We start from the raw sequence: 72,089 nt of genomic DNA, 5'->3' as shown, positions 1-72,089 counted from the left end.
CCTCTTTAAGTATTGGAAGACTGCAATAAAGCCTCCCTGGAGCCTTCTCCTCCCCAGGCTGAACAGCACCAACTCTCTCAGGCTCTCCTTACAGTGGAGGGGTTCCAGCCCTCACATCATTTTCGTGGCCTACTCTGGATTGGCTCCAACTGTTCAATGTGTTTCCCATGCTGGGGACTCCAGAGCTGGGCACAGCACTGCAGGTAAGGTCTCATCAGAGCGGAACAGAGGGGCAGAATTGCCTCTCTTGACCTGCTGCCCACGCTTGGACAGTATTGCTTTAGTTCATCAGTGTAAAAAGATATACTACAGGGAATCAATACCACAGAAGATTTAAAGCAGCAGTAGATTTAGAAAGTATAGTATAACAATGTATCATGTCCTTCCTGCTCTGTCAACATGTTGCTAGGTTTGCTTATTGGACTGACCCATAGGTCTTTCAGGTTAGGACCGGGCTCCTCATAGCCTGTTACACAGCTCAAGAGCAGCTAATGGCAGCAGAAACTCCTTGTCCTTAATGAGAACAACAAAATGTCACTGAAACACCACAACAGAAAACTGCTGCTGCAACATGGAGGAGAAACAGCAGTAAATGTCACTCAGAAGAGCAACCAGAATGAGAAATGAGTCATATCTGAGGATGTTTATGAGGTCTGGCTGCTATAGTAACTGCTGTGAGGAACTTAAATGGAAGAACCTTGTTCTGTACTCTTTTGTTCTACTGATGGGTTGCCATTTCTAAATAGATGGTAAATTTCTATTGTTCCCCATCCTATACAGCCCTGAAGGCTTTCTGCTAGGCCACTTCTAGCAGTGCTTTTTTCTGATCTAGCCATTTGTCCAAGAGAGAGCAGAGTGAAGAGGATGAATCACACCCTCAATATGTAGAAAGGAAGAACTGGGGAAAACATAATTATAAATCAGCTGCTGGAACAGAGGGCTGAAGCAGAACAAAAAAAGATCAAAGGTACATATTGTTTAAGAAGCACTTGAAGGCTTGTCTCTGCCAAAAAGGTCTCGGTACTTGGATAGGTTGTAAGTCAACGCTATAGAGGAACTAGAAAATGACCAAGAAACAATCTACTATTGGAAGATTAAACAGCCTTTCACTTACTGCAAAGGCTTTCATTGTTGCGACATGTTCTGATGCTTCAAGGGGCCACGAGGATGATCGGAGGCCTGAAGCACCTCACCTATGAGAACAGGCTGAGAGCGCTGGAGAAGAGAAGGCTCGGAGAAGAGAAGGCTCGGAGGATACCTTATTGTGGCCTTCCAGTATCTGAAGGGGGGTCTACAAGAAAGCTGGGGAGGGACTTTTTTAGGGTGTCAGGTAGTGATAGGATTAGGCAGAATGGATCCAATCTAGAGGAGGGTTAGATTAGACATTAGGAAGAAGTTCTTCACCATAAGGCTGGTGAGACGCTGGAACAGGTTGCCCAAGGAGGTGGTAGAAGTCCCGTCCCTGGATGTTTTTAAGGCCAGGCTGGATGTGGCTTTGGGCAATCTGATCTAGTGTGAGGTGTCCCTGCCCATGGCGGGGGGGTTGGAAGTAAACGATCCTCGAGGTCCCTTCCAACCCTGACAATTCTGTGATTCTGTGAAATTCAGTTGTAATATAATGCCTAAGTAAACAATGAAACTTGGCTGATGACTTGGGAAAAACAAAACAAAAAACTCCAAGGCAAACAAAACAAAAACAAAGAACTAAAAAAAAAAAAAAAAAAAAAAAAGGCAGAGGTATTACATACATGTCTTGTGAGGGTGCAATCTGAGAAACAACAAAATTCAACCATGCCTAGGCTGACAAGAATCTGTTACAGAAGATCAGCCCTTAAGAACCTGATCTTAAGAAGTGGGGGTCATGTGTACACAAATTTAAATATATATATATATATATATATATATAAATTAAAGGATGTTATTACTGGAATAAAAGTCCATCCAGAGATCAAAAAAGTAATATGGAACCCATTTTATGAAGTCTGTGTACTAACAAATACAAACATCAGCAGAAAGAGTCACCATGCAATTTATGGAGGGAGAAAGAAACATCAAAACCTAGAGTCAAGGAAATGGGATTTGCCTGAAGTTGTGGAAATAAGCAAAATAATGTTGTCCTTCTACTCCCATTCCTTATTCTCTGTGTTTCACAGACATGCCTGTGGATGAAAATACCTTGAATTGATTTCTAATAACAACAAGAAATATAATTGGTGTTTTTTTGCCTTAGAATTTGAGAATGTTTTGGGCTGGAAGGGACCTTTAAAGGTCATCTGGTACAACTCCTCTGCAGTCATCAGGGACATCTTTGACTAAATAAGGCTGCTCACAGCCCCATACAATCTGACCTGGAATGTTTCCAGGGATGGGGCTTCTACCACCTCTCTGGGCAACCTGTGCCAGTGTCTCAGCACCCTTGCAGCAAAACATTTCTTCCTTCTATCTAGCTTAAATCTCCCCTCTTCTAGTTTAAAACCATCACCTCTTGTCCTGCCACAACAGGCCCTACTAAAAAGATTGTCTCCACCCTTGAACTGTCAGAGATACAGAAAAGGTAAAATGTTGTTCTCATATCTAACCTCTCCTTGAAACCTAACTTGAACCAATATTCTGAAATATTTCACAACTTTTAATATCACTTCAGTTGTTTGCATTCTGTGAGCTTTCTGTGAGAGGCCACATTAATGACTGCAGAGCATAGGAGATTTATTTCTTATTGCCTTTCTTTGTGTTCAAGGAATGAATTGGGTGGGGGTGTCTTGCCAATATTCAAATGCTCCTGTTCTGTTTTATGGTCTTTGCTTCCATCATTTCAGGAGATCATTTGAATCTGGAATGTCATCAGCTTTGTGTGTTCAAAGATGTAATTCAAATTAAACTTTTGCAAAACTAAATGTTAACTTTTACAATAGCTATAAACTAGAACATGAGACACAAGGGGAAAAAAATAATGTAAACAGATAAAACTAAAAAGAGCACCTCAAGCATTTTTGGAAAATGTGGCCATTTGTACACTTTGTTTCTCTTCACTTGACACCTTTTCCCACGTGGTCAGCTTATTGCAGTCAGCTTTTGCTTTCTGTGGTTTTGTCCAAGTGGTTCCAAGGTGACAGTTACTGAGCATTGGACGTCTCCTTAATTTGACCTGGCTCTTTTCCTAAATTCTTGGAGCTGTTTTCTCCTCTTTTCTTTGACTTTTTCGTGGCTGACAGCTCAGAATACAGAGGCGAAGCCATATCAGGGTGATAAAGTGGCTAGGAACTCAAACTTGCAAAGGAAGAATCACCAGAAAAATCACAACACGCTCAAGAAATGGAGCTATGAGTAATCATCTGTACAACATCAAAAGATGCTTAGAGGCCACACACAGCTTTGACAAAAACCACCAAACAGCTTTTCCTTCAACGACTCTCTGATCTCTTCTCCCTTGAAAGAATTTTGCTTGGGAAAAATTGTCAGTGTACTAGTACTCATGAGAGGAAAAGCTACAGCCTCTTGCTGTACCTCATAGTTAAGACTGTTTCACTCTAACCCTTCCACTGAAAATCATTAGAAATTGATATGCGATTTTTTCATTTGCCTTGTTCAGTATGACTGTTATTTGTTAAGCTGCAGTAAAATACAGTGAATAAACACCCACAGAAGCCATTTTTTCAGCCCCCTTGATGCCTCTGCCACCGATTGTGTTAGTGTCAGGTCTTGCCCATAGCAGTGTATGGGACTTACAGACCACAAACTGAGGCATTGGGAAATGACATCTGTCAACAATTACACTTGCTCTTGTACACTGGCCAGCAGCTGAATTATTTTTTTTTTTAAATAATGTTGACATTTATTTTTAGCAATAATTCATCTTCTTTCATGTAATTCCATAGGCCCTAATGGAAAGTATCACCAGCCATGTTGTACTCTTGATAATACCAACCACCTTCTTTCTTATGGCCTAAAGGAGCTGAATACATCTCTGGGAGAATCCTGCTCTCCCCTGGCATCTGCAGATGCCTCTGCAGAAAACCTACTGGGAACTAGGATGCATCACACAGACTTGCAACACCTCATTTACCAACTTCCATTTAGTCTCCAGACAAAAAGTGTCAGGTCAGTAGAGAGGAAAGCAAGAATGACTAGCCAATGCTCCTCACATAAATCTTCAGGTACCTCTAATGCCTATGGTTCTACACCCAGCTTTTCAAGCTCGTTATGCAAACAGAAGAAGACGAAAGAAGTAAAATATTTCTGTCTAGCTACCTACCCATTCGCACTGGCAGGAGAAGTGAATATGGCCCAGCTTTACTGGCCTGTATCCAGGTGCAGTCAAGGCCTGTGTAGGAACTGGCTGCGGAATCCTGAAACACTCTACTATATGGGAAGACCACAGAGAGAAGCAAGGAAAAGACAGCTTTTAAACATATTACCTTTTCCCAAGAACCATTGATATTCTTTATAGAGAACTTCTCCATAGAGAAACCATAAGGCGCATCTAGCGGTTCACTTCAACCATGCTACCCCACAGGCAGGCTACAACGGAAAACCAGTATCAAGCCTGACTAAAATTCAGCTGTGTTTAGGGAAGAGTTTGGCAAGGGGAAAAAAACAAAAAATCCTTTCCAGGAATGGACACATACAGAGTAGAAAGTCTTGGATATAATGAATGTTGATGTAACACCTCCATTATTAAAGGATCCAGCAGTTGACCTGTGCTGTGTAGTCACAGTTATTTCTTGACAGGTATGGATTAACTGCAGTACACAGCATTTTGCCCCTAATGTCATGTGGGCATTTTAGACCCCCACAAGGTATGTCTGAAGCTCTGGAATAATCCGTCATGTAACACATCCATCAGATACATATTGTTGCTCATCTCCAATAAAATTAATTCACTTTCAAACAAGCGTTCTCTTTTCTGCACTCATCAGTCTTTGTGCAGTTATACTCACAAAAGAAAATATGGGAGGAATAGCAAGCCCTGGAAGATCAAACAGAGTTATATTTCACAGTAACCTCCAGAAGAGATGAGCTCTTGATGGAACAAAGAATCAGCCTGTGTAAAAGATACAAGTCAAGTCATGACTGTCCCCTCACTGTACTCATGAAGTCAAATTTATGAGCTGAAGGTTAGAACTTTAAAGGGTGTAAAAGTACCTTACCATGACCCTCAAGGTAACCAGAGGTCAGATGCATGGAAGCCTTTGAAAATTTTACTGATAGTTTAGTGTCAAGTGAGTTTCCAGCTTCCTCTTTTGACAGCACAAGTGGGTCAGGATAAAACGTCTTTGTCCACTAGTGGAAAACAGCCTGTTTGAAATTTATTTCAGTAGTCTTAGGAACATTGGATTGTTGGGCTTTTTCCTTCTTTTAAATATCTGCACGAACAACTAGAAGCTGTTTCAACCTTTATTGGATAGTGGATATAAACTAAAGAGACTAGTTGACCCAGACCTTTCAGTAGCCCTTAAGAAAATCAGCTCAGTAGCTTTAAGGAACAGTTTTCTTTTCATTTCATCAGAAGGAGACAAAAGAAAAAAAAAAAAGAAAATACACACCTAAAAATTTTCCACACATTAGAAAATGCTCTGTAAAAAAAAATATTTTCCTTCCTTACACAATTTTCCCAGCAGACATCCCAATCTCTTTTAGAAATTACTCTGCTCTGGGGTACCAGCAGGTACACCTTCCCAGTGGGGTCCATTCCTTCTCTTCTTTAATGACTCATTAGTAACATGCATTCCTACACATCATCTTGTCCCTATGGCAAATAAGCCAAAATGTAAATGTTAAGGTCGGTCATATTTACATGTCACCACTTATGCTAATAGCAATCCCAGTACCTTACTCTTTAAGCAATGTCATCAATCATCTTGAACATGATTAAGCAGGAAAGTGAGCAAACGGCTCACAAGGCAATCTCCCCTACTTCTCAGCCAATTAATGCTGCATTGTACTCCATCTGCTTGGAGAAATGCTTCCTACTGAGTATTCCTCACCTCCCCTCTACACACCAAGAAGTAAACATGAAGAGCACCATTTTGTCATTATTCTTGATAGCACAGACACACACCTCCAGCAAGCTGCAGTTCCCTGAGCGTGTGCTTTCCCAGATGTAGTCCAGATGCCTCCTAAATGCATATGGCAGGAAATTCTTTGCAATCTTTTCTGTTTCCCTTATATTATTGGTTTATAATTGCTGCTATCCATCATAATTTTTTTAGCTACTGACTACTGCCCTGCTTTGCAGGTGTGTAGAAGAAACACAGGCCTACCACATGAGCTAGTTTAACATCTATCTTGGTGGGAAACAGTATAGCTAGTCTTCCATGTTAGCTTAAAGGAAGCCTTACTGGCAGAATCTAACATAACCAGGATGAACAACAGGAGGATTGCACAAACTCCAGGAGAGAAATACATTGTTCCTAACAGACAATTAGGTTGTTCTCATGATAACTGAATTTGACTGTTACCTGGCTGGAATTGTGTTAACCCAAAGCTCAAGCACAGTGTGTGACAGGGAATATCTGCACAGCAAAATGTTACTCCACTGATACACACTAGTTCTACGAAACCTCATGTGTCTGTAGTGCAACACAGAGATTTAATTTTTGTCCCCAGTAGCAGCCTGTCTGTGTCCTAATTTATCCCAAGCCCATTTGCTTCTCAGTGACTAATCTGATTCTTCTAACATTTCACAGAATCACAGAATGGTGGGAGTTGGAAGGAACTTCTGGAGATTATTAGAAGAATGTCCAACCCACCTGCTAAAACAAGATTACTCAGAGCAGATCATACAGGATCATGTCAAGATGGGTTTGGAATCTCTTTTGTGAAGGAGACTTTACAACCTCTTTGGGCAGCCTGGTCCAGTTCTCTGTCACCCTCACAAGAAAGTTTTTCCTCATGTTCAGCTGGAACCTCTTGTGTTCCAGCTTGTACTTTTGGCCTTTGTCCTGTCATTAGGCACCACTGAAAAGAGTCTGGCCCCATACTTTTGATGTACACCCTTTAGTTATTTACAAGCATTGAGAAGGTCCCTTCTCAATCTTCTCTTCTCCAGGCTAAACAGTCCCAGGTTTCAGCCTTTCTTCAGAGACATGCTCAAGACCCCTCACCATCTTTGTAGTCCCTTTGTTTCCTGCTTTGTCTTGCTGCACACAGTACAGACATGTGACATTAAGTTCCAGTATATTACATGATCAACCTTGTATCACTGGTTTCCTTAGGTTATTCTACAACCTGCAAAATTTGTCAGGATTGCTGCAGAGCTGTACTCTGAAATAGTAGCATCAGTATGTTTCTTGTGCTCAGAAACTGGAAAGAGCTTCTGAGACTACAAATATACTGTGATCTTCTCTGGAACACTTCATGAAGAACCCCACCAATCACTAGAACCTTTAACCATGCAATGAGGAGAAACTTACGTGGTTTTAAGCGATGAGAAAAGGGGTCAATGTCTCACCAGGTCATTCTAAAGTTCTCAGTAACTGACACTGCTAAGCATAAAAGGGCAGCCGCAGTAAAAGCATGACAGAGAAATATTCAGAAAAGAATTAATAGGAATAAAGAAGATGACATCAGTCTATCCCTGTCACTTTATTTTGTATAAAATCCTAGACGAAGCCAAACAGATAGCACTAGCTTCCTCTCTTTGAAAACACAAATGATAAGGACTTGGAGCCTTTCAGTCCTAGCTCCTTTTTCCTCCCCATCACTGAACTGAGGCTCAGCACTGTATTGACTTGTAATTGTGTCAGTGTGCCCCTTACATATCCTTCTCAGTCAGCAGATCAGATAAAAACTGGGACTACTGTTAACCTTGCCAGGACCTTTAATCTTTCATGACCACAGAGGTTTGCATGACTAGTGGAAGATATATAGATTATTAATCAGAATCTCTGTAACATCTCCTCCCACCAGATCAGCAAGGACAACTGCTCAGCACTGATCTTCTCATCTATTTCAGTAATTTTGCAGACAGTTTTCTGAAGTCACAGAAGGTGTGACAATACCAGACTTTTTTAATTTGGAAAGAAGATTAGAGTGTATTAAAATAAAAATTCTATACTTTCTACTTAAAACTTAATTTAATATTAAGCACCGTACCAAAACCAAATCACCTTCACTGACGTATCTCATGTGTAACTTCTACAGTGTTTCCATAATTCATATCATGCATCTCCCTGGAGCACAAATCGTTTGCCATGCTTATTCTGGACCAACATCCTGCGTTTGTTGATCACCAGTTTCAATTTCCAAGTGAAAAGATTAAAGCCTATTTGAGTGAGCAATGTTTAATAAAGCAGCATGGAGTTACATTTCTGCCTTTACATGGATTCATTTAAAGACCATTTATCTAGGAAAATGAAAATAGATTAAAATATCATCTCACTCTATAGAAAATCAAGCCCAGAAAGCTTCATAGAGTCCTCAGTAGAGACAGTCAACACCTTAGTCTTCTTCCTACTAATGCACATGGGATGTGTGTGCTTGTGCACAGGAGAAGAGGAAGCAGTTCTGAATCACAAAGTAAATACATGTCATAGATATACGAACAGAATTTCTAGGAATATACTTTAAAAAAAAAAAATCTTAGAAGAGAACTCTGACAGTAGGTTTGACTTATTTGGTGTTTTAATATTCACATCTTAAATTTTGCTTTAAAAATGCAACACCTCTGCAGTTCTGCTGCGTGCCAGAACAAAACCTGCAGGAAACAGACCTTTATAAATGATCTATGTCACATGCTCATGTTTTTAGTGATATTGATTGGTTTCAGCAATCACATAAGATGGCTTCAGAACTCAAAAAAGTTCAGTTACGCTGGCAAAACAATGCTCATGAATTATAAAGAGAAATAAATGTGCATTGATTACAAATCTTGATGTATTGTGTATGCATTGTGGTAGAATGAATTTGCTCTGTGTTAATACAGTCAGATTTTCCCTTTGGAGATCAGATGGTAAGAATAAGCTACATCCTGCACCTGCCATGCAGTAAACAATAATGAAGCCAGCCAGTAGTCATTCACTTACCATTCACATATCCCTTATTCTTGCTGTTTTACACTGTAAAACAGGGCATGCTGCATGACAGTCACCCAACAAGAGTACACTCTCCTTTTGACTCCAGTAGGAAATGTTGCAAAATAGGCCATAGCTCAAATACTGGGTTAAGTTTTAGGGCCATCACTATAAGAAGAGAATTGAGGTGCTGGAGCAGGTCCATAGAAGGACAACAAAGCTGGTGAAGGGTCTGGAGAACAAATCCTGTGAGGAGCAGCTGAGGGAACTGGGGTTATTTAATCTGGAAAAAAAGAAGGCTTAGAGAAGACCTTTGCACTCTCTACAACTACCTGAAAGAAGGTTGTAGTGAGGTAGGAGTCAGTCTTTTTTCCCAATTAAACAAGGAACAGGATGAGAGGAAATGGCCTGAAGGAGTGGTTCTGAGCAGTCAGAAATAGCACTTAATTTTAACCCTGACTAACTTTCACTGTTAAATCCTAGCTAGGAGCACATATGAAATCACAGCCTTAAACTTCTGCAAGCCAAAACAAGTAAAGAAGACACTGGCAGTTGTCACAAGCACTTCTCACATGCTAAGGCTTTCTAAGGGGAGGACATAGACAAAGAGTAGAGAAAAGTCTATGCTATCCCTGTTCCTTAGAATACTTCCAGTCCCTTGTACTGAATCTAACTAACCTCCTTAAAGCTGTACAGAAGAGATCACTCCTGGCTCCATTTTCTGAGAATGCTGTATCTCATGACCTGGGAAGTTCACATTATCTAATCTAAGGTAGCTGATTTCAGTGTTAGGATTAAGATCTTAACTCTTCCCAAGCTGTTCATTAAGCCTGCAGAGCTGTTTCAGGGTGTCTGAATACAGAAGTATACAAAGAGTTCTGAAGATTCTACACCCATACAGAACAGAATCACAGAATGGTTTGGGTCAAAAGGACATTTAAACATGTGGCCCCTGCAGTCATCAGGGACATCTTCAACTAGATCAAGTTGCTCAGAGCCCCATCCAATCTCACTCAGAAAGTTTCCAGGGATGGGGCATCGGCCACCTCTCTGGGCAACCTTTTAATAGGTAGGCTCCCAACTCAGGCCCTGAAGTGAGACAGAAATATGCACATTCATCCAAGGTAATATGCACAAAATAGAGACAACGTGTGGCCTGCAAAATCACCCTGGACAATCCCAGAGGAAAAGCCAGCTTCTCAAAAGGGTGAATCAAAGCTTTGTTAGGAGATTTGTCCTGCCATACTGGTGTCACTTAGTTTCCTTCAAGCCTCACTATAATGTTTACCAGCCTAGCTGTGAATGCCTTTTTTTTTTTTTTTTTTGATCTCTTTGGAAATTTTATTAATGTTCCAAGTGTTCTTAGTTCTGTTATTTGCTTGGCAAATCTCCCATCTATCAGCTGACACGTTCTTTAATTCAGCTGCACATTCTCTCATCATTCATCAGTCCATTCACACACTCTTCTATCTGTCCTCACATTCTCTCACTCTCTTCTTCTCACTTGCTGTTTTGTCACCTCTCTCAGTTTTAGAAAGCTCTGCTGCCTGTCTCCTGTGGGCTCTCCCAGAGTATCCAACAGTGTGTCATTGTTCTCCACTTTGCAGTCAAAATTACCATGAAACAATTCACAGTTAATCATACCTGCAAATCCAAGTATGTTTTACACATTCAGTGGTCCTGATCCTGATTTCATTCACTTCACAGTAAATTAAAGCAATCCTAATGGGAATATACAGGTGTAAAATTAGTTCAGTAGGATGAAAAAGAACTCCTGTTTTCTACCAATAACATAAGTATTAAAGGGCTAAAGAGGAAGTTGGATAAGTCAAAATCCAGTAACTGATCTGAGGAGAATGAAAGACTGTAGAAAACTGGAGAATCATTGTTTTCTTAGCTGAAGTGTCTTAAAAAACCCACTCCCTGAGCTCATGTTATTTAGTCCCAGGGACTGCAATACAATGGAATATGTTTGCTGAGTAAAAAAGACATGAGAAAAACACATTAAAAACTTGTACAAAATCCAGTACAAATACAACTAACTCCCTCTCAAGGTTCACACACAAGCACCCATGCTAATGGACATAACAGAAACAGTGCTCACAACGATCAGGAGAATCCATGGAAAGAAGGCAAAACCAGAAGCAACTTCAGCTACCTACACAGGCTTTGCTATGTCAGCAATCAGGGAAGGCATGAAAAAGTGGGGCAGATTCTCCCCACACACAAACACAAATAACAGCTCTTGAAGCTGAGTTAATGAGCTTAGCACCCACAAGATCCAAGAGACTAGATGAAGATTTATTTGGACTGAGGAATAAGCTCTGAAATGGGCCAATCTAATAGTCTTCAGCAGAGAAAGAGAGAGAGAGAGAGTCACTGAATTCTGTTTGTACTGACGATATCAACCAGGGACAAGATTATTCACTGAGAAAGTGCAAAGAAAGGAGAGGTTTTGGGTGCCACCCGAAGAAAGAAAGGAGGAAGAAAGATTTTTTGAAGGGCCAGTTAGAGATATAACTGGAGTACAAGAATGGGAGAGTCAGAAAACGTGGAACAAATGGGACTGGTGGCAAGAGAAAATTCAAGGGGAAAGAGAATGTAATGCCTACACCCAGAAAGCAGGAACACGCAGGAGAAGGACCAAGAGGTGAAAAACACAACATAGTCTTAGTCTAAGAAGAAGGAAAAATGAGAGAGAAAGACACTGTGAAACTCTTCAGTTTCAGTTCCCCAATACAAGAAAACAAAAATTTCTCATTAAAAGCCATGGAAAATACCTCAAAGTCATGGGGGAAAAAAAGAGATGTATCTAGAGATAATATCAATGCTATGTAATCACTTATCATAAGGTTATCATAAGGTTAAGAAAAGAAAATTATGAATGGACATTGCAGATCAAACACTGAGCATAACATCATCCAGAAGTTCTGTCTTCCTTCTTCTGTTTTACTCAGGACAGTAGTTTCACTGAATTGCACAGAATTCAGTGAGACAGAAAAATGAAAGTAAAGTGTTTCTTTCATAGAAAGAATAGGGAAAACAGAAGCCCACTAACACCAGAAAAAGTAAATGACAAAAATACAGACCACAGATTACAAGACTTGGCAAAAAACATTCAAGCAGCCAGCCATTATCATAAAAGAAGAAATAGCATGGCTTTGTTTCCACAAATAGCTACCACATCTTGGAGAGCTTGAAGTGCATTGAAGTGGAACCCAGTGGGGGCCACAGAGAGGAAAGGAGGGCAGCAGAGGTTATTTGAACCCAGGAATACATGTATTAACTGAGATACAGTCATGTTGAGCAAATGTTTTGGAGGTAATGGAGTACAGATTTAGAGATCAAGGAAGAAGAAAGGGGCAAATGAGTTCAAAGAGACCTCATTGACTCTGCCATTCATTCTTGACCTCTAAAATACTTGCTGTTTATGATGAAAGCAGTGACACAGGCTTTGCCATAGCCTTGTTAATTAACTAATTATCTAAGGCCACAATCATAATGAGAGCTACACAACAGCATTCAGAACATACTGTCATTCACTAGATCAAGTTACAGCCAAGGAAAACTACATTCCTGGTTTATTTTCTCCCTTTCAGCCTTCTACAGAATTATGATGATGTGTTAATGGCTTAAAAGTACCTTTAGCAAGTTGGTACAAAGCTCAACTTTCACTGATAATCAGCAGTTCGAAGGAGCCCATAATAATGCTCTAGGTTCAGTTCTGAGTGGCTGAAGGCCTTTCCCCTCTCCAGAGCATTCATATGGTTTTGATTTTGTTGCGTTCTCCAGAGGAGACTACCAGTAGTTCGCAGGGATGGGGGTGATGAGGTTTAAGAGTGTCGTTTACATTTCTGAGGGGAGTTTTCTGGACTTGCCTAAGTCAGCTCAACATTTGAGCAACAGGAATGACCAGGTTTGAAAGTAACTGTAACCACTCAGAAAGGAAAACCCAAACCTCTCTGTTATCAATAGATATCTCTGTTTGGTGTGCAAGAATGTTTAAAGAAAGCTTGAGGCTGGATAAGGGATATGAATACTAAAAGTATTGCAAATTGCATCATTTGTCATTAACTTTTACTGTAGAATATTCAGTTATATTCTGATTATGGAACAAGCAGAAATAAAAGTATTGCCAATACAGTGATGGGCATAACCACAGATACCAAGAGGTCTCTAAAGCATGAAACAACCGGAGCTACCCACATTTATTGCTCCAGGGCTGCTCTTCCACATTGCCAGGTAACAGCTGTGGGAGGGCCCATGGGGCCCACGTTTCACCATGAGCTTCCTACCGTCTCAGTCACCATAGAAGCAGTACAACAGACACTTAGCCATGTCCTCATTGGCTTCTGAGTGAGTAACAGCACAAAGAAGGTAACTTAAACTGGGAACAGACAAATGCACACTGAAAGAAATGGACAAACAGTTAAAAAACCTTTTAAGAGTTGATTGAATTTTTTTGCACTCCGTAAAACAATTAAATGAGTTAAAGTAGGCATAGAAGCATGGATCTACCTTCTAGCACCAGGGCAAAGATGGGAAAGGGTGGGGAGTGAAGAACATGCCTGTTTAAACTCCTCTGTTGACATCCTAGTTGACTTGTACATTATGAATTTATTTAAGAATTTACAAAGTTACATGTCTTGCTTTATGTTGTAATAGAATTTGTTTGGTGCTAGTTTAAAGTCTTTGTTTTTTCTTTGGGATTGGAAGATTAGATCCTGGCATGTTCCTCTCAAAGCTTTTGCCAGTGTGGGGTCTTGTTACTTCCTTTTACAGTAATAACAAATATTTGTGAGTCCACTCCATAAGATTAAAAAAAAAAAAAAAAAAAGAAGGAGAAAAAAAAAGGAGAGGAAAAAAGAAAGGAGAGGACAGAAAATAAAAAAGAGGGGACAAAAAAGCAAAGGGGAGACAAAAAAGCAAAGGGGAGACAAAACAGCAAAGGGGAGACAAAACAGCAAAGGGGAGACAAAACAGCGGGAAGACAAAACAAAGGGAAGACAAAACAAAGGGAGACAAAAAAAAGGGAGACAAAAAAAAAGGGAGACAAAAAAAAAGGAGACAAAAAAGAGGGAGACCAAAAAAAGGGAGACCAAAAAAAGGGAGACCAAAAAAGAGGGAGACAAAAAAAAGAGGGAGACAAAAAAAGAGGGAGACAAAAAAAGAGGGAGACAAAAAAAGAGGGAGACAAAAAAGAGGGAGACAAAAAAAAGCTAATGGGGGGAAGAAAAAAAAAATAGAAAAAAATTTCAAAAGGGAAAAATAAGAAAGCAAGCTTGGTTATTTTCTGAGAGCTACATGTTCTGTGAATGATGGTAAGAATTTGATCTCTTACAAGATGACAATACAGCTACTTAAAACAAATATTTATGTCATTTACTTCACATATTAGGCTACAACTGTTGAACTGGGATCCTAAATTTACACCTGAAGTGGTACACATACTGTTGTCACTGTATTTCTGATGTTGCATTTTCAGCGGTTGTGTGATGGTTCAAAACTGTCTTTTTAATTTTTCCTTGCAAAGTTCAGAACAGAGAAAGTGAAAGAATGTAAATAAGTCACTATTGGGTGTAAGAAAGCAAAATACTGATTGTTCTAAACACTTCCATTGGATAGATAGAAATGTTTAAGAACTATTACCCAAAACAAAGTGGGCACTCTGCACATTCTGCGTTCGGCAGTGGGGGCAGTTGCTGGGCTGTCTGGCTGCTGTTTCTTCTTCTCTTCTGGCTGAAGATAACACACTGACCTTGGCAGCTAAGTTAACAACTTTCTGCTTAGCTAACTCTGCTTCTCTGTCCAGGGGGGTCTGGGGGGAAGCTCCTGGGAGAGGGAGGCCCCTTTGGGAGGGTCCCCTTGGGGGGAAGCAAAGGGAGATCGGTTGTGCTTTTTCTGTTGATTGTATATATTTGTAAATGTTGTGAATTTTGTATATTTGTACATATTCATTGCATTTCATTGTAGATTTTAGACTCTGCTTGTAAATACAGCTTTTCATTTGCTTCCAGACTGGGCTAGCCTGGTTATTGTTGGTGGGGGGGGAATTTCAGCTCACACCGACACACTTTTTATTTTTGGCGCTCCAACTCAGGGCTCGATTGCTTGTGATTTATTTCTGCTCAGATTAGGAAGCAAAATGAAGCTGTTTTGGATTTTGAGCAATTTTATTTCATCTATTATCGGTGCAATTGTCTACAGATGGGCCGTTTCCTGCATGATAGACAAGATTGTGAGATATGTGGCATATAAGTCATTTCTTTGGGTTAAGAACAAGTTACTGAATGTTGGTGAATTCTGTTGTGGTCTTATTGGGCTAAGAAGCTATGGTAACTCAACTATGGATGTGCTAGCAGACACATTTGAGTTTGTTACTCCTCTTACAACTACAGAGGGTCCTTGGAACCAGTGGTACCCTAGATATCTTGTGCTAGCCTTAATCTTAATTTTGTTGCTTCTTGGAATAATCATTGGCTACTGATAGCACTGTGTCAAGAAAGACATAAGGCTACTTGCTCTTCCAACTCTGCTGTGAATGTGAAAACCAAGCCAGTAAATTTGGTGGCCACTGTAACCAGAAAGCGTAAAGGAGATGCAGATGCTGCAGGAGATGGTGCAGATGGAGATGAGGGTCCTTCTACTCAGGGTCCCTCTATTAAGAAAGATCCTTCTGATGAGGAAGAGAGGGTTAGCCTTAAAACTCTGGTAGACCTCTTGAGACCCCACATGGATGATGGAGATGCAGGTCAGGATGTAGACCCTGGTAGATTAGCAACTGCTGGCAGAGCCTCTGAACTCAAGGAAATTCAACGGAGGATTACAACAGGAATATGGGGACAGCAACCTCAGGATGATGATGATGATGATGATGAGGATGACATACAGTCAGCTAATGCACCCAGACAGGAAATTAGACATGTGAGGAAGGATTACATCAGAGGAGATAATGAGCCAGTCCTGTCTTGGCTAGCCAGGTGTTTTGATATGGGAGCCCCAGCATTGGTGGTAGGTGACAAGTCAGCCTCTCAGTTGGGGATGCTCTCAAAGGATACAGGCATAGACAGGCACCTAGGCAAGTGCATTGGTAAAGCTCTGTGGGCACGCCTCCTACTGGCAGTCTCGCTGAGGTACCCCAGCAGAGATGATTTACCATGGAACCCTAAGCCTTGGACCACAATAGCTGAGGGAATCAAGCATCTGAGAGAGTTTGCTGTGAGAGAAATAATGTATGGAGATCATAAGACTCTGAATCCTGATGAAATTCCTGTTGGAACAGGCCTTGCCAAAAAGCTCATTAAGCTTGCTCCTCCTAATTATGCTACTATTCTGGCAAGCAGGATTGTGGCAAGAAATTATGGTGGAGCACCTCCTACTGTTGGCCTTTTCACTGACCAAATGAGGCAATTGGAGGATAGTCTCGCACGTACTTCTTTGGTTTCAGCCATTGAGGCTCTGTCTGGAAAGATGGAGAATTGCATGAAAGAGCTGAAGGAGGAACTTAAAACCTCCATATCCAACTTGATGAAGGGGGATGATTCTGATTCCTCTTCCTCCAGATGGATACAAGTTTCAGCTGTTAGGAACAGACGTGCTCCAAGAAGGCCATTCCAGAATAGGTCAAACCAAAACAGACAGCAGAGGCAATCACGTGGCAGTATCTGGATAACTCTGCGTGATCAGTTTGGTGAGAACATGAACAGATGGGATGGTCAACCAACTTCTGATCTTTTCAAGAGGTTACGGGAGCTGCAGAGGGGCAGATCCCGAGGTAGCAATACCAGGAGGGTAGCTGTCGCTTCCTCAGTTTCCCAGAACAACTCTGATAGCTCCAACAGTGATCCTAATTCTGGTGCTGGACGTTGTGCCAGCTGTACATGTGGAGGTAATCCCCACCATTAGGGGTGCCCTGCCTTCCGCCAGGGGGAGGTAAGGGATAATGGAGATAACAGAATCTATTGGGATGTGTACATCCAGTGGCCTGGCACTTCAAAATTTCAGAAGTACAGGGCCTTGGTTGACACAGGAGCTCAGTGCACCATAATACCATCAAATTATCAAGGGGGAGAATCTATAACTATTCAGGGAGTCACTGGTGGATCTCAAGAGTTGTTTAAGATAGAGGTTGATATAAGCTTAACTGGGAAGCAGTGGAAGAAACATACTATTGTAACAGGTCCTAATGCACCTTGTATTTTGGGAATTGATTTTCTGAGAGAAGGGCGGTTTAAAGACCCTAAGGGTTACAAATGGGCTTTTGGAATAGCAACTGTAGAAATTGATGGAGGGAAATTGAAGTTGTCTATCAGACCTGAGCTTTCAGATGAATCTGCAGTTGTGGGACAACATGAGATAGAGGATGTAAAGCTGCCGGTTGCTTCTCAAACTGTGCATCACAGACAATACAGAACCAACCGTGACTCTTTGGTGCCCATTCAAAACTTGATTCGTCAGTTGGAGAGTCAGAAGGTCATCAGCAAAACTCATTCACCTTTCAACAGTCCAATCTGGCCTGTGAGAAAGCAGAATGGAGAGTGGCGTCTGACAGTTGATTTCCGTGCCTTGAATGAAGTAACTCCACCCATGAGTGCAGCTGTGCCAGACATGATGGAACTCCAATATGAGCTGGAATCCAAGCAGGCCAAATGGTATGCTACCATAGACATTGCTAATGCTTTCTTCTCTATTCCCATAGCAGAGGAATGCAGGCCTCAGTTTGCTTTCACCTGGAGAGGCATTCAGTACACATTCAATCGTTTGCCCCAGGGGTGGATTCACAGTTCAACCATCTGCCATGCAGTGATCCATGATGCTTTGGAGAAAGGTGGAGCTCCAGAACACATTCAGTTCATCGATGACATCATCGTCTGGGGTGAGACTGCTGAAGAAGTCTTCGAGAAAGGTAACAAAATCCTTGACATTCTCTTGCAAGCTGGTTTCGCTATCAAGCGAGACAAGGTGAAAGGACCTGCCAGAGAAATCCAGTTTCTGGGAGTGCGGTGGCAAGACGGTCGCCGTCACATCCCAATGGATGTGATAAACAGAGTCTCCACCATGGCAAATCCCATCAACAAGAAAGAAACCCTGCGTTTCTTAGGCATAGTGGGATTTTGGAGACTGCACATTCCTGGATACAGTCAGATTGTGAAACCTCTCTATGATGTGACTCGAAAGAGAAACAGTTTCCAATGGGGTCCTGAGCAACAAGCAGCCTTTGACCGGATCAAGCGAGAGGTAGTCCAAGCGATGGGTCTGGGACCTGTCCGAGGGGTTGGTGGGGGGGGAATTTCAGCTCACACCGACACAGGTTGTTAACAAGCTCTCTGAAAGTCAGACCTCTCAAAAGTGCCAGAACATCCTGGCCAGCCAAAAGTCTCTGTTGCTTTCTACACTCCATATCCAAGAACATTAATACTAAATTTCCCATCTCCGCACACAGGCCACCAGCATGGCAAAGAAAACAAGGAGTGCTTTAACAGAGTATGCTCTGAAAAGAAGCAAAACTTTTATCAGTTTTTCCTCACACTGCCAGTACAAACTTTATGGAACAACTAGAATTTTCTCTTCAAGATGGGAACTCCTTCAGGACAATCAGCAGAGACTGTTTGAGGGTGAACAAGTAGTTTCTCACTCTGAGTGAATATTAAAGTAAAAACTCTAGAGAGTTTCTCATTCTCTACTACAAAGGCATGTAGTGATAGGACAAGAGGTAACAGCTTCAAACTGGAAGAAGCTAGATTTAGATTAGACATTAGGAAGAAATTTTTCCCCATGAGGGTGGTGAGGCATTACAGCAGTTTGTCCAGAGAAGCTGCGGAGGGTCCAGCTCTGGAAGTGTTCAAAGCCAGGCTGGACCAAAGTGTTGGATCAAGCGTTCAAAGCCTTGAACAACCTGGTCTAGAACAGGAGGTGCCCCTGTCTGTGGCAGGGTAGATGATCTTTAAGGTCCTTTCCAACCCAGACCACTCTATGATTCTATTGCTTTACTCTTCCAATTGACTCCCACATCATAGTAATTTCATCTCATAGTGATTGTTCTTTCAGGCAATTGAAAAGTGCATTTCACCTCTATCAACGTTTCTTTCAAGTCAAAAGGACAACACTATGTGCACCCTGTAGTGCCATAATTAGACATGAACCTTTCCCATCTGGACACCTATGTTGTACCATCAAATTCTTGCCAAACCAGCTAAGAATATTGATCCAGAATTGTACAAAAATAATAAGCATACAGACGGTGACAGAACAGTCTGGATGTGGGTATAATATACCACCAGCTGGGCTCTATGAACATTTTTTGTAATCTGTTGTGAAATTTGTACTTGTGTCACTCAACTTCCTTTACAGACTTGGGGACTGAGAATCCATTGCACCTAATTTCCAGCTTCCACAGCTCAACCCAGGGGTGTTGCATGTCAGAGTTTAGGATTAAACACGCATGGTGCAGGGAACAGTTACAATACATCCCTTATGATGAGACTGAAAACATAAATAAGGAAATTAAAAAGCCCATGTCTAAAATAAAAATAGCAGTTGCTGCCACAGAGAATGTATGAGGCAGAATGAGAACTGCATTTCAGCAAAACTGCAAATGCTCCTACAGCCAGACAAGAAAGACCTTCTCCTTTGCTCAGTGGGATATTAAAGTTTATAGCTGCACTTCTTATTTTTAGATAGTTCTTTGAATGCATAGCTTCTGGCTTCCTTAATTTCTTTTGTATGTAATATGTTTGGATTTCTTTTTTTTTTTCCTTTTTTTTTTTTTTTTTTTTAAAAGCCAAACCCTCATAAATCAGTCCAGGCTGTGGAGGTCTTAAAAAAAACGTAACAGTTAAAACTGTAACATTCATAAATACTTTTATTACCTTTCCAGGCTTGTGGAAAAGTTTGACATTCATGTCTCTAACTTGGCACAATAACCGGCATAATTCTGGACGTGAGCAAGCACACTAACACCATCTCATTTCAGGCTGTGTAAGCAAGTAGAAGAGCTTATGCACGCTCCTTATGTGCAGCAAGTGTTGTTAGTGCTATAAAGTGTGTATGACATAAAGCAGGGAAGGAATCCCACACTCATTTTTCATAGAGAAGAATCACAATTGTTAAAGACTGATTTGTATTGTTGACAGACACATACTACACACCTACAGGCAATCGGGTTGTTGCTTCCAAAGGGTACAGGCATGCTGGGGAACCTTGCTGAGTGAGTGCTAATAAACCTCTGGAAGAGACTTCCTCACGGTTCACCTAATGAGATGGCTGATGATCTTTCAGTTCCACCAAGAAAAGAAATTAAAATGAGTCCCAGTACAGAAGCTGTGATCCAAAGAGCCAAGCAGGGGGCAGAGGGAATAACCAGTTGTCTCAAGATGTAGCGTTATAACTGATGGGTCTGGTTTAGCTGTGAATGATGATCTGAATCACTGTAATACACAGGATTTGCAAGTCATCATGGAATCATAGAAGGGTTTGGGTTGGAATAGACCTTAAAGACAATCATCTAGTTCCCACCCTCCTGCCACGGGCAGGTACATCTCCCAGCATTTCTCAAGGCCCATCCAACCCATCTCTGAACGCTTCTAGGGTTAGAGCCTCCACAACTTTCCTGTGCATTCTCAGAGAACTGGTACTAAACTCTCATAGGAAATTTCAAGCATTGGTTTTATCCACATCATCTTTCCACTGAACATAAGAATGCTGGATACCACAGGTCCTCAGTCATGTGTTCTGTTAAATTCCCTCACTAGTAAAAAGACATCATTGTGCTGGAGTGGGCCCAGAGAAGTGCAACAAAGCTAGTGAAGGGTCCAGAGCACGAGTCCTATGAGAAGTGGATGAAGGAACTAAGAGTGTTTAATCTGGAAAAGAGGAGGCCCAAGGGAGACCTTCTCACTCTCTATGACTATCTGAAAGGAGATTGGAGGTGGGGATTGATCTCTTCTCCGAAGTAACAAGACTGAAGGAAACAGCCTCAAGTTGTACCAGGGGAGATTTAAGTTGGACATTGGGAAAAATGTCTTCACTGAAAGAATGGTCAAGCCCTGGAACAGGCTTCTGGTTGAATCATCATCATCTGTGAGGGATGTAAGAGATATAGATGTGGTGCTGAGAGACATGGTTTAGCAGTAGACTTACTAGTATTAGGTTCGTGATTGGACTTGATATCTTAAAGGTCTTTTCCAGCCTAAACATATGTAAGATTCTAATAAATGTTAGGGTTTAGACATAAAGCAGGCTCATGCCACAAAATCGCGTGCAGTTCTAATCCTTATTTTAGGTTAGACAATTCCATTTTTATTGCTTCTAAACTAACCATCTCCCACATTTTCAGTCAAGTTTGTTTAGTTCAAAACAATGCTTTGCAGTTCTGAGAAATATCTGAAAGGAACTCCATTCACACATATGATGCAAGATGTGTTGGCTTTTAAGACAGAGGAAGGCAAGGATGAGATCTAGGAAACAAAGCTAAAATTAGCTGAGGAGAATCCCAAACACTGCACACAACATTTTGAGAAACAACTGCCAAGTGCACATATATAGGAATATAGGAATTAAGCAACACATACACTGCCATCAACTACCCCTTTAAATCAAAAGGTTTGAAGATCTCAGTCTGAATATGATTGCAGCTACAACTCATGAGCCAAGTCAGTGCTAGTGCTTTGAATCAATTCTAGTAACGCCAATTTAAGTTACTTCCATGACACTCAAGCACCAAAGAACAGAAGTCTTGAGATTATCTATTCTTATGAGGTGACTCAATCACATACAGAAGACTTCCTTGATTTAGAACTTATGCAGATTTCCCCCAAATTAAGATTTACTACTGCAAATGTTAATTGCAAATATCACTGAGGAGGGATAAGAGAATTCTAACTACCCTGAGAACATTTTTGCAATATATTATATTAAGGTTTCTATGACACAAATCGATTCAGTACATATAAGACATTCTATGAAAGAATGATACAGAATCAGAAAAAAAAAAAATCAGATTACAGTTCCCAGTCTTTGCTGCATTTGCAATTCATGACAAACATGTTCACTGTCAAGCTGTCATTTTATATTAGAACTTAATTTTCCTGCTATCGATCCTCTCTCTGTTTATTCTTTTTCTCATTCTTCAGCTGCCAGGATTTTGGAGGATCAACAACAACCAAAACTACAATAAAGAACCTGAAGTCCCAAATAAATTTTGTACACATTTATTCCATACCAATCAGCCAGAATTATTTCTACAGACTCATGCAAACTTTCATTAAAGCTGCCTTGCATTTGAATAATGAGTCACTGTTTAAAGAGGAAAGAATAAAAGAGGCATCTTGCTTTCATGGTGAAGAGGATGTTAAAATCAAACAAAGGTACTTCACAGCGTAGGTGTATATAATACAGCAGTTTCTATACAGATTATGCCTTGTTTCTGAAAACAAAACCAGACAGGGACAGAAATGTGGCCCACAAACCAGGTGTTAGATTTCAGTAAAGACTTAATGCAATACATAAACAGTAAAGGAAAATGAATTTCAAGAGGCACAATTTCCCCCAGCACATTCAAGTACATTCTGTGCTCATTAAGGGGTCTGGTCACTATGGGCACACTAAGTGAAAGAGCCATACTTAGACTCTTACATCAGCCTTTTCAAGCACATTGTTCTTTCACTAAGATTTACTGCATTTGCACTTCTCCAAGCTGTTTTTGGCTGAGAGATAGCACGGGAAAAGGTAGACCAAAGGAAGTGTAAGCCCAGAGTGTACAATATCTTTGTGGCCCACAGTGATGGGACCCCCTCTCCTGGAGAAACAGACACACATTCCCAGCTATGTAAATTCAAGAACAGGAAACCAGTGATATTCCTGGGGTCTGAAGCCAAATGACCACAGCAAATCTTCATGTAATGACAGCAGCTAGGAATGTTTTCCCTTGATATACACAAGATTGTTGCCAGGACCAGTAAAGACAACATTAGACACAGTAATATGCAGAACAATCATTCATATTTAGATGATTAACAGTTTCAGGCTCTATTAAAATCACAGTGGAGGAGAAGAATCTCTAGATTAAATCAGTCATGAAATTAATTTACTCTGATTCAGATATCACACAGGAAGGATCCCACTGAGGATCAACTCCCTCTATTTCAAACTACATCACATTGATTCTGATAGACATCACCCTTCAGATGGCTAGTTCCTAAAGTTAAAAACTAAAATAGCTCAGACTGAAACACAAGGTCATTTTGTTTAGCTAGAACTCCAAGTCCTAGACATTTCCTCATCCCACCTCTGACATGGTTTCACATCTTTATGGTTTATGATAATTCTCATTGATCCATTCATGTTTGTTTGGAACATCATCTGTAAAACGTATACAAGCTAAGGCTGTGAAACTTCATAAAGGGATGCCTGCAACAAGTAACCTGAAAATAATAATCTATACATTACTGCCTGTGGATGGATCACCTTTTAAAAGCTGGCAAATGGAGCAGGAATTTGTGGTACCAGTAACTAAGTGTGACAGGATGCAAGTTCCTGGTTGATTACAGCCTTCAAAAATGAAAGAATTCTGTGAGTACAGGGCTCCCAGATGAGCAGCTTGACCTCCAATACAGTGCATTTCCATTGGCAATAGTCTCTTGTATGATACCACAGAACATATATCCAGGAGACTAATTTTTACACCCTGAGGCGATCAGCTGCTACGCAAAAAAAGTGGGACAGCTCTCAGTGAAGTTTCTGATCTGGACACTGCTGATTTGTATCTTAATTAGATGCAAAAAGAAACAGGAGAAAGAAGAGAAGAAGTCACAGCTTAGTTATGTCACTGATGTGAATTCTGAATTTCATTTGACATTGGTAATTTATTTCTCTTGTTTGGAGAGCTTCTAGGCACAGCCTCACAGCGCTATGACAAGTTTTTAATAACATTGAAATGATCAAACTCCAGGTACCTCTCTCAGTCTGCAACCCAATGTAGAAGCAGTCAGCAAAGGAACAGAGCAGTAGCACACTGCTCAGGCTGTGTCTGATCAAAGGCAAACTATTCCTTATGGCTTAAGGAGTGTTCAGCCAGTTTACCTCAAGGCAGGATTGAATAGCAAGGGAAAGGCACTGCAGCCCCTGGGAAGTCCTTGCAGCCCTCGGAAAGTCTGCAGAGACAATTTCTAAGATGTATTAAGCAGAAAGGCTCTCAGTGCCCAAGGCAAACTGGAAAATATTCCCTCCCTCCTGTTACTTGAACGTTAAATCATCACCTGCGGGCTGAAGCTGTCATTTCATACTGAGTAGCATCATACAGTGTCAGAAGTTCTACTCAGATCATTTAATCTCTCCCTCCTCACCCCAACACACACAACAGTTTCTTACACAGGCATTAGCAGAATAATGAATTACTTTAAGGAAGGAGTGAGATTTACATTAATATATAACATACGTTTTAACTTGATTAAATTCAGCAGCTGCCTTCCAGTCACTTCAATTCTACACTGAATTACAGTTTGGGGTTTACATAAAAATATAAAGTTATCAGCATTTTTTTGTTTAAATGCTAGCCTCAGAATGAAAGGCTTTGTCTAGAAGCAGCAAGAATGGAGCTTAACAATACAATATTGCTCATGCAACAAGCAGATTGGCAAGATGAATACAACTACTTCAAAGATGCTCCTGCATTGTAGACTTTACAGCATCAAAGTGGCACTAGGGGAAATAGCTGAGGTTCTGGTGAAGATCAGACAGACAAGACTTTCTTCTTTCACTATCCAGTCAAAGCACATTGACCATTTCCTTTTGGTAAAAAGCCATCTCTCAGCGTAAACACACACACACGTGTATGTATGGTATCTCATGTGGCAGTCTCATGACTAAAAATACAAATACTTACATTAAAAAAGGCAATCACAAGTCAGCAACTCAAATTATAATTCCTATCTTCATGCAAGTTAGATTAATGAAGAACCAATAGAGTAAACCATTATCAGTCTGGGGCTACAGGAAATTGTTTGACCTACACACAAGAATTTCATAGAATCATAGAATGCTATAGGTTGGAAGAGATCTTTAAAGGTTGTCTAGTCCAACTCCCCTGAAGTCAGCAGGGACACCTTCAACTAAAGCTGGTTGCTCAGAGCCCTATCCAACCTGATACAGAATGTTTCCAGGGATGGGGCATCTACCACCTCTCTGGGCAACCTGGGCCAGTGTTTCTCCACCCTCATTGGAAAAAACTTCTTATCTCTAGTCTGAATCTCCCCTCTTTTACTTCAAACCCATAATCCCTTGTCTTGTGGGTAACAGAGCAACAGGCCCTGCTAAAAAGTCTGGCCCCTTTCTTTCTTATAGGCCACTTCACAAAGCCTTCTCTTCTCCAGGCTGAACAATCCCAATTCTCTCAGCCTGTCCTCACAGCAGAGGGGTTCCAGCCCTCAGATAATTTACATGGCCTCCTCTGGAACCGCTCCAACAGATTCATCTCTCTCTTTTGCTGATGACCCTAGAGCTGAACACAGCTCTGTAGGCTCACTAGGGACCAGTACAAGGGGAGAATCCACCCCCTCCCCCTCATCCTTCTGCATCGAGAGCAGCTTGGCAAGCCCAGGATGAGATTTGCCTTCTGGTCTGTAATATTTCACATCCAGGATAAAGCCAAAATTCAGGCCATAGATGTTGGAATTTCTGTGCATTGCTGTGTTAGGAGTACTGTTCAATTTGTAAATCCCTACCCATAAAGAAGTGAACAATTACTTAAAAACAAAGTAATGTAAACCCCTTAACTCTGCTACACCATAAATTAAAAACTAGCTCCGAGAAGAAAAAAAATAGCACCTTGAAAAAAAACTGTGAAAACCTGGTACAGCCAAACAGCCTTTCAGCAATCTACCATGCAGAGCAGTCCACTTATACCATGACGTAGAGAATGACAGATAATAGGTAATGATTGCATTAAAAAAATAAAAAAGAGAGATGGCACATGCCTGACATCACCCTGCTGTGGACTACCTCTTTTTTTCACTACCTTTTTTCAAAATAGAGGATTAAAACTTTTCTATTCAAGACAATTTCACAAAAGAGCACAATTCTTTCAGAGTTCATACACACCTGACTAGCAAATAGTAATCAGCAATTGCTCCTATATGAATAGCACAGATTCTCTATTCAATCAATAAGAGCATTTTGCAGATCTACTTTTACAAGAGAGTTGAGTTAAGCTACAGGATACTAGGCTGATGTACACATATACTGATCAGATGTATAGTGTGTTTATATTTTAGCATAACACACAACAAAGCATAAAAATAGTATCCACAAAAAGGTTAATTCATCAACCATGTTGATAAAAGCCTATCTTCAAATAGTATCTCATTTCTGATGAATCTTAAAGAAGCTTTGAAAAATGCAACAAAGCACTCTATAAATTATATACATTATATTACTTACTTACTTAGAGTTCTCAGGTGAACTCTAGCACCTGTTTGACACCCAGCAGTGCAGCTACACAGCAGGCCACAGCTTGAAGCAGAACAGCTTGCTATATTAAAACTGCAGATGCCGTTCAGAGCCAAAATAATTGCAGAGTCTGGAATTCCACCAGAAGGACAAGGTTAAAATTCCTTTCATTACTTCTTGGAAAAGTTTGTAGAACTTTAATTACTAAAAAAGGTTTCCCTGTGGCCACTCTTGTTCTGAATTGACATGTTCTCACTCAGCTGGCAGTTTCCTTGGTTGGTACAATCACAAAGGAATCATATTCTCAGCCAGTTTCCTGACAGACATTGCCTGTTGGAATGAGTTCAGGACTTTCTCTTGGGTGCAGGTGAGCTTTTTCAGAGCTTGGTTCACAGCTGGGAAGGGGCCACACTCATTTGCCTGTACTGTTAGCATCCATCAGGTGGATGGCATCCATCATTTTTTAATGCAAATACCATGGTGACACTTCCAGCAAGATTGGCTTGAAATTGCTTCTTCTGTCAAAACCAAGAAAGCAGATTGACATTTCAAGAAAGTAATTTGGAAGGGGCACTTTCCACTAGGTCAGGTTACACAAATTTAGCAACAACTTTCACATTCTTCATGCCTTCGCCTTTTGAGTGACCACCATATTGTTATTATTTGTCCTTAACCATACCATAGTAGGAGGAAGGACACCATTTTGTACTTTCCTCCCTCTTCTTAGGACTTCCAAGATTGCACCTGCAGGGTCAAAGTATCAGCCAGGAGCAGTGGTGACAGCAGAGGTGGCACAGGCCACGGTGCTCTTTTCCTGCCCCTGCCTTGCCCCAGTGGTGCCTGCCATCTTCCCTCAGCTCTGCCAGAGAGCTATCTCCCATGAGGCAAGAAACTCACACCCCTGCCTCAGGGACCCACACAAGTATCAGAGAATGACAGAAATTAAAAGGAGAATGGCTACAAAAATAAGCAGTGGGAAGTAAGATGGATTTTAACTGTGTCCAGCAGGAGCATGGCAATAGAACTGCAGTGATGCAGCTGGTGAGGGTGGAGGGTTAGCTCCCCAGCAGCTGTGGCAGATCATAACTGTAATGGCTACAGCAGAGGATCACACCTGTGGCGTGGAAAACCACCCTGCCGAGGAGCTGTCAAGGACAGAGAAATAAGGTTTTCTCTCATTCCAGGATTTGCAGCAATTTTTCCTCCTAGCAGGACACTGGCCCAACAGGCAGAAGTTAAGATCCACATCCTGACAGAGCGCTTTACAAAAAATAAGGATGGCAAGCAGTCAGTCCTTCACGAAAAGGCAAGATTCAGTCAAAGCCTGTGGCTTCACACAGATAACAGGACACATGGATACTGCTGTGACAATTAGCTCCCATTCTGTGCCAGTCAGAATAAGCACTGGCAGAAGTAGCACAGATGCATGACAAGCCCTTACAGTTAATGAGACCCTGTCTATCTCCACGTGCTTAAACTGGCTGCCTTCCTCCTTATAACCACCACTTCAGAGCATAACAGTCTGATCCCAGTCCTCTAATTAAAGGCAGCAGTACTTTTATCACTCTTCAGCAAGATGATGCATTTCAGTGTTCTTTCTTACCAAAACCCCAATTACCTTATTGAAGAGTGAAGGAGAAGTTAATAATTAACAACTAAAACTTTCCATAAACCTACTTAGCTGTGGGTTACACCTCAAGGCTTAGGAACACAGCTGAGTGCACAATAATTGCTGACAAATGTCATCTTTTACATGGTAATGGACATCACTTAAACCCTATGGAAGAGGTTTAAGCAAAGAGATACCTTTCTGGCACCTGAGATAGGAATGAGAGCACACTCAAGACATTTTTGTCCACTTGACAGCAAGTAACACCAGTATCCACTAACTATACTTCTGTTGGCTAAACTATGCATGTGTGGATGTAGCAGAAAAGCACTTCAACCTGTTACTTACAAATGTGTTTGGGGGTTTGGGTTTATTTGGTTTGTTGGTTTGGTTTCAAATGAAAAAGGCACTTAAATAGTCAAAATCTTGTTACAACTAACACTGTCAAATGAGAACATTAAGTATGTGACCAGGTCCAAAAGGAGAAAGAAATTAGCAAGTAGAGGGCTACTATCATTTCATCAGAAACCAAGCTTAGTTCCTTCACTGTTGCTCACTGCTTGTAGAGCGGAGAGGCTTTATGGAGGAAGAAACAGTTTTAGCAGTATTACAGTCAACCATTCCATCATCTAAAGTAGCCCTACAGAAGCAAGGCTTCTGCAGCTCTGCCTTCAAAAGTCCAACCAGTGACTGGAAAGCCTTCAGCCTACCCAGCAGCTGGTCACAGACCCTTTAATCTTCAAGCTACCTCTTACAATTGTCCACACATGCCAACACTCACACATATGCACTATGTATACCTCTGCAACTGGCCTTAGACATTCATTTGGTCCTGCAGCTGATCCTGGATCCTCAGTTTCCTGACCTAGTATGCTTAAAATAGCTGCTTGTTCATACCTGATCCAGGGCAGATAAATGCCAGAATTTGGAAGGGGCCACATTTTCTATTTCTGTTATCTGTTTTCCTTCTTTTATCTCATGTGTCCTGTTTTGCAAAGACCTTCAACAGCAACAATCTCAGCTCACAGATTTTCTTTCTCCCCACAAATGTATTTTTTCCCCTCTACCACAAAGTCTATTCTTTTAATGAGATCTGGACTGCTTTACATTTCAAATGCCATCACTCTTTTTTCACCATTCCTTTTTACTTTCAACAGAAGGAAAACTTTTAATGATTATTTTTGTTAGGGATCCTAAAGGAATAGCTTAAGAGGAGTTCTAAATCATTTTTGAAAATGGCTGCCCAAGACTTTTGGAAAAAAGGGGCTTAATGGTATTTATTTTCAGTCTCAAGGAACTTTGCAAAGTTCAGAGTCTGTCACATCTCAACCACTTAAGTACCAACATAGTATGCACATGTGGCATAGCTCCATGCAGAAAAGGGAAAGCAACCAAACCACAAGGCAAACTCAAGACCAAAAGAGCAAACCAACAGGGATTAAATAAATATGCTGTTTTACAATCCCATATACTATAGGCTTCACTAACTTCAAAAGCTGCTCTGCTGAAAAGAGTAGAATCAAATTTGACACAGAGCACAGCAAAGCTGTAGCAACCTGGAGAATATACCTCTGTGCAGCAACACAACTGACTTTCTTCAAAAGAGCCATCACAGTTGTCATCATTATTCCTATTTCATTCCATAAGGTTTTGATCATCTTCTTTAAATAAACAACCATTCTCTTAAACAATGGAGAAGGAGGTCCCTTTTTTGGACTGCAGGATGAAATCTATCTACAACTTACCGGGGTTTAACTCTACTTTTCTCCCGTGTTGCAATTTCAGCACGAATCTGTTTACCTTCCCTGCCCACCCCCCCCCAAGTTTAATTCACAGATGAAAATTCCTTTCCCCGTTTTTGTACAACAGAAAATCGCCACGAGAGGGCATCCGACTTCTTTCATTCAAATCTCTTGCTCAATATTTTCAAAGAACTTTTCTGTAGTATTTTGCATTCAAATATTTTGCATCTAGATGCCTTCTCATGCACTTCCAGATACAAAAATTAGAACACAACAGCTGAAACCAAGGTGTTTGGCATTCATAATGTTGGTAAGAGCATTTGAAACTAAAGCCATTATACATACCAGAACTGAAACAAATCGGAGTGAGACTGTACATCAGCACTGCACTGAAAAATAGGCTGAATTTGATGAAGGGGAAAAAACAAATCATACTACAAGAACTCAAAATGTTTAAACATCACACAAACAAAATGTCCCTCTCCTACCTCAATTTCAAGGCAAAACCAGTCTCTCCAACAGCATTTCTTGAAGCAGAAGCTTTTCATTTCCGTTCTATCATTTGAGTAAACTGTGCAGCTGCACAAGTCAATGTTTCCCAAGTTTGTTGGTCTCATCAGAGATTCTCTATAGAAAGGGTATTCATCCATTCCACAGTAACTGAATTCACACCAGTTCCTCTTTCAGTTAAGTAATTATTACTTTAGTCCATGTAGAAATCCACTCACAAATTGCATCATAAATTAGGTCCAACTTTATAACCTAATAATTATTCAAGTTTGATAATGCCATTTGCTTATAATTTTGTCACCACAGCCAAGTCAGAGGTTTGCAAGAAGGATCTCAGCTCTGCAACTCTTGAAGTTCTTCCAGCAGCACCAGAAATACATCAGTTCTTTCAGTACTGCAGATTCTCTGAGTATGTGGCTTAGAAGAGAAAAGCCTTTCTTAATGAACCATGCACACATATAAGAATAATTAGTTTGAGTTGGGAGGGGGCAGAGTTATCTTACTGATTTGGTAGTGCCCAGGCAGTGACCCTCAGACACATAGGTAAGCAGGTGCTAGCAACTTTGTAAATTAGTTCTTGTTCACTCACTACTACAGGAAAAAAAGGAACATTTATAGCATTAGGACAAAAATATTAAAAGATACCTTTTGCTATAACTGATATGCATCTTCAGCCATCTAAGTAATAGGAAGAGTCTGACCCCCCTGTTCCTTTGAAAATCTTGCTCCAGATTTTCCTTAAATACCTCAATCCAGGTTCTTTCCACTGACCTGATCATAGTGGAAAGCTATTTGGGGTGAAACAGCTACTGTGCTATTTATTATGACAGTACAAGAGAGATAAATGTAGTGGAGATGCTCACCATGATGATTAAGTGACTGGAGTGTCTTTTACATGAGGCTGGGCTGAGAGAGCTGGGGCTGTTTAGTCCAGAGTAGAGGTGGCTAAGGAGTAATCTCATGAGCGTGTATAAATATCTGAAGGGAGGTTGTAAATAACAGGGATCTTTGCAGCACTGCTCAGTGACAAGAGAAGGGGCAGCGAGCACAAAATGAAGCACAGGAGGTTCCACTTGAATATAAAAGAAAGTTGCTGTTTTTTCACTGCAAAGGTGACTGAGGACTGGTACAGATTGTGAAGAGAGGTGGTGGGGCCTATGCTCTTGGAGATGTTCAAAGCTGTCTGGACAGCAGAGACACTGAAATATCATTTTTATTCTTGTTGGAGCTCTGAAGCAGTTTCATTAACAGCATAGTATCCATCTGTTTGAAGTAAGCAAACCCTAAGGATACACTGCAAGATCTGTATTTACCCTAAAAAGGGGAAAAGTTACTTGCCTGTTAATTTTCACATTAACTGTTCTTCTTCAGAAGAAAGATGAAAGTCTCCAGGAAGCACAACAACTGGAAACAGTCAAAATACTGTAGGTGCCTTTTCATTATACTACACAACCTGGCCCTGACTGTTACAGACTGAATGCTACAAGAAAAACTAACACACACAAGACCTCAACAACTATTAAGTGCAGTCCTCCTTTTGCCTTGTTCCATTCCCTTATGGCCACACCTCTTTTCTTATACATTTCTCTACCCAAGCATTATATTCAGCATGTGGTCCTCTATTTACATACTGTATGTTCTTTTCAAGTTGCTCAGCACCACAGTAACTTTCTTGAAAAACATTTTGTTGATGTTATTCAGACACCATGGAGTAAGCAGTTGACAACCAGGGGAGTGCTTGGTATGAACAAGGATGGCAAGAGCATGAAGTATTCCTACATCCACTCCTCTACTCTTCTAAAACACAATGTAAGATTACAGATAACAATGAAGGAAAGGCAGAGAGAAGGGAAATAAGGAAGGAAATACCAGTTCTTGTACCTCTCTAAGCATAAAGAGAACTCTGGTTAGAGGACAGTAATAGTTTATGTTTACTATTATCACCGTTATCAGGATCATTCTTCAACACAACAGTATCAATTGCGATTAGATGTTCAGAAAGGACAAACCTGTGACAGTTCTATGATTGTATGACATCCTGGGCAACATGAGGAACAGCAGCTACTAACAGAATCTGTTATTTCTGCATCTGTGTCCTGGCATGACTTAGAACAGAACTAATTCTGTTCAGGATTTGACTTTTCTGCTCAGTATTTCCAACATTCTGAAGTTCACAGCATGTTCTCAGACAGGGGCTGCTTCTAGCAGTGATAATGCTGATGGTTAGGGTTACTACTGAAGATCAGGTGCAGAAAGGCTCTTGTTTGACTTTGCTTCTGTGCAGAACAAGGTCACTGCTAAATCTTGTGTACCATGTTGTAGGCAGCAAGCAGGAGGTGGCATTTGCTGGGGAGGAGTGGATAGGACAGGTGACCCTAAACTGACCAGCAAGGAATTCCATTCCATGGGTGTCATACTCAGTATAAAGCTGAGGGATAACCAGGGTCAAGCCTCATCTTCAATGGCTCCTCCTGGTGTCTGAGAAGGACTCTGTCCCTTCTGCCTTCAATCCAAGGATCTCATGCTAACTTGTTATACATGAGTTTACCTCCATTAAAGATGGTTTAGTTTCTTTCCCAACACATCAGCCTTTGGGAAGGGAGAGGGGTTCATAGAGACCATCTTCCACTTGTTTAGTGGCTGGCCCAGTCCTAACCCTTGACAATCTGTCTCACTCTTTTTCTTGATGCATGACTGTACAGATGAACACATTTCCTGGCATCAAACTTAACCAAGTCAGCTTAATACTTCAAGCAGAACACAGCCCATAAAATCTGTGCACTTTTGCTTTTCTACAAAAAAGTTAAGCTACAAGTTCGTAAAATAGCTACAACATCTATTAATATCTGGGGTCTCGATGCTTTTTGAGGCCAAATGAGAAATCTGTCCAAATCCACATCTCCTCCAACTCATGGCTGCACCTCCAAACCTTTTAAAAAAAAGGGCATCTGTTTGAAGAAGAAAATCAAAACAAACTAGTTTTGTGGTCTGTCTTCAAAAGATGCAAGAGGAGATGCTATTCCTAGTACAGGCTTTTGGAGACACCACGAGTGGCATTTACAGGTGCTATGAAGGGTTCACATTTTCTAACTTGAAACACCAATGATATGCCCTTAATAATGTTTTCAGCAACATTCCTGCAAATGGTCACCAAACAGCAATGCTCCAACAGATCTTGTTATTGCAAACAGCAACAAAAGTCAGAAAAAACGTAACACAGAAATATACAAAGAGTCCCCAAAATTTTATTTGAAGAAATGCTTTCAAACGCAGCACTGAAAACAGTGTGGAATGCCAATAGTCAGAGAACTTAGGCTGAGTTATGTTTTCTTTGATGAGCTAGCACCATTGAATCACAAGTCACAGACTAAATAATTCCTAGAGGTGTAAAAAACCTTCACCATTACAAAATTCCTAGTCCTATTAAAAAATTGGTTCTCAATTTACTTCTTCTAAAGAGATGAAAGCAGTTTGAAGTTCTCATATCTACTCATACCAAGTCACCATAAAAGACAGTTTATTCTTAAGTCTAAGCATCCTGATCAAGGGGAAAAATGTCTAAAAATGAGCTTCACAAGTCTTTACTAACTAAAGAAGTAAGAAAGATCTACTGTGTTATAAATACACACAGTGCAGTATGTACAGGTCTGACCTTACAAAAGAAGAGCTTCCTAGGCCATAAAAATACTAACTCAGCTACAAAATTCTTGTAGTGTTTAGTCAAGCTGTCTCAAGCAATCACTATCTCGAACTCCTAAAACACTGATTTATTCCACAGCACAGCAGCTTGAACAAGTTCACAACAGGAAAGAGCCAACACTTCACCATAAAACTGATTTCTAATCCTAACTTCTCACTCAGGTTTAGTGGCAACGTTAGTGTTTGTTATCTATTGTAATGTCACAAGCTTTTACTTATTTCTGGACTGTGTCTGAACTATTCAAAGTGCTGAAAGTGCGACTAAAGAAGAGGGGTTTGTATCCATTTTCCAGTACACCCTTCTCTGGCACTGGCAACAACAGACAGGTGTATATATAGGTCTGTGAGGTTAAAAAGGCACAGGGTCATTTGGACATGCTCAGTAAGTATGCACACATGCACTTCGTTTCAAAGACCTGCCCCTAAACACTAAAATGCTTCTGAGTAGGGAGCTTCTAGAATTCCTCACAAACAGTTTAATGCAGTTACCTGTAATTCATAAAGATCTTGATATAAACTGCTTAAAATGAGTGTGAGATAGTGGGGGTGGGGGGGAAAGAACAGGTTTGGTTTTAAAGTTCTGTCATCCAAGTATTGCTCTGAAATACAGAGAAACAAAAGTCTCTCCTCTCTCACTTTTCATCAAGCAACATCCAGGTTACAGTAGCCCACGGATTTATCATTACAGGTAGCACAGCATATGTGAGCACACACACAGACACTCCCTCAGTACTTGTTCTTATATGGGAGATCATCAGCAGCCTGAATGAAAATAAAACTATTTGAAGACTGTTTCAAGCAATATCCTTTTGTACTTACATATCCAAGTACAAGAAATAACAAACCTGAACTGTGCCTCAACCAGAATACAGACTTCAACTGATAACACAAATTAACTTTGCTTGCTTTCCACCTTGCTTCTCTACAATGGCCTTCTGCGACATGCATCATAGTAACTAGTGCTGTTAAAAATTAAGAACATATCCCTCTTGACAAAGCTGACAAATTTTTCTAGTGGGCACATTGGCTTGCTGGAACGTTTATAATAGTCCTTGCAAAACGAGGTCTGGAATGTGACATCGGCTCCGTTATACAGGATACGGATGAAGTATTCTTTGGGTCTCTTCCCATCCTGCCACAGCTCAAAAACTAACCTGGCAGCAAATCTAGGAAATCTGGCCTCTGTAATGCCCAAGGCACTAAGAACAGGTGACAATGTGACGTCATGTGCAGAGTAAAGAACAAATATTTCTTCTTTTTTGCCTTCTGCAATGCGCTGCAGCCGATTGACAGTCTGGTTGAGGAGAGGATGAGTAGCCAACAGTGCATACAAGAAATAAAGTTTCTTTTCCTGTCTTTCTCTCTCATCCTCCAACTGATGTCTTTTGATGACTTTGAAGTGTTCCATACCAATGCAGCCAGTTTTGGTACACGGAAAACTGACGTTGTGGCAAAAATAGCACAAGAGAGAATCTATTGGGTTCGAAGCTCTCAACTGCCTGGTGGGAATGCCCACAATCTTGGCCATATCCACATAGATTTTCTCTAAATCACCATTTTTCACCCGTAAACTGTACTGTCTGCGCTGCTCCTCTTCCAGGTAGTGGTTTCGCATAGGACAGTCACAGCTTCCAGAGCAGAAAATGGTGCTCCACTGATGCCTCATATTAATTTTCTTCCAGTCAAAATCTGGCAAAAAACTGTAGAGGAGTGCCAAAGCGCTCTGCAGGGTTCGGCTTTTCCCTGTTGTCTCCAAGTAGAGCTGCTTTGCTGTCCAGTCACTCAGCAGCAGTTTATGTTTATTTATATAAATTTCTCGCAATAGTTGTCCATTTCTCAAGTGCTGCACAACCCCTGAAAGAGAATTTTTAAAGAAATTACCACACATGACTATAATCATCTTAGGTCTGGAGAAATAAAAAAACACAGCTAGCAGTCTTACTGATAAATTAACAATTGGTTGAAAGGTTATAAACTTCAAAACTGAACTTCACCTGTGCCTGCCTATTAGGATACTGAGAGAAATATATGATACCTGCTGTTCTTCAGTATCTCTTTGATTCTAGGAGCTAATTTGAGATACAAGAAGCATCTGAGGGGCCTGAGGTTGCTCAGCCTGGAGAAATAGAGGCTGAGGGGAGATCTTCTTGCTCTCTGCAAGTACCTGAAAGGATGTTGTAAGCAATGTGGGGGTCAATGTGTTCTGCTAAGTAACAGGCAACAGCACAAGAGGAAATGGCCTCAAGTTGTCAGAGGAAGTTTAGGTCGAATATTAGGAAAAAATTCTTCCTTACAGTGTTTGTCAAACCCTGGAACAGGCTGCCAAAGGAAGTGGTGGAATCACCATCCCTGGAGAGAATTAAGAGATGTGGAAATGTGATGCTGAGGGACACAGTTTGGGTTAACAGCTGGACTTGATGATCATAAAGATCTCCTCCAAACAAAATGATTCTATGATAGAGAAAGACAAAGCTGGTTCCATAAAGCCTCTTTAAAACCTTGGTGGTTTAATAGTTGTTTTTTGTACTACAGACACAGACTGGATGGATCTAACATGACTATAAAAATAAGACAGTAATGAATATGGATCCAGATTGCACACAAGGCAGGTTTTCAGGCAAGCAGCGAACGTCATGCTCCCTGCACATTTATGGCAGCCAGTAAAATTACCAGCAGTCAGGAAATGAATAGAGAATGAAAATTAGTGTGTGAACTCACAAAACAGCATGGTGAAGTATAGTAATTACACCGACCTCCTTCTCTATCTTCCTTCAGGAAGTACTCAAAGTGCGTGGTAACTTTTACATTAAGGTTCTGCTTTTATCCAGCTGAAAATGTAGAAGGTGTATGTCCTTCTACACATGCCAAAACCTCTACTCCAGAATCCACCTTGCTTGTGCTATCTTCCTATAGCAGCAAAGCAACATGCGTGAATCCTTTATGCACTAGAACATCTACAGAAGTTGCCATAGGCAATGGGAGTCCCAAGTATCTGCTCAGTTACAAGCTATGTGCAGTGACAGAGTTAGTTTCAACACAACGTGCTGTTAGGAGTTTCTTGGTAACCTAACTAGATTTCTCCTGATGTCACTTTGCAAGACTTGACGCTGGCCTAACACAAGTATTTCTTCTGATGGCATTCCAAAACATACAAGGATTTGACAATCAAGAGTTAGACTAAATAATAGAGTTTCCTTGAAAGGCTGTTGGCAAGACAAAATGACACTGACTTCCCAAATCTTCACTATTCCTTCATTTTTTCTTAGCCAGTCTCCAAAGCCACTGAATACCCAGATCCACCATGACATGTTCTTTCAGTAACTGGTATTTAAGAGAAGAGCAGCACAGGTAACAGCAAGTGGGAATAAAATGGAATAGATCGTTAGAATTTGAACAGAAAAGTATTATTAATGTGAATTTTCCAATTAACAAATGTTGAAAGAAAATAAAAATCCACATGACTAACTCTTCCACAGCCACATTTCTAACCTGCTGTGCAACAGTACTTTTCCACATTTCTGGGAAAGCACTTATGTATTTTCCTTTTTGGTGCACTGGCATAAATACCTACAGAAAAATAAGTGCAAACACCCACACAGATTTCAGTTCATAGCAGTTCAGGTGGATGTTACGCATGTGGAACACAAACAATTCCAAGAACTCTGGAAGCTCTGAAAATCTGTTTCTTACAAATTAGCAACTTGTTTCTATGCATTTGTCTTCCTTCTTACATTTGCTTCCCCTTATGTTCTCCACTGTCTGCTCACAGCAGTCCCAGATCTTTTCCAAAATGGCCTTTTATCACTGCTCTGGTCCAGCACTACTTCCAGTTTCCCTCTCCAGTTCCAAATCCTGTGTCTCTAGTATTTCCAATACCCCAGCACCACAATAGTCCCTGCCACTCTGCATACTTTCTTTTACAAAGTCAAATCCCTGACGATGACACTTCCCAGTTATGTCCCATCTCCCCCATCCTTTGGGTACAGATAAACTGAACAACACATTCACTAGCAGAGGTTCACAACCCTTCTCTCAGTGCTCTGGACCTGTTCCAGCAGCTCAGTGTCTTTAATAATGACCAACATTATAAATGCTTTTTTTATAGGAAGCTTTTATTTCAATATAAAGAAAAACAGAAGATCCCTTCTTATATTCAATGGAGCAGAAGAAAATACAGAGCTGCCATGGAAACTCACCTGTCTGTGTAAGCTCGCCCATTTCACACAAGGAATGACTTGGGTAACGTGGCAGGCTGCTCAGGGAACCATCCAGTCGGGCTGCAGAGCCTTTGGACATGTGTTTAATGAAAGCTTCAAGCTGAGGATGAGAAGGTTTCCTAGAGAGGTAAAGCAAAAAGTGAAAACTTCCAGAAGCATATGGGAAAACGGCTCAAGACAGTCAAATATTCTAAGTATGTCAGCTCAGAAATTTCATGGTGTGAGGTTACTTCCCATGGAGACAACATCTGCTCTTACTCAGGACTTTTAGAAATATGCAAAACAAATCTAACTACTTCCTAACTATCAAAGAGCTACAGGGAAATTGATGTCTTGTCATCTTGAAATTATGCTGCTTCTCAGTAAGCCGCTTTGTTAGATATTTCTGGGGTTATTTAAATACAATTACTAATAGCGTTGTGAATTTAACACCACAAGCAAAAGCACTAACAATCTAAAGGGGTTCAATTAACCAAGATTTTAAGCAGATCTTGAAGGATACCCTTAAGTTTCATAATGTACAATGCTGACTAGAATCTCAGCCTTTACTCCTAATTACTTTGGGCCTCAGATCAAATAGTGTATGTAGCCTCAGTTAAATGGCGCCTGGAAAGTAGTATCCAGTGGCCACATTAAAACTGGAAGTCATTGTTTTGAGTATTGTACTATTATCCAGGAAGAAACAGTCCACCACTGGACACCTAAACAGATACTACCCCAGCAATGCAAGCCATGATTACAACTGGCAGAGACACACGTCAGAAACGTGCAGGAAAATTGTCTTCTCCAGTAATCCCTGTGAGTAGAAACTGATTTATTAAAGAATTAAAGCATACATACAAGACAGATCTAGAGCAGAGTTTTGTTCCTCCTCTCGAGCTAAGATACAAATCAGACCAAAGTCAATTTTGGTGAAAATTCCCCACCCTTCAATCTTTGTTAATTTAAGGACTGCTTTTGATCACAAGTAATGCCTTGAACAGACTGAGATTCCTTTAACAGTCAAAGCTATTTGACTACCGCCTTATTTCTATTCTGTAGACTGTAAAATGAAGTACAGCACAAGCCTTTTATTCATGACTTGCATTGAAGGAACAACTGGGAAACAGACACACAAAGAGAAGTCCAGTTTAATGTGCTGGAACAGAATTCGAGTCAGTGAAAGAATGCAACATTTCTGCAGATTTTGCACACATGAAAGTTTCTGTTCACTGCTGTATTGCTGTTCAGGAAACCACATATACAAAAAAGTCCCCAAACTATCTCATCAAAAGGGACTGATACCTGTAAAAAATAAATTATAATCACACTTCTGCAACAAAAATACACCACTGTTGTAGGGATTTTTTGTTAAATGCTAGCATTCAACAAGTGTCACATGGTCACCTCTCTACTTCTGTACAGACATTTTGATAACTCAGCTCTGCTCCAGATGGGCCTCGTTTTAATAGGGCTTGCAGCCTGAATACAGTGAATAGTTGTTGCTCAAAACCAACCAAAAAAAAATTTATATATATATATGAAGATAAATTTAGTCACATAACTTCTGTAGAAGTCTGAGCTTTGTGTTTATTGTATATTTACACTTTCTTAGAACCACAAAGCTCAGGATGCAAAACACCTTCCACAGCAGCAATGACCACAAGAGGGAGCAATAACACCGAGGTATGAAGGAGTGCCTGGACTCCTAAGTTGAGTAGGACAAAGGCATAAAAAAGCCGACTGAGGAACTCTCTTAAATGTCAGAAAGTGTCTCCTGCAGAGCTGTGTTCACAGCATGCCTGCACAGGAGGTCACTGTACAGGAGCGCCTCTGTCAATAGAACTCTGTACAGTTCACTGTTTCCACAGCCCAGCAGTGCAATCTGAAAATGGAAGAATTAAGTGAAGAAAATTAAATTAAATCCACTAACAAATAGCGTTTTAAGCTTATTACAGACATAGCAGGGTGAGCTACCAATTTTCTAAACTTTGCACTTAAAAAAAAAAAACCTCTAAACACAAATCAACTGTCAATCACAATCTTCCTTAAACCCTGTTGCACTGGTCTCAGCTAGAAAAGCGCTAATTCTGTTCAGTTATTTTACTCTTCAGCTCAGTCTCTCCTCAGTGATGGCATTTTCTGACGTTCACAGCATGTCCTCACTGACAGCGGTTGTCCCTAGCAGTGACAACACAGACGGCTGGAGTTACTACCAAGGATTGGGGTGCACACCAAGGTCACTACTAAATCTAGTGTACTATGTTGTAAAAGGTGGCACCTGAGGGAAGGAGCAGACAGGACAGGTGACCCAGAACTGACCAACAAGGTATTCCATTCCATGCACATCATATTCAACATAAAGCTGAGGGATCAGATGGGTCAAGCTCCTTCTTTCTCCTTTTTTTCCCCTTTGTCAATGGCTGGTGTCTGAGTAAGGAGAACTATGTCCATTCTGCCTTTGATCCTGATCCATTAGCTCCTGAATCCAGTTCTCACCTACCACAGAGTCCAGACTGTGACTTCCCCAGTTCATGTCCATGACAACAGCGGCAATAGTGGTATCATTGTTTTGCATATATTTGTACCTAGTTCATTTTATTGTTGTTACTTTCATTAAAGCTGATTTAGCTTTGTTTCCCAACCCATCAGTCTTTCACCCTTACTCTCCCCTTTGCTTCCCTTTTGGAAGTTAGAGGGTTTCATAGAGAGTGTCTGTCACTGGCTTCTTAGCCAGCCCAGCCCTAACCCTTGACACCTGTTTATTTCATTCGTAAGTTCTAGAAACAGCTGTGCAAAAAGAACTACAAGAACTGCAGTGCCCTTTCTGTTGCTTTTGCTGCCTTGCTTATAAAACTGAATTCTAACAGGATCAAACCTGTACCAATAAAACCTTCAAACGATCACTTGTGGGAAGGAAGAAAGGAAAGTATTTATCAGTGCTTTGCAAAAAGATTTACCTAAAAAATGATGGGCAAGGTAAACATCCAAGAGAAAACAAAATGCATGATAAATGATCAAGTTATATACCAATGTATGAACAAAAGCTTTTTGCATACATATACAAATCAAGTTACTCAGCTTTGTAATATATAATTTTATAGCTAGCACAAGTTGAGCACATGCTTGCAAAAGTGAATGATGAAATATGACTGCTAGACATATTTCTAAACATAAATTCAAAGCTTACTGCTTGTTAAATATGTTCCAGGGGAAGACAAAACTAAAAATCAAACAGCAGAAACAAGAGCCCTTCTTGCCTGAAGGGGACAGACATTAAGATACTTCTGTCCTGAATGAATCCTCCTGCAACCAAATTCTGAACATTCCAGCAACTGTCCTGATTAACCCCATACAACAGAGGCAATAAAAACTGATTTTTCTCAACAGCAAAACTGACAGCACCACACAGGCTACCAGCTAACAAATGATTTTCCTTCCCCGCCCCAGCGTTTCTCTTTTCTTCAGAATATGAATCCTCCTGTTGAATTGCCAATTTACAGATGCCGCAGGAGATGGAGTATCTAGGCAACACCGCTCAGACTGCTGGGGCTGTTTGAGCAGGAAGCAAAGAAAATTACTCAGTTGTGTAGTGGAAAAGACTAAAATAGCCTTAAAATTTTACTTCCATAAAAGTTAACAGACAATAAAAATGGGCTAAAAAGATATTCTTCTGTAATTTGCTGATAAGCTGCAAAACTTGGGAAATGCATTAATAACACAAATATTTCAAATTCTGCCTACAGATGGGATGGATTCTCACCTAACACCATCAGCAACAGCCATGCTTCCTCCTAATTGTCAACATTAAAAACGGAGAATTAATGTCTTAATTTTTAATGCTTGATAATTTGCTAATTTTATTTTTGTAAAGTAGGTTTTATTGGTAACAAAACTGAGGATGCATTTCCCTCAGATAATTAATTCAGCTTATTGGTTTTGTTATTTACAAACTAAACACAGGAATAACAGACCCAGATTTAATAGTGTGGTTTTCATACACTAGCATTAAAGTGGATCAATGATTAAATCTTTATCCAACATTTAAATGTCTTATTTATAAAGGTATTAAAATGCTTTAATACTGAAATGTCATCTTTTTATGCCTACACTCGAAGCAGTGTACATGGGAAGAAACCACACTGTGCAACTCTATGAACTATTTGTGTATTGCTGCAAGCAACTGAGCTGACATCCTTCAGTAACATTTTCCTTCTTCCTTGAGGAGTTTAGATGCATTTGATTTTTTTTTTTTTTTTTTTTTTTACAAGAAACAAAGAATAACTTGCTGGTTGTTCTGAATTAGCTGAAGAAAGTGAGAAATACAGTACCAGAGCAGGCACGTGCACATGATACCTCAGAAAATCTGCTGAGAGATTTTGGATGGCTTGACTGTAACGGCACAAAACATCGTGTCAGAAACATGCAAAAAACTACATTTACTGTATCTATTACATACATGCACAGGTACAAAATACAACTCATGCAGCTTAGCATTAAATTCAAACATGTTGTATAGCAAAGCCTCAAATCCTGCATAGCAGCACAGAAACTTCAATATGGGACATTTTTGCACCTCACCCCCATGAGACTAACTGAATCTAAGACTTCAAGGTCAGAGTTTCAGAAGTGCTATGGAAGACCTTGGGGCTTTTTGCCCCTGGAAAAAGTGATGCTCAGACTCTGAGTGTGTGAAAGCCTCTTTGGTAAGATGATAGAGCATTGAGCTAATTGCCTTTGTAATAATAACAACAATAATAATAGAAAGAATCACAGCATGAAGACCATTGGTAGACTTAATAGTTAACTCAGAGAGTAAAAAGAAAACCATCCTCACTACTCAGGGCTACTTGTTTCAGGACCACTCAGGAACATAATGCTATTGATTTGTCTACTTGTGAAATAATTTCTTATGAGGAGAAACTGTTTTTATTTAAGAATTGAAACATAAATAGAAATCAGATTTAAAGTGTTTTGTTTCTTCTTTAGACCTAAGATGCAAATCAGACCAAACAAAGCTAATTTTGGTTAAAATTCCCTACCCCTACATCCGTTTGTTTATATATTTAAGGACTGCTTTTGAGCAAAATTAATTCCTCGATAGGAACAGGCTGAGATTCCTTTACAGTCTTTCCTATCTAAGCTATTGGACCACTGAACTACTGCCTTATTTCTCTCTCGCATGCTGTAAAATCAAGTACAGTGTAAGCCACATTTCTTCCACCAACCTGACAGCCAACAAACCACAGCATTGAACCTGTCCTCTGACTCACTAAACCAAATACTCTTTTGAACCACCTAAAAAACTGAGACTGGATGTCTATAAAGTTGATCTAATTAAGATGAAGTACAGAGTTTAAGAAACATATGTGAAAAGTCATTATCTTGACAACACTACTTGTAACTACGTTTTAATAATTTACATTTTCATAAAAATTCAAGGGTGACATCAATAATGTACTTTCACTCTAGCACACAAAGCTATAGACAAAACATATGTTGGTCAAGGTTATGATTAAAAGAGAAACTGCGAAGAACTACTTTGATTCTTGAGTCATTTATTTAACAGTTAAAACTGAATAATTAATCAAACAGAAAACTAATGGCAGATCATAGATGCTTCACAGAATTCAGGAGGAGTAAACTTTTTATTCATCTGTTACTGCACAGTGCTGTCCTTTCACAGCTCTCAAGTTCTGCAGGAGATCTATATCCCTCAAGAAGGAACTTGTGGAGGTGGATACAGACACAAATGAGATATTGATTTTTATTTTTTTTCCTTCCCAAACAGCTTTTATCTATGCAAATGTCAATTCCATTAGAAAATACAGAACTGGCAAAAGCCAAGAAGACCAGACTTCTTACAAGGAGCTGCAGAACCCTCAACATGACACTCAGTGAGTAAATGTGACCATGCCAGGCACCCATGAAGCATTTGACAAATGAATTTTGCCTTTCGGTAACCATATCAAACCAGATGCTGTCTGCTAACCACACCAAAAGCAAGTCTCTTTTCTATTTATTTAAAAAGTAAAAAAATTATTCTGTAACTTCAATTAAAAACAAAGTGTGTTTTCCATGAAGTCCAAGTAGACAAAAAAAGTGATAGATCAAAGGACTGCACTGTTTCTTCTTTAGAAGGTAAATGAATGGAAGGAGCCACTAAAATCAACAACAGATTACAATAGTCTACACAAGTGACCCTTAAGACAGCATCAGTACTGTTGGGACTTACTCAAAGCTCTTCCAGCTTTTATATTTCTACAGCAAACTCTATAGTAATTGTCTCCTTCAATGCTCTGAGTCATTAAAGAAGTCAGAGAAGACCTCAGGAGACTCTTCTTCACCTGATTCAGATCTGAATCATCCTTTGACCTCACCCCAAGTCAAATCTACACCTCCTTTAGCTCACAGGACAATAATTTGCCTCTCACGCTTTTCCTCCTTATTGCTTGGTCAGTTTCCATTCATGTATATAGAACTTAAAAATTCAAATATTTGTCACTAAACTTCTTATGATTAACACCTCTCAAAATGCCTCAGAGCATATGCCAATTAACCCAGCATACTATCAAATTATAGCAGCCTTCTGAAATAATTTTAGCATCTTGCAAAAACTATTTCTTCTGTCTCACATACAAACCGAGTGAAGAAACACTGCATATGCTTTTACTTTTGACACTACAGATGCAAGACAAAGGGAAAAAGAAATGGGAGATTAATTAATTTCACACACCCACACCTCCCATAAGCAAACACTACAATGAAAGGATTTTTATAACATCGTTCAATTAATTTTTTGGAGGGAAAAAAACAAAACGAACCATTGTTGGATTCCCTTTGGAAATTTGCATCCAGAACAATGAAAACAATAATATTAATTGAAGTTTTAGATGGAAGAAATCTCCAATGCATTTAATCTGTTTGCTTATATTCACTCCTAATGTCTATGTCACAATCCATAATTCACAATACTGAAGTGTGACCTCAAGGCTATTTTGCATACCCATTAGAGGTCCACAGGGCTGTAGCATAATCTGCTTAATTAATGAATTCCATCAGCTGAGTGCCAAGTCAAATAAAGAACAGACTGAATATGAGCAGCATACTGATCTGAAACAAAAGTCCAGAAAGCTTAAACAAGCCAGACTTTCGATCAGACATCTCAGCTTAATTACACAGCATCAAGAAACCCTCTGTTCAAAGGCAGCAATTACACACCTTGTAATATTCTCAACACAAATACAGTTACAATCAAGCACCACATTTACATCACAAACAGCCAGAAGCAGCAAATAGCTTCCTGATGTTAAAGTAATAAACATTTCACCCAAATAATGGCAGAAACAGTAACAATTCCAGCTTTATTCAGAACGGTCAGCTTCAACACATCTGGACAGCACAGTAGAGAGCCAACTCCTTTAACCTTCAAGCTGCCCTTTCCAAGCTGGCCAGGAGATTCTATTTTACATGAACTTTTGTTCTCAAGGAGACAAGGTCCTTTTGGTTCTCCCCTCATTTTTAGTGGCTGTGAAAGGTAGTTTGTGGATATATCACCTATACATTCATGTTCTAACGCTTCATACATCAGTAACAGTCAAGGGTATCTACAAATCCTGACACTATGCCCTCTCAACTGCTTGTCATGGTCACTCTGTCAGCAGTGTCAAACACTGCACTACTTCGTTGCCTTTTATGGACAGTTTTCTCTGACTCCAGGATCTCCACATTGTATTCCTTTCCTAAAACTGAAGTGGAAATAGCTGGAAAAATTTCTCTGACAAATACAAAACTAAGGTCTTGTGTGGCACTGTAATATTTAGAAATACAGCTACTCACCACTTGCAGTTGACATCTTTGCAATAAAGTTCCCTCACATACATTCCAACATGACTGACATTGAGCAAGATCAGAAGATCAGAGCCTTTAAGAACTCCAAAAGGAATCTGCATCTATTTCTTTACTTAGTATTTCATGCTGAAAATAAACTCGCTCCTTAAAGGCAGGTCATTAAAAGTGTTATCATAGCTATTAGCAAATGATTCCTTTTTCATCTTGTTAAAGACAAATTCATTGCCTACACAACTCCATGGCAGAGATATCTGGGGTTTGGTCTCCTGTCTGCAGTCTCAGGGGTGTGCATCTAATTTTTAGAAAGCTCGTGTGCAGCAGGCACAGAACACTGCTGGGGCTGGGCATCTCTCAAAGAATTCAAACTTCTCTTGGAGGATGTTAGGTAAGACCACTGAATGCTACTGCTTGACAAACCAAGCTTACCATCAATGTTACAGGTATTAGATGAAGCTATACTTAGTTTCAGCTATTCTTTCATACTAATTCAGCATATTTTAGCAACATTCCTGCTGTGCAATAATTGCTTACTGCCAGAAACTGACAACTAGATATAAAAATGGGTCCATTTTCTCAAATGGAACTGCCATAAACCAGCTAATCAAAAAACCTATAAGGGTACCATAACCCGTCTTCTTCTTCAGAGAAAATCTTTTGTTGAAAGTCTACTGAGGAAAAACTGAAAGGACAGAGAATTTCAAACAAAGGTAAAATCATAAATGCTGCTGATGGCTAGAAGCTACTAAATTTTTAAAGGAATGCAGCTCAATAATCTACCAAAACAAGAAACATGTATTTGGTGTATCCAAGTGAGAAATGCACTTTCAGTGTGATGTTAATACCTGCAGCATGGCAGAGTAAAGCCAATTCTGACTAATTCTACACCACAAAAGAAGAAACGTCATTTCTGTAAAGACAGAAGAGATTCCATGCTATATTTATGGTGTACCTACACTGCTTTGTACTACTGCTATATTTATGGTGTATCTACTCCTGTCCTGAGTAATGTATGCAAGCATACAGAGAAGATGCAGACCCCAGTTCCTGAAATCACCACTGACACTGCTGAGTGGGCAGCAGCATGAAGGTGTAAATTAGCCCAGAGGTTTTGATAACACATCTGATAGTTTTTATTGATATTTCTCTTTTATCTGTAAGAATTCATCATGTGTCCTGAAGGGTCACACATCCAAACATGCCCTAGCCCAGACAATGGGCTAAGCACCTGCAAATGTGCTTACCTGGACAGTTCCTGGGGTCCAGATAAACACGCACCACGTGTAATTAACTTTATAACAGAGCTGGGAACTGTGTGTGCCCCTGGCTGTGTTTGGATATGCCCCATCCCAGAGATCCAGTTATCAAGGTCCTGTGTTACCAAAGGGCATTAATTGTCTTGGGACAGTATTTAAACCAGCCAAGAAGTCAGGCAACTTGCCTTGTTCTTACCTTGGGCAGCAACAAGAGCCAAATGCTGCCCAAGAGCAGCTACAGAATCTGCTCTACCAGACCAACAACTTCATCCAGGCCTTGCACCTGGACCAAGGCAGAAAGGGAAAAAGCTCCAAGGGAATTGAATCCCAGAAGAGGCTGCAGCCCAGCGAGGGAGCACACAAGAGAGAGGCCCCCCTAGCCCCCTAGCAACGTCCAGACTGTGAACTGGGCATGACAAGAGAGAGGCTCCTTAGCCCTCTCTGAGCCAAGGACTGCTCGAATTATAGCCACAGCATCTGGGAAGATACCAGACAGAGGAGCAAGTCGTGAGTACCCGGCTAATCTGCCACAGAATCCCATTTGTAGGAAAACCACAGATCACAGCACCTGTATGTCCAGTCTGAATTGCTGTATTGGAAATGTTAGACCTGTGCTTAAATCATTTAACTGTCTTTATATGTGGAGTGTAAAACCCACAACCAAATAATTGAACCTGTGAATACATTCTGTAAATAAGTTACAGTAGTGTTTGAAGATGCCACCACCCAAGATATTAATTATAAAATATATAAAATATACATTTTTATTACAGCATGTTCACTGGGAAGTCCTCAATTTGAAAAAACAAACCAAACAAACATACAAAAGAGAAATAAAAAGAACAAAGGACAAAAAAAACCAAAACCACAAAACCCCCCACAAACCCAACACCACAGATGCTACATGAAAGGAGAGAAATAAATGTTTGCAAGCAAAGACAAAGTATGGTGATTTGGTGTTTTACATCACCACTGTTTACTTCTACTGCTCTATGTAACAACTCACCTTTATCAATGAGTAAACTAAGCAAGAAAGGTTCTTCTACAAGGAAAAGAAGAAATTCAAACCTTATCTACAGTTCAGACTGTTTCAGATATGAAGGCAAGTATGGGCAAGACATGATACGTTAGGCAGAAGCACACTATACTGAAACAGAAAGGGAAACAATGCTTTAATGGCAGTCAGACACAAATAACTTACGGACAATTTTAAACAGTGAGTGGGAACTACAAGAAAATGGCAGATTTCAAGTAACAAATTTTAGTTTAACTTCTGTTTTAATAATCAAATGGACAGCCCCTATTTTTTCCCCTGAACTTTGATACATTAATTCAAGAGCACTCTGGTAACCTGTACTTCTGAAAAGTAAAAGAAAAAAATGAAAATCTAACCCACAAATCTTAGTTTTCTTGAAGTAGTGATGAGCTGAGACCTTTTTGTCTTCACGCAACCGGAAGGATGCTCAGCTGAAATGGAAGAGACATGCTCAAAAACTGCACTGACATTCTGAAAATGTGTAAAAGCTTATCTAAGAGGAACGTAACCCTAAAGGTTCAATTTAATAGATTTTGCTTTTTTAAATACCAAGAATTTCTTCTGGCCTGCACTGGCAAAGGTTTCCATTTCAAAGGAACTCTCATACACCACTGATACAGGGGTTGGTTTTTAAATCTATGACAGCACACACAAAGATCAGAAGTCACAATGTACTTCAAGTTGCACAAATTGTTTTCAGAAGAGGAACAAAATACTTATCAGGCAAAACACTTACTTACTAATGATAAAAGCCAAGAATTTTACCTGCTAGGCACCAACATACAGTCGATGTCAGGTCTCTTTGTCTTCGGAATGGCATATAGCGGATACCTATCACCATGTCGAATCAACACTTGAACTGACACTAGCTTAAAATAATGAGGTGCATGACCTAAAGTGAAGAAAGAAGAAAACACAGAGAAAAAAACATTTTAAAAGTTAAGTAAATGTCATTTAATGCACATGTAATTATCTTGTTAGCTTTGTCATTGCAATGGAAGAAAACCCCAATTAGAAATGATAACTTATTGTCCCCAAAAGATTTAACCTTTATTTTGCAATATAATTTATACAAGACTCAGTTTCTTAGTATGTTCTTCATAGTACATCTAAATCCAACAGCTGTACAGGTACTGAATTCTGCCAACACAATAAGAGTACCTCACTTTTATGACATGTCTTCCAGACCTCTGTCATAATGAGGCATTTTGCAGCATGTCCAATTTGGAGACTTTTGATAGACCAGTTTGTAATCTTTTTTTATATGCATTAGTGGGATATACTAAAGAGGGAGTTCATTCAGACTAATTTGCTGCTGCAGTCACTACAGGGAGAAGAATGCAATTGTGTCTTCCAGCTGACTATGTCTAATGGTTTGGGACATGGTTTAGTGGTGACCTGCAATGCTGGGTTAACAGTTGGACTCGATGATCTTAAGTCTTTAATTGATTCTATAATTCAGCAGCCAGATGGTGTTTGCTGCACCTTCTCCAAGCACCAAAGACCTGACAATGCAGAGTTACTGTTTTCAATGACAGCACACAGAAATAAGCAACAAAAGCGTTGTTCACATTGACCAAGCTTACCTTCCATGCTGCGTTCAGCAATGGTGGGAATATTGCAGTAAACACGAGCTTCATAAAGGGGATCTATTGCAGGAGGCTCAGTCAGCAAATCAGGCATTATTCTCTTTCGGCTCTTAGGATTCAACCCATCTTCCCTGATGGGGTTTACCGGAATCAAATGCACTGAAAGATAGAAAATACACATCAAATACCTTTAGGAGGGTTTGAGGACATAGAGGATTATGACTTTTTTCTTTTAAAGTAATCATGCACAAAGGCTATGGTTTCTATGAAAGGATGTCCTCTACAGGATAGATCTTTGCTGTGAATTTTTCATGATTCACACAGTCCAGAAGGCAACCCCAGACAGCTCTTTCACATAGTCAATGCTAAGACTGCAGGAACACATCTGGATGTAGAACTCTGCCTTTTGCTATTGTGATAGTTTGAAACTGTCTCTTTAATTTTTCTTCTCAAAGTTCAAGCAGAGAAAGAGTGTAAATAAGTCACTATTAGGTGTAAGAAAGCAAAATAATGATTGTTCTAAACACTTCCATTGGATAGATAGAAATGTTTAAGAACTATTACTCCAAACAAAGTAGGCACAGTCAGGGCAACTTGCTGGGCTGTCTGGCTGCTGTTTCTTCTTCTCTTCTGGCTGAAGATAACACACTGACCTTGGCGAGCTAAGTTAACAACCTTTCTGCTTTAGCTAACTCTGCTTTCTGCCAGGGGAGTCTGGGGGGAGGAAGCCCCTGGGAGGGAGGCCCCTTGGGAAAGGTCCCCTTTTGGGGGAAGCAAAGGGAGCTTGGTTGTGCTTTTCTGTTGATTGTATATATTTATAAATGTTGTGAATTTTTGTATATTTGTACATATTCATTGCATTTCATCATAGATTGTAGATCTGCTTGTAAATACAGCTTTCATTCGCTTCCAGACTGAGCTAGCCTGGTTATTGTTGGTGGGGGGGAATTTCAGCTCACACTGACACAGCTATCCTCTTGAAGCTGCTTTTTCTGTCATTCTCTCATGAAACTCTAAGAACATGAGTAGGAAGGAAAGGGCCATAAGAGGCCCAATTGTCCCTTATCACTTTAGCTTAAAAATTGGTGTTGAAGGACTTCAGCAAAAGACACAGGACAGCTGTGACGACAGCACTGTAAACCATTGGGAAAACAAAGTAGTCAAGATGGAAGGGGCTGGACTGCCCAACATTTCCCTTATGAATCCTCACTCCTATACAACTACCTCTCAGCAGCATCAAATAGTCTGACTTTTCTAAAGTAAATAAACACAAAATATTTATTGAAACGTAACCAAGAGTACCATGAAAACTGTCAAACAATGAAATGCAGCTAAAGCTTACACAAAAACAGGGAAATGAATAGAAATACCAGTACTAAGTCTTCTGACACGTAAAACCATGCTGAATCCCTGGAGGTTTTTAAGGCCAGGCTGGATGTGGCTCTGAGCAACCTAATCTAGTGTGAGGTGTCCCTGCTCATGGCAGGAGGCTTGGAACTAGATGGCCCTTGAGGTCCCTTCCAACCCTAACAATTCTATGATTCCATGGATGAAGACCAGAGCTGTATTGACAATGTCTCTTCACCTTGACTTGATGTGAAAACAATACTTAATTTAGGAGTCTTACAAGACTACACTTGCAATAACAAGCGAACCAGAAGATTTAAAGGTGAAATGAGGAAAAGTGTTCATATTTTTACCCTCTTAGACTTCTGTGGTGAGAACGGGGGAAAAAAAGGAGGGGAAAAAAAAAAAAAAAAAGAAAGATAAGGCAAGAGAACAAATTTCAAATTTAGAATTTCACTAATTCTTCTGGGCCAGCTGCTCAGCTGCATCTTGACTACTACTCCTATCTTTAGAGGTAATTTTTTTCCACAATTCAGCTGTTCCTTGGAAACCAACTAAGACATCAAACTGAAGTGACACACACAAAGATTTTAAGAGCACGTAGCCATTAATCTAATACAGACTCTTCATTCTTTCAGTACAGTACACTACAGTTCAAGTATTTTTGCCTTTGCCTGCCAAAACCAGAACTCAGGCATTTTCCATGCCCTTGCTAGTGCTGTTAATACCTGCAAAGTGCAGGGACTTCTCCTTCAGCCCTTTCAATTTTTGCACACAACTGCCCACAGTACCATGCTAGGCAAGAATACCAAACTGTAATTTTTCCTGTGGCCACTGAAATTGCAGAGCTCAGCTCTACCATTCCAGCATTTATCCATCAGATTCATTTTTTTACTCCTTCCACACTAATCACGCTCATCTTATTGTGAGACATTACAAACCACTGACCAAGACAATGACAGTAACACAGAATTTTGGCAATATCTATCCAAAGCTACTAACTTGAAGGGGGCTTGCAGCAAATTAGTGTTTGGGGTATAATCCAAAACCTAACAATGTTACAGCAGTTGCTGGACTCTGCAAATAAACAGCATTACAAGACATTAGTTGCCTAATGAATATAAACATAAAATTTTAGTTCTATTGGTCAAGTTTCCTAGCCAGAAAGGGTTAGAGAGCAATTCTCAGCTTTTTGTTAACAATTTTCATTAGAGCAACCCCTGCTGCTGCAGTCACTGTCATAACAAGTAGTATTGTCCATATCTAACCAGCACACCTACAAAAAGTGTTGGGCTGACACAGATCATCATATGAAGTTGAAATCAATCTTTTTTCCGAACTCTCTTCTGCTCTTTCAGTTGTAAATCATTATGGGATCAAAATTCCATCAGGTACTTTTTACACAACATTTTATAGCTTTATGTTATTTTATACAATTCGTTCTATTAGTTCACAGATATGCTTGCCCAAAACAGAAGCCTGACAATATGTATCTAGTCACACTTAAATCTTTGATTAAGGGAGTTTCAGAATAGAATTTCTTTACTGCTGTGCCTTTCAAAGCCCCTGTTTTTCTATGACAGGAATACAACAATATAAACCAGAAATGAGACAGATGTTTATGTGCATTTCCCACAGCCAAGGCAGTTAATAAAATATATCTGAAACCCATTTGGTGATCTAACTGGAAACTCTGCCAACACTGAGACTATTAAGGATGCATACATACTATCACAGAGGTACTTTGACAACAAAAAGAAGTATTTTATTTCCTAATATTGATAATCTTATTTTTTAAAGTGAAGAAGCTGCATGGAAGCTATCTAGGGAAAAAAAGCTGAAGCCTTGCTGAAAGAATAAATGAAGCAGACTTCAATTTAACTCTCCTCAGTTACCCAAACATTGTTTGAAACATGAAGTAAAACTAAACGGCTGGGCTGATATCAGACAAAAGTAAGACCTCGCTAAACAGTCAAACACTAAACGGCTGGGCTGATATCAGACAAAAGCAAGACCTCACTAAACAGTCAAACAGCAAATGCTGTCCTATGAGACAGCAGGGGACAAGGCACATGGAAGAAAAGCTAAAAGCTACCGCACAATCACTCCTGAAAGAATCTTCACAGTTAACTCTAAGAAATGTCTTTATGAACAAAACCAACTGCCTCCAAAATACTATGACATGATTTTACTCTCAGCATATGTTAAATATGACCTATTTAAAAAGCAAGAAGCTAATTCACCCAGCTTCCATGCCCCACCCACAGTCCCTGAATGCTACAAGATATACCAAAAGAGACAAATATTAGACAAGTAGTTTCTAAGGCAGAAAGACAATCATTCAGAAGTGCCTTCAGTGTAGTGACTGTAATAATTACTGCAACAACTAATGCCCTCTGAAGAATGTCCAGTTTATAAATTCAACTATTGTATGCGGAAGCCCAAGCAGAGACCCAGTCTAAGATGAATTAAGGCTACAAAGCAGACCTAGATTTGGCAGAATTCAGTACAGCAGAAAAACAAATCCAAAGTAAAGCACAGTTCATGTAGAAGAAACACCCAAATTAAATGCTAAATCACTTCATTACCAGTTTCTTTCCCTCCTGCAATTCTAGTTTCAGCTTGAAAAACAAAAGTTATCACCACTGTTTACCAAGAGGAAACAGATTTATCTGTGAAAAAAAAAATTACCTAGAAGCAGAAACATAGGCAATAAAATAATTTTCCACTTCTGATTTCCCTTGTAGGTCCAACCAGCCCTAGAAGCAGCAGGACACGTAGCCACGTTAGTCTCCATTTTCTGACTAAACAGAGACCTGAAGTTTTCATCGTTTATAAACAGAAAGATCTTTCAACCCCATGCAAACATACTATTTAAAATGGTCACATGGAAATGAAGCCACAGCACAGAAATGGAAAAAAAACAAACCACCCTTACGCTAGTGGGTAAAAAAAATCAAGTGCGCATGTCAGCACAAAAAGTTATTTATACCTCTTCCACTTATTTTTTTAATCCCTTCTCCTTTCTGCTCCTAGCAGGACATTACCAAGGCTGCCTCATACAGAGAACACTCAGACCTCTGAAATTCTGATGGTAAGCATAGATGTCTCCTCTAGTTGCTCTCCCCTCTTAAAAAATGGAAGCTAGAAGAGGAGTGTAGTGAAAAACAACCAGGAGTGCATCAAAACAGCTGAGATGGGGGAGAAAGGTGAAGATGGGTGCAGCAAGACAAATGATCAGGAAGAAGCAGAAAGGGTGCACGTGGGCTGAAGAGCATGCAGTAGCACATCAGGGAAGGTGCAGGTTGCCAGCGTGGACACAAGACAGCTCAGGCTCAGCGCTGCAGAAGCTGAGGATCATGCATCTCTGGGGTCACTTTTAGAGCTCTGCTTTGGTTACAAATGCATATTCAGACATCAATGAAGTTTAAATACATCTGTGTGACACACAATCCACCTTCCTCAGTTCATTCTGTTGTACAGTTCATTAAAGGCTTGGCAAGTTTCAAAAGTAAAACCTGTGTTACAGCGAGGGTCTTCATCCATGACACAGTGCCAACTCTGATGTGCTGTTATCAGAGTGCTGAGTAATCACACAAATGGAAAAGGCTTATTAGTCTCACACAGGTCAAACTATCAAGCACTATTAAGAAACATAGCTATAAAATCTTTCAAAAGGCTCTCTAAGCCTGTGAACATAAGCTTCTAAGTTTCAGATTTTATGTTTATATAATATAAATGGAGCTATTCAACTTTTACATAAGTTTGTCTTAAATGATCACTGTCTTTTGATCAATGTGCAGCTTAATTAAAAAATCTCAAGTAACTTTTATTTTAAAACAAACCACTTATCCCACAGGACCTGATGGCAAAGTTTATATAAAACTTGCCTACACTGAACTTATAAAGAAGTGACAGCCCTCATGGTCTCTGCAATCTCTATGCCTTAACTATCCACACCTGAATGCACTCCGGTGCCTTCCATCGCATTTGCCCTTCCATGTTCTCTACCACTGCTGTGCCTTTTGCCTACTCAGGAGCAATAACTTGAACCCCAGGTGTATTCTCCACAGCCAACTCCCTATGCAACTGCTGCCCTTTCTGCTGCAGATCTGCAAGCTTTAAAAATTTCTTCCCCCAGTACTGCTACCTGCTCTGAGCACCACTTCAAAGAAAAGAAAGGAAAAAGGAAAAAAAAAAAAAAAAAAAGAGTGAAGGGAGCTCCAGGGGTGGTAGGTACAGAAAAAAATCACAGATTGGTGCGGGTTGGAAGGCACCTCTGGAAATTATCTAGTACAACCTGCCTGATAAAGCAGGGTCACCCACGTCAGGTTGCCCAAGAGCATTATCCAGGCAGGCTGGGAATCTCTCCAGAGAAGACTCCACAACCTCTCTGTGCAGCCTGTTCCACTGTTCCAGAGAAGAATGCTGCAGGCTTAGGGATAAACAAATTTAACCTAGAACAACAAAAAGCTCTGCCTTGGCAAATCCCTGACAAGCTAAAGAAGGTTCCTTGGAGTGTGGTTTCTCTACAATGCTTCAACCTAACAATAGCATGTAGTTCCAGATCACATAGGTACAGCTTGCAGTTAGGCAGTAGAGGTAGCCACTTCCCTTCTTATACTGTATACTTTAAAATGTCATCAAACCAAAGGCCTGAAAATGGATGACCCCAAGTGCAAATTCATAGACTTCATTACAGAAGACGTGAGCAGGAATTTCCAGCCACAAAGTATTCACTGAGCAGTCAAATGGGAACAGTCAATGGAGATTACAGGCACCTTCCTCCAGGTTTCCCAGAGTTTGCAAACATCCAGCACTAGTGGTGAGACGTGCCCAGACACACAAATCTGTTTGATACACATCCCATTTCTGGGTTGCTGCTGCTACTGTTCTTCCCTCTATAAGAGAGATCACAGCAACTGATAATTTTCAAGTCTGTTGACTTACAGCACATCCCTATTGCCAGCACCTTATGCTTCATGTTCTAAGACAGACTACAAATATTTATGGAACACATTTAAAAGTGAAGTAATCACATAATAGATACCATTGAATAAAAGCACTACCAAACACTTGCTATGGCAGCCTTGAATACACACACCTCAGACTGCAGAAAGATTTCAGCACTAGCCTTCACTGCAACATATTCTGACACCAGAAGTTACAGCCCACTAGAATAGTTCTATTGATCCTATCACAGACATCTCCCTTCCTACAGCAAAAATATCAATTACTCTGGGAGATGACAAGGAATGCAGCAGCAGACATGTGAAACAACATCATATTTTCGATTCTTTCATATAAACCTGCCAACAGAAATTGACTGAATTCAGAGTTGTTTTCATTTTTTTTTCCATTTTGATGCACTGATCCTGGTAGGGTGAATTTCTGCATTACCTGGTTCAATATTAGAAAAGCACTGCTTTTACAATTCTCTTCTACAGTGCTACATCTTCTGTTCCAAAGTGACAACACAAAACCGAGTTCTATCTCCTTTCCAAACTACTCTTCATGATTTCATGCAGACAAGAGGTGGATTTCCCTTCTTTTTTACTCTTTTAGATCTCAGCTACAGCAACTCACTATTATTCATCTCACAGTGAAGATAAAATGAACACTCTTACTGGTTTGCCTGCTACATTTTCATTTGTAATCTGAGAAAAATGATTGGTCTAAGGCTGAGATAGACCTGCCTAAATTTTTCTATTTTTCATTATTTTTTTCTCATTCCTTAAGCTTTGATTATTTTTTGTTTGTTTGTTTGCAATAACTTCTTGGTATGACAGGGCAAATCTTCCCCTAGAAGTCTGAGTCACTTTTGATTATGTAAATAAAAATTCTGTCTCACTGTTTAAAGTCTAGGAAAAATAGTTTTCAGAAGCATCCTGTATATCTCAGGCCATTTACTGACAGAAAATGAATGCAGGAAAGGCAAGGTGGTTGCAGGTGTACCTCAGCTAATCTAACAGAAGTCAGATGTGATTGAGGAGGAATGAATGGGAGCACTGAAGTGTTTTTAACATGTGTGGTTTTAGGAAACCCTCATTTATACTGGCCTATGAGGAAAAAAATTCAAAGATTTCACAACATTGTTCTGCTGTGCACGAGCTCAAATACAAGGTAAGATAAATTTTAGTTGAAAAAAAAAAAAAAGTCACACAATCATAGAATGGTTTGGGTTGGAAGAGACTTTTAGAAGTCATCCAGTCCAACCCCCTTGCAGTTAGCAGGGACATCTTCAAAGAGAGTAGATTGCTCAGAGCCTCGTCCAATCTCACCTTGAATGTTTCCAGGGATGAGGCATCCACCACATCTTTGAGAACCTGTGACAGTGTTTCAGCATACAAGTGACATTTAGCACACAAATTTTCTTCCTTATCTCTAATCTGAATATCCCACTTTAGTTTAAAACCATCACACCCTGTTACATCACCACAGGCCCTGCTAAAAAGTCTAAAACCGTCTTACAGCCCCCCTGAAAGGCTGCAATAAGGTCTCCCCAGAGCCTTCTAATCTCCAGGCTGAACAACCCCAACTCTCTCAGCCTGTCCTCAGAGAAAAGGTGTTCCAGCCCTCTGGTCATTTTTGTGGCCTCCTCTGGACCTGCTCTAACAGGTCCATCTCCTTCTTGTGCTGAGGACTCCAGAGCTGGATAACGTACTCCACGTGAGGTCTCACCAAAGCCGAGTGGCAAAATCCTCTCCCTCGAAAAGCTGGACACAAAATCGAAGTCTATTCATAAACCCTAGTATGAGCTTTCACAACACAGTCTCTTCTTTCTCCCCAGAACAATCATAATATGATTGTAGCTGCAAATTTTAAGTGCATATTAACTGCACTAATCAATATTGATATAATTTTACTGCCTGAAATGCAACCAAAAGCTTACACTTCAGTCTAACGCTGAGTTTTTCAGATTCCCCAAGTTTTCTACCCAAATTTCTCTCTCTGGCTGCTGTTTTTCACAGACTTGAACAGAACTTGCCTAATCCCCTACCCCTTCCTACAAGTGGGTCAAGGCCTATTTGTCTGCCTGTTTTCTAGATCACAAATTGAGAGCCTTAAAGCTTTTCCTCATCCCAAGGCCATTGCAAATGTAGCCTTTCACTATAGCTTGCAGGTGTGAACCAGAACCTTGTTTCTTACCAGACTCAAGGGGAAAGGCTAGCTAGCCTTGTCTGTGTGTTTAGGTTCAAAAACAAACAGAATTACACACAACCACCATGCATGGTAGCTATACCAGCTTTGAGCAACTCAGACCAGGATTACTGTGCACAAATTTCTCATTTCCAGCTACATTTGCTGCATGCCTTGCATTTTTTTGTTTGTTTGTTTTATTTTACAAGGTCCCAATCTGACCTACACAAGGAAAATCAGTATTAAGAAAATCTGTTACGCACTGAAAACACAGCATGGGAGACCTTGTATAGTGTTATGGTTTTGAAGCCAAATTTAAATCAAACACATTAAAATATACAATGGATGCTTTCATATATTGAGTCCAGATGTAGCTCTGAAAAGAGCTTTATAGTTTTAAAGGTTGCCCCCCCCCATCGATTGTTTTTCAGTTGACAGTTCAGAAGGGCATATGGCACTGCTTAAATAGCTTCCAGGATTTTCAGCTTGACAGCAACAACACAGCAACGCTGAGTGCAAGTCTGAGCTTTTCCCACTTTGAGGGAAGACAGTCATTGCCCACTTCTCCCTGAGTCAAAAATTACTCTCTGCACTTAGTTCTACTTTCCTCTGTGTTGAAACTCTGCATTATTTAACATGGAAAAAAAATTCCATTAATTAAATGCACTCCTTTCCTTAAATAAAATGTGTATGCACAATAAGGCTTTTCCTTACCATCTTCTCACTAACTGCCTCAGTCTTTGGCTCTCCAGTAGATTTGAAGGAGATGGAGGAGGTTCCTGCTAGACATCTACAGCAAACAGATTTCCTGCTCTATAAACAAGTGACAAGATGCAAAAAAAGCCTCACCACTGCTTACGATGAAGCAGTTAAGTTGGTCCCTTGCCTACCACAGGCTTGTTAGGATTCACAAATAAGAAGTGTTACATAAACTGTACCATGATGCTATAAATGAGGCCCTTCCTATTGATGTATCTGCATAGCAGCCACATCTCATCATCAGGCTTTGAGATTACTTCAGTTATGTGAGTGTGACAGAGCACTGGACCAGGCTGCCCAGAGATTGTGAGGTCTCTTTCTCCATAGGGATTCCAAACTCGCCTATTCTGGGTGACCCTGCTTTAGCACAGGGTGATCTCCAGAAGTTTCCTCCACCCCCCATCACTCTGTGATATCAAATCAGTGTCCTAAGGGCCCCAGGAGAAAGACTGGTCTTGGCTGAGGGCCAGACATACAAAGCTTAAGTATACAAAGAGTAAGTAGGGGGGTTTATGGCCTGAAAGCATGAATTTTATAAATACAGTGGATCCAGCCATTGTTACTTATCTTGCAAGGTTCATGAGCACTACAATAAGATTCTAAAGCTGTGTCCTGCTTCTGTCTACACAACTCAGCAACTGGTAAATGAACTAATCCAGCTGAATTGGCCTGGAACAGATTTTCTAAACAGCTTTTATCAGCTGTGTTCAGAAACTGTTGGCAAACCTTCCCACTGCCATAGTATTGTCTCCAAATGAAGGTCAGCATGAAAAGGTAGCTGCAGGACACAATAAAACAAATGCCACTGCCATAATTTGCCTCTGTGTAGTGACCTTTGTTTTTAGCTTTTATCCTGTATATTTTCTGTATCTCACAAATACTGGAGTGGGAAGCTCTGCAGCAGTGATTACATCATGACTGAAAAGAGCCACTTGGCAAATTTCACATGTGAATTGAACACAAACATACAGGCCAACTACACTAAGTGTTCAACACAGTAGAAGAAACATGGCAAGTATTTTCTCAGGAATATGGACTGCAAATCCTCTGGCTTCAGTGATCTATTCATCCACAGCAGCTGAGAATGATACAAAAACGTGCCTCATACAGCAGACTTCAAGACAGTCCAACAGTTGCTCTCATTCAGTTATCTAACAGTCTACAGCAAACACTTCACATCTTGGATGAGGACTCCCTGCTGCTGGAACATGCACACCCTCTTGTGCTTACTTCAAGGAATTCACTAACACTTGCTCCTCAAATGGATACAAAAAGGAAATGTGTACAATTGCTTTCCATCACTCCAGATAATTTTCTTTTCCTTTAAAAGGCCAAATAATAGAAACATAGTCATATAGAGCCTCAGGTGCATGTCATTGCCTCTTTTCCTTACGGCTGTCCTTAGCATCCCAAAATACTCAGAATGGCTTCTGAAATTCAAGTAAAAATAGAAATAACAGGACTTAAATGAAAGGACTTAAAAGCATACTTTTGCTCTGCCCACTGCATCTTAACAAGCATTGCCCCTCTGGTTTCCAAAGACCAAGCCAGCAGCTTTTTGAGCTGCAACAAGTTCTGTACATCTGCTCATTGATAAAAGCATCTTTCTGTCACCTCTCCACAGCCCTACTTTCTGCACTGCTCACCACTATCTGTGTGCCTGGGTCAGGCACAGTAATCTCTCTCCTCTCAAAGGAACACCACCCAGAGGGCAGGAAAACACACTATGTCTACAGCTCAGCCATAGCCTGAGCAAAGGCCCAGGACACAAAGTGTTTAATATGTTAATGTCATCAGTCAGACACAATCCACAGACATCTGGCACTTCTCTACATCAGTGTCCTTCCAAGATAAAAAGCCTTACAAATTCAAATCAATATTTTAACTACTGCATTAAATTAGCACCTTTCTGTTTCACATCTAATCCCAACTGTTTTCTGTCCTCAAACTGACCTGCCTGGGGAAGTGATCTCAACACCATATGCCACTGCTTACCCAAGCCAAGCCAGCTCACTTGTTTGTCCTTGTCAATACCAGGGCACAGAAAGCTGCCAGGGATTTGCTCGCAGCAACCCCCTAACCAACATATTTAATACAGTACAGCCAGACAGATTTTTGTGCTGAGAATGACAGATGTAGTCATTAGCCTCCAAAATTCAGAACAGTGTTCTCTGAATCAGAGAAATATTGGTATCTTTAGGACACTTGCCAGAGGAAGATGGTCAAGATGGTCAATCTTATTTCTTGTCTTCATCCAATATTAATGCACACAGTTGGTAAACCCAGAAACCATGTACCCAGGGTTTTCTTCTCTTTTAATCCAAGCATTTCATAAAACTCATAAAGGGAGATCACTTCCACTTTCAAAGACTTCACATTTCACTGCAGCAAGTCCACAAAAGCCTCAGTCTTTTAAATACAGACTACTTAGACCCCATCTCATTAACAAATAAACCACAATACCATTTAATATGTGCAAGCATTGCTTTTCTCTCAGTGAATGAGCCTTGAAAACTCAAAAGGAAAGTAACTTCAGGAGCAGAGATTACTCTTACTTATTAAAAAAAAAAAAGCCATAATACACAGCCTGCAGGCATTAAACTCTTCCAAATTGGTACAGCTTAAGAAACATTAATCACAGAGATGCACAAGCTCAAGAACACACAATAAATTTGTCAAAAAACTTCACAGTCAAATGATGAGGCACTTTGGATAGAGTAAGTCACTACATCATTTCAGCAATGAAAGGCCAGCATGAGCACAGATAAAAGAACAGAACTGCCTGAAAGATAAATTGCAAGAGGAATTATGAGGACTAAGAAGAAACATGAACAATAACTATCTGGAGAATGTTAAGTGTATCAAAAAGGGATACATATGGGAGAAGTAGCACATCCATAAAAACAATGGTTTTCAACTCAATTTGCAGCAGCACACCAGAGATTAAGGAAGGCACAATGCACAGCTCAGAAAAACAAACCTAGCATCAAACCTGAAGTTTAAATAGTCATCCATTCTTTCCTGAAGACTGCACAATTGGAGCTCCACTGCATTATCAGAGAATTACAGAACAGTTTGGATTGGAAGGGACTTTAAATATCATCTAGTTCCAATCCCCCTGCCATGGGCAGGCACACCTTCCACTAGACCAGGCTGCTCAAAGCCCCATCCAACCTGACCTCGAACATCTCCAGGGATGGGTGTGTCGGTGTGAGCTGAAATTCCCCCCCCACCAACAATAACCAGGCTAGCTCAGTCTGGAAGCAAATGAAAAGCTGTATTTACAAGCAGAGTCTAAAATCTACAATGAAATGCAATGAATATGTACAAATATACAAAATTCACGACATTCACAAATATATACAATCAACAGAAAAAGCACAATCGATCTCCCTTTGCTTCCCCCCAAGGGGACCCTCCCAAAGGGGCCTCCCTCTCCCAGGAGCTTCCCCCCAGACCCCCCTGGACAGAGAAGCAGAGTTAGCTAAGCAGAAAGTTGTTAACTTAGCTGCCAAGGTCAGTGTGTTATCTTCAGCCAGAAGAGAAGAAGAAACAGCAGCCAGACAGCCCAGCAACTGCCCCCACTGCCGAACGCAGAATGTGCAGAGTGCCCACTTTGTTTTGGGTAATAGTTCTTAAACATTTCTATCTATCCAATGGAAGTGTTTAGAACAATCGTTATTTTGCTTTCTTACACCCAATAGTGACTTATTTACATTCTTTCACTTTCTCTGTTCTGAACTTTGCAAGGAAAAATTAAAAAGACAGTTTCAAACCACCACAATGCGCCAGGTTGGATGGCCTTTGAGCAATCTGATTGTACCCACTAATCTTAAGACAGTTTCCACAGTACTTTCCAGCTCAGACTCTGTGTCTGTACTCTGAACAAGGAAGGAAGAGAGGTTCAGGTCAGGGCATTCTTCTGATGAAGATGCAGAACACAAACCTCAAACAAAGGACAGCAAGCCATTAATGTATGAGAAATCCATTTGCAAATAATAGTTAGCATTATTTTTTTTTTCCTCCTACTGAGAATATTTATTTTTCCTTTTGTAATTTACTACTCAATCCAAAATTCAAACAATTAAAGACAGGTACATACCCCTGAGACTGTCCCTACAAGAAGTCGTTGACCCTTTCACATGTTTAAAATCACTATAATTATTAAAAGACAGAAGGACACATTTTAACCCTTTCAAAGTTTCTTGCAGGTATTAGGACCAAGAATTGAGTCCAGTTTTGAAAGAAATCATGTAAAATGCTTATTTTCCAGCCATGTTTCAATCCCTCTATAATTTAACCCAACACTGCATTAAAGATTTGCAGAACACTACCTCATAACTTGCTATTGGGTTTTGTGAAGTATTAGGCTTTATTTACAGTAGCCTTCCAACTATATGTTTTAACAACGCTTATTAATCTCTGCTAAAAGACAGTTCAAGCATCATGTGTGAAGCTGAAACATCCAAACATGTCTTTAAAGACAATTCATGAAGTTCAGTAGCCTGCCAAGTATCTTCTACTGGTCAAATCCTGTCTGAAGCAACTTACCCTGACCTATATTTAAAGCACATGTTTTAAAACGATTGTTCTGGTTTTGTGGGAGTAACTTAAGACTGTCCTTTAGTATCATTCTCAAGTATTCAATGTGTTGCCTCCCCCTTCAGGGGTTAGTTTCTGGACTGGCACATCATAACACCACTTCTGAGAACCAAAGAGAAGTAATTTAAATCTCCGGTTACAACATAAAAAAAAAGAAAATCTTTAACCAAAATCTGTGTATTTACAGCTAATTTTCTTCATTCACTAGTAAAATGTACACAGCCCTGGATATATTATTTGTGGGTTGTTTCTCCCTTTAATCTTAAATTCAGATTAAATTAGTACTTTCAAGAAACCTAGAGAGACTTCTCATTAGAGGACAATCTGCCATGGCTATGAGCTCAAAGGCAAAATTCAGGAAGGGAAACGCCCAGTCTCCTTTTAATTCTGTATGCTAGCAGCACATGACAAAAACAAGTTTCCTGAATCAAGAACATTAAAGTTGTGGCTTTTAAAATTTAGTTAGTTTTATAAGTCAGCAAAATGCAACATTATCTTTTCTTCCACTGAAGAGATACTACTAGAATATGAAACATCAGTAGTTACTGTGTGTTGGTAAGGAACATCAAGAGATGGTAAGGCACTCATCTTGGAAAGATGGGAGGGATATGTATTCTGTCCAGAAACAACCAGCTTTTATTATATTTTCCTGGATATCTTGGGGGTTTTCCTCCTTCTCCTTCGGAAATTAAGTTCTGGGAAAATCCAGCTCATCCACTTTTTCCCACGTACTTCACATATCCCAGCTACTCTCAGCACCTACCAGGCAGTCTTTGGGTGAGAGACTGTGGGTGTAGCTCACATCCTCATTCTGGTTTGGGTGGAGATGGGGGACAGTGGCAGCTCTGCAGTGCCACAGCCACAACCTCACAAGTTAAGGAAGCACATAGAATCATCGAATGTTTTGGGTTGGAAGGGCCCTTTAGAGGTCATCCAAGCCCCCTGCACTAAGCAAGGCCACCTTCAACTAGACAAGGTTGCTCAGAGCCCCATGCAACCTGACCTGGACTGGTTTCAGGGATGGGGCATCTACTGCCTCTCTGGGCAACCTGGGCCAGTATTTCACCACCCTCAGTGGAAAAAGCTCCCCTCTTTTTTACATCCTGCTTTGCAAATGGAAGGGCTGAACAGGGATGATGCACCTCCTTGACGTTCACCTCTGTTCCTACCTGTGACTCCCTGATGAACATTTGGCATGGGCACACACTCCCCCAGAGCCTCCTCCCCAGACCATCCCAACAGCCACTGGGCTTTGGAGTGAGGAGCTGAAGAGAGCAGCAGTGAGGACACCAAGCTGAGCTCCAAATGCTTCAAGTGTTGTTCTGGTACAGCTGTATTGGGTCACCACACAGGGATGTGAACAGCATAATCACAGAAGAGGGGATGGGGTTATTAAAGCAAAGAGGGTTTTAATAGAGGGGCTGGGCTGCAACACAGCAATCACCTCCTACAGGCAACATCCTGGAAGCACTGCACACAGCTCTTGCCATTCATGTAAAATAAGAACTGCCTGCAGCACTGAAGCCAATAAAATAAAACTCAAATGTTTTTCCTTGCAGAGAGTCCTGATTTCTGTTTCCTATGACTCATCTGCAAAAATCAAAACCTCCAGTGCTAAACAAGATGACAGAAGTAGAGGGAAATTATTACTGAAAAAGCAAAATGTCATCTCTAGATATGTTGAAACACCAATACCTGAGCCTGAACCATCAAGGCAGAGAAAGTAATTAAAAGGAAAAAACCACCCTCTCCACACTATATGGGAATCACAGAATGGTGGGAGTTGGAATGGACATCTGGAGATCATCTAGTCCAACACCCCTGCCAAGACAGGGTCATCCAAAGCAGGTTGCCCAGGATCACAGTGTCCAGTCAAATTTGGTATCTCTCCAGAGGAGACTCCACAACCTCTCCGGGCAGCCTGTTCCAGTACTCTAGCACCCTCACAAGAAGGCACATTTTTCCTTGTGTTTAGGTGGAATTTCATGTGTTCCAGTTTGTACCCACTGTCCCTTGTCCTGTCACTGGACACCATTGAAAAGAGGCTCCACCCTCTCACTTCCTGTCCTTTAGATATTGATCAGCATTGATAAGATCCCCTCTCAGTCTTCTCCAGGCTAAACAACCCCAGGTCTCTCAGCCTCTCCTCATCAGAGACATGCTCCAACCAGCACTCTGCCAGGGTAGCACAGCTGTCATCCTAAAAAGCAGTGGCAGATATCAAAATTCAGACAAGTGTGAGACACTGAACAAACATTCAAAGAAAACAACTTCAAACCATTTGTTTCACATGCAGGATCTGCCTGAGAGCCAGGACTTCTCAGTTCTGCAAGTGCCCAAGACAAGCAGGCTCTAAAGGAAAGGCTTTTATCTGTAACAGAGTTAAATACCAAGGCGAAAGAGCTGCTTTCCCACTATAGTTTTAATCCTCTTCTGCTAAGTGTTTCTTTCAGTAAACAAACAAAATAAAAAAACAAAAATAAAATAAACAAAAGGCATTTGCTTTGTTGAAAAAATATTTACATGAATTCAATTCAAAAATAAACATCCACTGTCAAGTAAACTTCAGAGATTATACACGGTATCTTAACCACTAACTTTGAAATTTCCTTTCAGTTTGGTTTATTCAAGGTAGCTTCAAAGATAAATAGTTGAAGCATCCTGGCTTCCAGGCTTCCGCAAGCAGTCACAGATGTTCTCATGCAGTGGAATCTCTGTGCTTGCCCAGTAATCAGGTTCTTGCGCATTACACCAATTTTAAGGGGAAAGAAAGCAAGCAGCTCTTCAGGCATGCTTGCAACCTCCTGTTCCCAAGCTGATCTACCTGAGCTAACAAACCTAATTAATTTTGACAGGATCCTAAATTATACCTTTGATTCTCAGCGTGAGGCTGCAGGATCATAGCCAGATTCTGACACACCCCTTATAACACACTTGGATCGAGCTGTGCTGCCATGCTCCATCCCTGTGCTATAGAACTCCCTCAACCACTGCATTTGCAATCCCTTTGGCATTTTACATAGCACAGAGTAGGAAAGAATACCCCAACCACTGCAACCTTTTCCTCTTACAAAAAAGTATCCCAGCCTGCATTTGCACAGAAGTAAACTGCCAAGCTTTACTCATTGCAGGTATTTACAGAGACAAAAATACAGTCTAACAGTCTAGCACAGGTCATTCTTGCATACTGATTTTTTTTCTGACAAAGCAAAATTCTGAAGTATTTTAAAGAGAAAAACAAAATAATTTCATTTTCAAACAGTCTGACTGAAAAGTCCATCAAAAACAGTTCTCTTTTCCTCTTTAATACTGAAGTTTTAAATCATTTTAGAACCATGACCATTTACAAAAACAATGAGGGGAAAAAAGTAAAACCATGTGTGGAGTGATAAATACTATGAGAAAAATAATTCTCTACTCTTTTGCACAGATCTGGCCCCAAGCATGAAGCAAGGGTAACAAAGACAAATCTCAATAGAACTTTAAGCTGCGTGTTGTATTTGGTTTGGAAGTCAAGCAGTCACCCCACCCAAAGGGTTTCCCTGAATAAAAACTCTCATTGCTACGATTATCCACCAGAGTCATCACAGTCTGCTTTCAGTCAGCAGTGGAACGTATTGGGTGCGTTAGCTTTTAAAACTGTCATTTTTCTGTACTATTTAAAAATCAAAACATGTACAAAATTGGGAGGCATTTGCCACTGAAGAGTTTCCCTCTTTTGCAGATCTGTTCCAGGTTTCACACTGTATGGTTTATTTACAGCCAAACTGAACTTGAGAACACACGTAAAAACCAATTGGGAACTACAATTTGGAGAAGACTGAAAATTTACAGCTATCTTTAATTCGAAAGCAGCTCATCAAACACTTGTAGACTAACTCAATTTTGCAGGTAGCACATTGTCTTGTGGTTGGAGGAGAAAAACTGGTTTTGGCTTTAAAACTTCGGTTTGGTTTTTAAATTCTCAAAACTTTAGCTGGTTTTTATAATAGCTTTAACTGGTGATAGAAGGAGATCTTTGCTTTGGAAATGGTTTTTGGTCTGAGTTTGAAATAGTCTCTACAAGCTGAAGCAGGGAGAAGTTTAAATATCAGGCTACCTTTATAGCAAACTACTTGCATCCTGCCACCCTCTATGGCAGTTCTTGCTATGTAAAGCTTGATGTACATATTTTGGTACTGGCACTAACCTTCATGATGGCTGCTTGCTGGAGCCTAAGTGCTTTTTAAAGCATCCCTCAAACATCTATCTCCTGGAATTCCTCCTGCAAAAATGTTATCTTCTAATTAAGTGTAAAGTAACTTCCTCTTGTGATGAAATGTGATTCATTCTCCTATATGCCCACCTCTTCATCTCTAAATTAAGCTTTCCTCCTGTACACAATTCATGACCAAACATATAATGCCAAGGGTAGAGTCATAAAGAGCCTAATGAGCAAAACTAGCTGCAATCAGACCCACTGGCATGTACCCACAGGAGGCTGGAAAAGCAACTGTTGTTTATTTTACACTACGCAAAAAAAAAGCACAGACCAGAAGGATCCCACTCTTACATTAAACCACAATGCAAGACAACAACAAGGAGTCATAGAATTGTAGAACGCTTTAGGGTGAAGGGACCTTAAAGATCATCTAGTTCCATGCTCCCTGACATGGGCAAGGACACATCCCACTAGACCATGTTGATCAAGGCCCCACTCAAGCTAGTTTTGAACACTTCCAGGGTTGGAGCCTCCACAGCTTCTCTGGGCAATCTGTTCCAGTGCCTTACCACCCTCATGGGGAAGAATTTCTCTCCTGATGTCTAATCTAAATCTGATTTCTTCCAGTTTGAAGTCATCAACATTCACCTGGTTACTTTGTAAAACAAAGTCCCTCAGGAGCTACCCTGGAGGCCCCATCCAATACTGAAGGCCACAATGAGGTCACCTGGGAGCTTTTTCCAGGCTGAACAATCCCAACTCTCTCATCCTGTCTTCATACGAGAGGTGCTCCAGCTCTCTGATCATCTTTGTGGTCTCCCTCTGGACCCACTCAAACAGTCCATGTCTCTCATATGTTGAGGACTCCAGAACTGAACTGTTGTCCTACACTATGTGTTTTTCCTCACATTCTGACAACAAATAATTGCATCAGTATGTATCACATTTACAAACAATGTTACTTTATCTCACAAATGTTATCATCCATGAGTCAGGTGATGAGCTGTCACATAGCACAATGCTAATATTATTGCCTGCATCCAGTGCCACCTTTCTTTGCAGTTATCAGTAAATGACAGCCCTCTGGACTGACTCATGATAAACTGATCTGGAGGACAACATAACTTTTCTTCAAGAAACCAGCCACTTACGATGAGCCAATTCAACATTTTAGAGTTTCCTAATGTGAAGGTACAAACACGGAGAAGTTCCAACACTCAACCCTCTCACAGCAGTTCTCTCAATCCCAGGCATTCTGATGCAATGTGAAATAGGAATTGCAGCAGTTTTGACTTCAGATGTGTTTTGTCTGCTTTCATGGAAGGATTTAACCATAGTCAGTTACTTAATTGCAGTATACAATGAAGTGTGGTGGGTTTTTTTCTGAGATAGCCTGCTTTCAAATGTCATTAGAGTGTAGGGATTCCTATATGGCACACAATATTCCTACATTTATTTTCCTATTTTTGGAAACAAAACCAAAACACACAAATATTTAAGTACAGAAAGAATGTCTGAGCAACTCATAAGCACAGCCAATTCTAAGCACACCTATAGACCACTACATATAGAAAAGCAAGGGGGAGCACACTTACAGAATTGTAGACTGAGGCTCAGAAAGGCTAACAAGGCTGCCAAAGCCAGCAAGATCAGAAAGCGGTTTCGGAAAAGCATTATTATTTGTTCTGCTTCCTCTTCATGGTTTCATCTTCATATATCAATAGTGCCTGCAAACAACAATACCTTGGTGAATATACTTCAGATGTAGCAGCTATAGACAGAAAACTAAGATGTCCTTTTGACAATGTCAACTTATTTTTTAAAGGCAAAAATGTGAAACAATTCAAATTGGCAGCAGCACTATCAATAAATTGTCTTCACTCTACTGATGAAACTGTATTTCCACATGACAGAACTTGCAAGTTAATATTTTTTTTTTAATGCCCATTTCCCTTAAAATTAAGTTTTTTCTTCTGCTAATACAGGGTTAATGCTCATGTCATAACATGATTGACAGTTCATTAACAAAAGCCTCTCGGTTCCTGTGCAAAGCAAACTGTAACAAGAACATTATCATTAAGGGCTCTCAAGAGTGATTTGGTAAATCATCCCTAGAAACAAAATAATCCCGTAACAGATTTAATCAGTTCACACACACACTTTTAAATGCAGGTTAAAAGTTAGTTTCTCTACCTAGTAACCCTTTTACTGATGAAGAGTAAGAAAAATTTACCAATGTCATTATGCAGAGAATGGAAAAGTATATTGATTTAAGATTAACACCTGGAATAATTCTGTGTAGCAGTATTTTTAGACAACTGTTTTGATGAGGATCAGAACAATACTTTTAAATCAACATTATTTAAATTTTAAAAAAGAAAGGAAAAAACAGCCCAGCCCTCTCCTGAGAATATCCAAAGAAGAAGCACAATCAGTCAAAAAACACACTTTTCCTTCCAAAATTACTTCCCGAGGCATATGAAATTGCCAAAGTGCCCTGTTTTCACAGATGCCCATTTTCCACTGGAAAAGAGCTCTATGTAGAGGATGGGGGGCGGGGAGGTGAGGGGGTTGTTCTCACACACATTCTTTTTTTTAAACAACCAGCTGTTGTTACATGGCAAGAGATGCCTTTTCCTAGTACTGAGAGCACGATGCAGGAAATTGGTAAATCTTGAAAAGAATCTCCTGAGTTTCCCAGATCCTTTGAACTGAGCTCTGTTTATGATGCACATCCAAAACACATCCACAGAAAATAACCCTTTTCCCCACCCCCCCCACACCATTTCTTTTTGCCCCAGCACTTATTTGCTCACCAGAAGAGATCTCTCTCCCTTCCTTCCTGCTTGTGAGAATGAAAAGGCTTACGTATGCATGTAATTAACATGTATTTATCATAACTCTTCTGTACTGCAAAAACTATCCATCTTTTCCTAGATTTTAATCTCTGTCCCTGTGAACCAACAAACCATGTAAAAATCTCAATCTCAAAAGTCTGATTTTTTTTCTTCCCCAATTAATTTTCTCATTAGTATTTGAAAATGACTCATGAATCACTGAACACAGTTTATCTATTGTGGTCAGTCATCAGAAGAGTTGTGGGAACCACAAGTTGGCCCAAGGTCACTTCCAGAGCGGGAAGCAAAGACCCAGAGCATAAGTGTTGATATTCCTGAAACTAAGGCAGTGGGATGTACAGTAAGAGAAAGGAGTCATGCATGTGCATTTTGCAACACTGAGGTCTTTCCATCTTATTTTACTTGGAGACTTATCTTGACAGCTCTTGGAGACAGTGGAAAAATTGAAAGAACTAGAGATGCTGAGAAGCAAGAAACCAGAGCTATTACAGCATTTTTCCAAATGGCATGTGCAGGCAGTAATAACATTTAAAAAAAAAAAGAAGTTTAACAGTCTCAGTGCCACAAAATCACAGCTCATCGTGGAACATCTTAGAGAAGAAGTATGCTGAAACTAAACTGAACTAAACCACTGAAACTAAACAAAGCTGAAGGGCAGAAAATAGAAGGATTAGTGTATACAAAATATTAAAGAGAGAGAATAAGGCAGTTCAACCAGACAGATGGAAGGACAGAAGGGAAACCACAGGAAAAAGCAAAATTAGACTTAACAGGGAGGAGAAGGTAAAAATCTATTAAAACCCTCCAGAGAACAAGAGGTCTTGAGCATAGTCTACACTCATTAATACTACTGCTACATTAAAAAGTTGCCACAATAAAGGAAAAATGGTCAGACTGGAAAGAAGGAGCCTATACACACCTCAGATCAGCAAAATGTTTCAGAGAAAAAGCTTCGTTCTTCTTAAACCTTAATTGCAAGCTCTGAAGTTTTAAAACATTTAGTTTTAAATGCAACATTCAAGAAATTACAAAGAAGGTGGGAAGATTTTTCTTTTAAATATACTTTGGCCTGCTAACAAAAAAGTTGCACATTATGATGAATAGAACCAGCTCCTGGTGAGTAGCTGTGAAATAAAAGCCTGTCAATACAATCTGTCACCAGCTCCTATTTCATATCAAGCTACTGGGAATCAGGTGAAGGTGTGCAAGATGGAGTGCTGCAGCCTCTGCTCCTCTGTGCTGGC

The 72,089-nt window shown here is 40.2% G+C and overlaps 1 protein-coding gene across 2 annotated transcripts; it reads right to left on the bottom strand.

Annotated features, from left to right (window-relative positions):
* Positions 1 to 34,935: 34,935 nt before the first annotated feature.
* Positions 34,936 to 69,661, bottom strand: PXYLP1 (2-phosphoxylose phosphatase 1). Of its 2 annotated transcripts, none has more exons than XM_054386157.1 (5): positions 69,583 to 69,661; positions 49,936 to 50,097; positions 49,115 to 49,241; positions 38,210 to 38,349; positions 34,936 to 35,867 (listed from the first exon to the last, which is right to left on the bottom strand). In XM_054386157.1, exons 1-5 carry the CDS (start codon positions 69,659 to 69,661, stop codon positions 34,936 to 34,938), a joined length of 1,440 nt encoding a protein of 479 aa, XP_054242132.1. The 2 variants fall into 2 exon arrangements, with proteins under 2 accessions (XP_054242132.1, XP_054242133.1); XM_054386158.1 differs by lacking the exon at positions 69,583 to 69,661 and adding an exon at positions 53,977 to 54,064.
* Between the last annotated feature and the right edge of the window lie 2,428 nt (positions 69,662 to 72,089).

The sequence above is a fragment of the Indicator indicator genome, chromosome 13, assembly GCF_027791375.1.
Source record: "Indicator indicator isolate 239-I01 chromosome 13, UM_Iind_1.1, whole genome shotgun sequence".
In the NCBI taxonomy this organism is placed as follows: domain Eukaryota; kingdom Metazoa; phylum Chordata; class Aves; order Piciformes; family Indicatoridae; genus Indicator; species Indicator indicator.
The sequence above is the reverse complement of the archived record's forward strand: the minus strand, read 5'-3'. Positions and strand labels throughout refer to the sequence as shown.

What these genes read in the sequence shown, in the direction of transcription:
- PXYLP1 (XM_054386157.1), bottom strand. Translation starts at nt 69,661, where the DNA reads ATGCTTTTCCGAAACCGCTTTCTGATCTTGCTGGCTTTGGCAGCCTTG. An exon ending in GAGCCTCAGTCTACAATTCT is followed by an intron (nt 50,098 to 69,582) that starts GTAAGTGTGCTC and finishes TCTATCTTTCAG; the next exon opens with TGCATTTGATTCCGGTAAAC. An exon ending in GGGCGAGCTTACACAGACAG is followed by an intron (nt 35,868 to 38,209) that starts GTGAGTTTCCAT and finishes ATTCTCTTTCAG; the next exon opens with GGGTTGTGCAGCACTTGAGA.